This window comes from Natator depressus, chromosome 2 (genome assembly GCF_965152275.1).
Source record: "Natator depressus isolate rNatDep1 chromosome 2, rNatDep2.hap1, whole genome shotgun sequence".
NCBI classification, from domain to species: domain Eukaryota; kingdom Metazoa; phylum Chordata; order Testudines; family Cheloniidae; genus Natator; species Natator depressus.
Genome location: NC_134235.1, coordinates 97,219,192 through 97,291,280, shown reverse-complemented (window position 1 = coordinate 97,291,280; position 72,089 = coordinate 97,219,192). Strand labels below are relative to the sequence as shown.

Here is a 72,089-nt window from a genome sequence, read left to right as displayed (position 1 = left end):
ATGTATTGGGCTTGGAAGAGATTGAAAGCAACAGGAAGTAGGATTTCTTTACTGCTTTTATTATCATTAAATTTGGGCAATTCATGTTTGGAGACGCAGAAGGAAATCCTACCAAGTTTCTTGAGCTCCTAGATCAGGTAGAGGATTGAATGGTGCTTTATATTTATGACATTCCAGGCTGCAATCCAGATCAGTGAAGGGCTGTGTCATTCTTCCCCTGTAACCTGGAGTTCCTCACAACGCTTTATTGCTGTTACTCCCAACCTGGGTCCTCGCAGATAGCATGCAGGTCATGCCCTGAGTGTCTGTGTATAGCTGCAGCGCACCCTCCAGTCACACTCTGGTTTCTACCAGCCTTGGTTACCACTTGCAGGCTGACCCCAACGCCCTGAACAGTCCAGAATTTTCCCTTAAAATGTGTGTTCTGCTGTCCAGCCCTCTCCTGGGCACTTCAGATTTTAGGTCAGTTGCCCCTCTAAGGGGATCAATATCCAACAGTTTTCTACTTTAAATGGAGTTACCCACACAATTCAGTTTAAACACAATGCTGGGTTAATTTTGATTAAAGGATAAAACATATTGATTTAACTACAAAGAGAGATTTTTGAGTACAAATATAAGGCATTAAAGTCAGAAATGGTTACAAGAGAAAAAAAGATAAAAAGCTTCCTAGTACTCAAACTTAATAAACTAGACGTGGTTCAAGGTGAAATTCCTTACTACATGTCCCCAGTATCGTTGCTGACCAAATTCTCAGGCCAGGATCTGCTCCCAAAGTCCAAAGGCTTTCTTTTTTCATCTTGGGTGAAAGGAAGAGAGACGGATAGCTAGTCATACCCTGGTATTTTTGCCTCTCACTTTATAGTCCAGTCCCCCTGTGAAATGCATTTCCTGAGGTTTACCCCTAGGTAAAGTTAATTCCAGCACTGAGGACAGAGACGAGGAGTCTTGGGGTGAAAGCTGTTTCATGATGTTGTTTACTAAGATGCAGATCAGTTTCTTCCTGCCCCCTGTCCTTGCCAAAGTTTGCTCATCAACTTTGATGACACCTGTCTAGAGATATCAGCTTGTCCTTTTGTCTTTGAGAAACTGTTTTACCAAGACTTGTCTGGTAAACACATTTCAGACTTAACTTCAGCTTATGTTTATAACTTTACATATAAGGTTGCTACACACATTTCATTATGACATTATTGACCAGAGAGTTATTAGTTTTCAAATGATAGCTCACAAGGAATATTTGGAACAAAGATTATTGTGATAGCTTGTAGAATATGAATACTGGGGTGCATTTGGTCACATGTCTCATAAATAAGGCTATGTTTTAGTCACGGGTATTTTTAGTAAAAGTCATGGACAGGTCATGGGCAGTAAACAAAAATTCATGGCCCATGACCTGTCCATGACTTGTACTATATACCTCTGGGCCAGCCGCACCAGCCACTGCAGAATTCACAGAGGTCCCGGAAAGTCACAGAATCCATGACTTCTGAGACCTCCATGACAGACTTGCAGTCTTACTCAAAGAGTGAGTTCTTTGGTAGCATTAAACAAGTAGGTGAGGGAGAAATTCAGCAAGTTTTTCTCCTGATCTTTGGTTGTTGCAATTTGCTGTTCTGCTTATCTTCCTGTTGCTCTACTCAGTGCTCCATTAATCTCTCATCTGCTCTGCTTCTCCAGTGCTTGAGATATCAGATAAACCAAAAGGAAGAAACCGAGAAATCAGCAGATGAACTTTCTGGCAACAGAATGGAGGAGCAGATTGTGGAGACCCTGAGTGAAAGGCAGCCTGGAAACCATTAGCAAATCCATGAAACCTGTCAGGTCTGTCCACAAATGCTTAAACACATCTCAGAAATAATCCTGTGGTTAAGAGAGTGTTCTTGAGAAATACCAGAAAGTCACTGTGGCCCAGATTCTGCCAACCGTTTATTCCACATTCAATCTCACTGAAGAAAATGGATGCAGTTGCACAGTAAAGTACTATACATCATGAGTAAAGATAGTAGAATCTGGCCCTGTGTACTTTTGGGCACCCATGTGTGTTCCTGGATTTAAATGTTATGAGGAGACCAATGGTTGACTTCTTATCCCCATTCACAGACTCTCTAAATGTAAAACTTGCCCTTACGAAGGCAGTCTGCTGTATGCTTTAGATTGTTTGGCAGCTATTTTTATTTCTCTTTCTAAAGTAAGAAGCATGACAAACCCACTGTCTGAAACCTTTGTTGTGAAAGGTTATCACCTTGATTGAAACTCCTGCAGTGTGTCCAACACATACAGACACGATTATTTTCAAGGAGTTTTCCCACTCATTCAACTGTGACCATCTTGCCAAAAGAACGTGAGTAGAGACCGCTGCTATCTTGCTTCTGTTGGCTTTTTCACTGCATGCCAAATGAAGACTAAAAAAGCAAACAGGTAACACTAGGAGCTGTTTTTAATGTGGCACAAGAAAACTGGTAAATGTGACCATATTGGAAAGACCATCTGAAGCAAATGCTGCATGTTGTCCCTTAGGCAAACTTAGTTTGACCCTGCTCCTCTTTCAACACACAGCATTGACTGATGCTCTGAGGAAAAATAACCTTTATATTACAATGTTGCACCTAGTTTGGAGGGATAATGATAAGCTGATTTTTAGCTGCAGGCAGGTAAACATTTGGCAAAAAATTTCAAATCATGATCTATATGATCTATAATTCAAAGGCAATTTGACCAATTTTATAGACTTTGAAGAAACATTCTCCTTTGCCACCTGAGTAAATCTGTCAATTTTTTAAAGTCAAACCAATTTCAAAGCCAAAGTTGTAAGGGAGGAGCAAAATCGGGCCATGTAATAGAACGTAGTTGCAGCCTGAGCTGTGGAGTTACAACTGCCTTTCCACTGCAACCACACCGGCAATATCACATGATGTTGTAGTCAACTCACTATTAATAAGGTTCTGGCAAACTGGAGGGGAGTTCAGAGGAGGAAGAAAAATTCAAATAGTTAAATATGTATAACTTACATGGTGAGCAGTTGTAGATGTGGCCAGAAGATTCCTGGTGAGGGGGAAGGAGACGAGAGAAGCATTAGTTTCTTCCTGTTACAGAATATGGAAGCATAGCCTAGGAATAAAAAAAGTTTACTGTTTTATTGTTAACTATGTCAGTTTTAAAAGAAAATTGCTCTAAGTATAGGCATAAATGATTCAGACATTTTTTAAAAGTGTCTTCCTTTAAACATCTCTAGCCTGAGAAAATGTTAAGGTTCATCATAGCTTATTAGTCCCGAATTTTATATACAAGTTCACTTTATTTAACAACTGTTTATTTGACTATTTACTGATGCATCAATATCCTAGTGACAGGTGCCTTAGAAAAACCTAGGAAAGTTAAACTAGATATTCTTCCTTATTAGGAAAACTTTACGTTGGTCTTTGGAGCACCTATTAAAATGCACAGGCCAGAGCTCTTAATTTTCTCATTTGCAGACTTTGCTTGACAGGTGCAGGGGAAATCTGTTATTTCTGAAGAGAGAGAGAATGTACAGCCTGTAATTTCCACATATTTATTAATTGCTGAGAGCACATGAAATGGGTTTGATTGCTGCACCCACTCACACACTTTTGCTGTTTTCTCTGCAACTAGTTTAAGAATACTCCCTCCCATTCTCGGGGGGGGTGGGTGGGTGCGTATTTGGCCACAGCAGAGGGAGAATGTGGAAGGAAAATGAAGGATGGAGTGCTTGTGTCTGAAAAGTGCCATCCTATCTTAATAGGTTGGGAGAACGTTTCTGATCAGACCAAATAGAGATTGAAAGGGGAAGAAGAGGACCCCCACCTAGAAATGTCTGAACTGGGCCCCTCCCCTTTCTCCGGTTCATTGCATCCCATTGGCTGGCCAGGAGGGGGGAAACTGAAAGCTGATTTGCCCCCTTCCCTGTCCCTTCCCACTAATTTAAGCTTCTTCCGTGCTTAGGGTGACCATATTACCTAAAGGGAAAACAGGACAATGCATGGGGCTAGCAGCCCCCACACTGACCCTGTGTGGGGCTGGCTTGAGCCACTGACCCAGGCCCTGCCCCCATCCCAACGTAGGGCTGGCATCTCTGCTCACCTAAGCCCTGCCTGCCCCCACCACACAAGGCTGGCATCTGCGTTGCTGCTCGCCCGAGCCCTGCTTGCCCCACTACCTGAGCTCTGCCTCCACATCTGCACAGGGCTGGCATTGCCACTCGACCCCCCGCATTTTCCTTTGTACCTCCCTCTAATTTTGACAAAAGTGGGCATTTGTTCCATTTGCTCTTGCCAAGTGATCAAGTCGACAAGAGCAAATGGGACAAATGCCCACTTTTGCTTAAAAAAAAAGTTGGGATGGCCAGGACAGGGCTTAAAAAAGAGTCTGTCCTGGTCAAAACAGGACGTATGGTCACCTTACCAATGCTTCTGGAGTGTCTTGCCTCTTCAGCTATCTCTCCCTCACTTTCTCTCCCTTTCTGTAGTTTTAGACAGTGAGCTGTTTCCAAGATGCTCTGGGTCTGACCAATAACCTGTTTTTTGGGATCAGGAAGGAATTTTTCCTGTTGGGCCAAACTGGCTGCGGTCTGATGGTTTTTGTTTGTTTGTTCTTTTTGCCTTCCTTGCAGCATTGTGGAGGCACAAGTTGTGGTAAAAAGAATAGTATTTGGCAGTCTAATCTGAAGAGAGAAAATAGAAATGTATAGTTTGTCAGAACTTGCAGCCAGTGTCCAGTACAGGTAAAGGCTAAAAGGGCTGACTTCCAGAGATAAATGACATCTGGGATTTTAGCTGGTGGACTTTGTGTCTATAAGTAGAGGCCTGACGTCTTCACAGATCGAGGTTCCCCTTGGTGTACTCTATCACCATCACCATTCTAAAGGGAGGAGGTTGGAGGACTCCGAAATTAGCTGACTCCAGGGGCTAGCCTGAGGAGTCTATCCTGAGTTATTAATTATATGGTGGGAGCCACATAACCTGGCACTGTACCTAGTTAAATTCCTGGTATGTGAGATGGGTGGGCATATACTGCCTCTACCCAAGGTAAAAATAATAAAGTTGCAGCCTGCTGCTCTCAGTCCATTCAAATTATTCACTTGAGTGTCCTGAGTGTGGTGTATTGAAGACTGTGTTGGAATTGCAAGCCATAACTTTTACTCTGTGGTGGTGTGGGTGTCCTGTTTCTGTTTACAGGCTAGGGGGGTTTGTAAGGAAGTGGTTCTTTTGTGTTGGGATTTTGGGTTCTAAGAAATAAAGTAGCATTACACTGCAAGCTTCTAGCAAGAGTCTTTCATGTTTTTATAATTTCTCTGTGTGTATGCCTTGAACATAACAGAGAAAAGTGGTGATGAGGATGGGTAATAGAAAAAAGAGAGAAAGTAGAGATAAAATGCCTGCATATGGCCAATTTCCAATTTAATGAAAAAGAGGAAGAATTTGCAACATATATTCAGGACTTGGGCACTATTTTCATGCAAATGCTATAGAAAAAACTGATAAACAAAGGTCTGTTTTTTTAACATTGGTGGAAAAAGAACTTTTACCGTGCTTAAAAACTTATGTTTTCCCACAAGAACCTAGCAAATTGGAATATAAGGACGTAATAGAGATTCTAAAAAAACTAGTATGTGCCTACCACATTTTTTAACACGATATAAGTTTCATCTAAGAAACCACATAGAAGGAGAAGTGTCAAAATACAGAGATAAGTCTGAAAATGGTGTCTCCTACTTGTTGTTTTTAGTAATTTTCTGAATGAGTCTCTAAGAGACCAGTTTGTTTTTGGAGGAAAATACCCTGAACTAAGGGAGAGGGAGGGGCTGTTAAATGTTGTGTATAACAAGGAACAGCCATTACAAGGAGTTGTGGAGACTGCTCTCTTTGATTCCACAAAGAAAAATATGCCAAATTTGAAAATAAACTGGCTTTATCATGCCAAACTGGGAAAGAAGGGCCTCAGCAAGGGGTGAAGAGGATGATGACCCAGGCCGGCACTTCACAGAGAACCGAAACAAAATGGAGGAATCCACGTTTCTGCTGTTCAGGGACATCAGACTGGCAGGAACAGTGTTTCTTTAATAAGCTGCAGTACAAGAAGTATGGAGAGAGGGACACACTGCCTCAGCTTCATGCAGTGCTCCACAGGAGACGGAAGGATATGCCAAGAGGAAGCCATCGGTGCCTTCAAGTAGTAGTCTCCAAACAGGTTATGTGACTGTGGAGGAGTCTAGCGTGGAAGCAGGTTGTCCCCTGGATGAAACAATACATGAAAGGTGCCATTCCACAGAACTGTTTGTAGTGGAAAATGAAAAGACACATTATTTCCCTTATTATGTACATGTAAAGGTAAATGATATAATATTGAAAATGAAAATAGATACAGGAGTGACAATGTGCATGATTTCCAAGGGGGTTTAAAAAAATACTTCCTCGGCTAAGATTAAGAGAAACTAATGTGCTTTTACAGAATTATAATAAAGGGCAGATAGGAGTGTTAGGCAATCTCTCTCTGTCAATGTAATTTATATAGGTATCTGTTCATCATTAGAATTAATTGTAAGTGAAGGAAATGGCCCCTCTCTAATGGGCAGAAACTGGCTTTCCAAGCTTAAATAAAATTGGAGTGTGGTACACCACATGGCAGACAGTGGGGGAATTGAAAGAAAAAGACAAAGCTAGGTTTACCCCATACTTCACCACTCAGAAGACTCCAGTGGAATTGTGTTTAAGACATCAGTTGTGTACTAGATTTGATTGACTTTGACCAGATTTACCAAGAATACCTGATGGACAGCAAACACCCCCTACCCCCGCCCCGGCTTTTCTGCCTCAGGCAGACAGAGAGGGTTTGAAATTACAGGGGATGGATGAAGTGTGTTTGTGGGAGGGGGGGAATGGTGTATTAAAGTAGATATTTGACCAGTGGCATATCTGGTAGAGGTAAAAGGGGAGATTATGAAGAGGCACATTGATCAACAGATACCAGATAAAAGCTCATTATAGTTACAAGATGCGGCCCCTGAAATTAATAAAGATGGGTGTAGTTTTGTTGACCTGAGGAGCATGAGAAGATGGTGCCAGAACATGGTGGCTGAGAGGGAGAGTGCTCTTGCTGGTGCTGATCAAACCAGTATCAATATGGAGCAGGTGACATCAGTGGCACTGAAATTGTAGACCTTCCATAAAGTTAAACTTGTGATTTTATTTTTATTATTGTTTATTAATTTAAAGAATTTACAGGGGAGGACTGAGATGTATTGAGGACTGTGTTGGAATTGCAGGCTATCACTCTGTATGTATGTGTTGGGGGTGGGGGTTGGTCCTGCTTGTAGGCTAGGGGGCTCTGGGAAACTGTGTGATCAGAGCAATTCTGAAAAGAGCCAGCTTAAAACAAAGTGGGATGAGTTGCGCCTCGCTACCTCTAGGGAGCAGCCTATTTATTTTCTCTATTTTTTTGGATTCTTGTGTATCATCATTCTGAATGCTAAGTAACAGCGTTACATTACAACCTTCCAACAAGAGTATTTTATGTTTATATCTAATTTCGCTGTGTGTATGCTGTGAACATATACAAGGCTTGCTTTTTATTATGCTTCTTTGTCATTAGTGCTTTAGACTCTCATTTTCAGTCCTATGTCCTTAATAGGCTGTGCAAAGGACCACTAGGCTGATACAGAAAAGCTAATGGAGGGAAACTGCTTTTTGCAATTGCCTGATTAATGAATCATGTAAGTGCCGGGTGACGAGGTGTCCTAGTTTAGTTTGACTGTCTAAGCTGATTAAACTGAAACTTTGATTGTCATGTGTTGCATGCAGCGTTTAGGCTCCCACCTATAGCGCTCTCCAAAGATCCCCAACTCCAAAAGAGGCTTTTGGACTATTATAAAGTCTATACCATAGTTTGCTAGAATATCCATACATGGAACATATGCTTCCTTTTCTAAGAACTGTCTCATAAAGTGTGTGTTTTGGGAGACAAAGTAGGGTTGGGAAAGGGCATGTTGACTGACTTATTTAAATATATTTTTATACATGTGTGTTCCTGAAGACTAAAAGCAGATTTAATGTTGACATGTACCCATGAAAGTTCATGTGGTCTAGTCATATTAGAATAACACTACCTTCAGTACCATTTGTTGATAGAACAAAATCTATCCAGAATGAACTTATTCAGGTAACCATACCACATCTGATTTATATTTATGCAGTGCTTTATTCAAGACCACATTACCGTGTGATGGACAGATCCACTGAATTCAATGGGAGTCCTTCCATTGACGTTAATAGACTTTGGATCACTTCCTAAAGGAATAACTGTCTATATTGTAATAAGGGCAGTAATGAAGCAGAAAAAGAGAGGAGTAGGAGTCTGAAAAGCCTTCTGGAGGTTGTCATCCACATCATCCTACCATGGTGGCTTCTTGTGTCACTGGCAGTGATTTTACACCAGTGTGACGCCACCGGAGTTACCTGTGATTTGCAGTAGCAGAAGAGAAAACACAAACAGGCCTAGCCTTGCAAACTCTGAACCATTTTTTTTGATGGGCAAGTAAAATATAATTATTTTTAGAAATAATCTTAGCAAAGGATAGGTGAACAGAGTTTGACTACTTGGTAAATCTTCATGACAATATTGCAAGGCTGAGTAGGCTGGTTTCTCTCCACATAATAGCCACTGCCACAGGCAATAATGTACTTGATATGGAACTAAACCATTCCCCTGAGTGAAAAAAAAATTGTGTGGGGTTTTTTTGTGAGGGGGTTGGGGGGACCTTAGGAACCTCCAATGGAAAACAAGAAGAGCCTAGAAAGCTATATCAGTCCATAGTGTGGAAGACCCATTGTAGACTAACTTTATCTCACTTCTAAACTTGAATGATGGTAGAAATGACAATAATATTTTTGCAGAGGATCAAGCTGGTGAGAGGCAGGAGTTAATACTTAAAAATATGAAGCCATTGCCTTTTGCATCCTTTTGCTATGTAAAAAAAAACACACAGTATAGAAAATTCAGCAATAGAAGTAATAGACAACTCATTTGGTAATTTTCTCTTTCTGACAATGACAATACCTGGAACTGGCTGAGCACCTGTGATGAGAAAGCCAGCTCTGTGTGTGCTACCGGTGGCACAGAACACATTGGAAAGATTGTAACATTTGAGCCACATAAAAGAGTATCTACAAATTGATCTTCTTTTGTAAGAGGTTTCCAGAACTTTTCTGTTGCAATTTCTAGATGCTGGAGTGTGAGAAGTGGGCTGCTCGGTAATAATTTGTTAATGCTCTGTGTGATCTGTTTGTTGTGGTAGGTACTGTGTGACTGTATGGGGTTTAGTGTTGGCTGTTTACTGTATGATTACACTGGGTTAATCAACAGGGCTGCTGGGAAACAAACAGGAATGCAAAACAATGACTTGAGATAAGACACACATCCCAGTAGACACTTCAGAGTGGTTAAGAGATGACACCTGAAATATTAACTGAAAATCCTACCTTCCAGGCTTCACCCAGGTCACAGTTTGTTTTGCCAATGGTAGGAACTGACAGTCCAGAAGGACTATAAACAGTTAAAAAGACCCTCTGTGCAGATATACATACATCATGTTCATTGTTTTAAAACCAGGTTTCTCTTATATTATGCTTTTGTTCCTACTGTTAAGATTAAACAATAATTTGGTTTTAAAAAGGCTGTCTGGTCACTCTATTCACCACTGGTCACAGACTCCCAAAAGGAAGAACTGCAGATGCTGAACTAGTTGGACCTCCTGGGTAAGCAGTTGATACACAGAGGACGGTAGCCCTGTCTAAGAGCCTGTAGCCTGTTCTAAGAGTGGGAGAATCATGCGATTCCACTGCAGGACAGATACATGCATGAGGCCTGAGATCTGCAGGAATGCACTCAGACATCACAGAGAAGGATGAGATGCAATTAGCACTGTAACTGGTGACAGCTGACTCCCAGCATATATTTTGCAAGGGATACTAGCACTTCTGCAACATAAGTACCTGTGTGCATTAAAGATGTTTGATTACTTATTGCATTCATATCTGAATCTACTTTAAAACTCTGATTTTTGTACTTGGTGAATAGTAGTTTGACTCCAATTCATGTCACATCAAATTTGTTTATTATGCTAAATACTGGTAAATAAGCTTTTGTATTTTAAACACTTCGTAAAAACTTTGTGTTGATGGGAAAAATCACAGGGACTGACTAAGCTCCTGTGAGCCACACAAAAAGTGGGGTCAGACACCACTGTGGAAATATTCTCCTAATCCATTTCCACGGATCTGGGCCACCATGTAGGTGGGGTGTGGCTGGGAGGGATATGGCTATGCCTAGTTTCTAGCAGACAAGTAAATGCAATCACAGGCAGAATGTACCTTCTCTCCCCTGTGATGGGACCATGTGCATTAAAGGGGGAGTCTCAAGGGCTGCCTCTAGCTAAGGAAGCCCTGAAGGCACAAATCCAGAAGAAATGAACTGCCGAGAAGCACCAGGGGGACAAACCTGGTGTGGTGCCCTGGAGTCGCTGGCCTCCTATGGATCCCACAGGTTCAAAGGGGTTTGGAGCTGGACCTAAAGCCTGTTACATGTGAGGAGTAAACTGTCTCCCCTAAGGGAGAACAATTTGTGTGGAAGAAAGTGGGGAGGAACTCCACAAAAACTTCCTACCTTAGCCTCCACCTGGGGGTTTTCCATTCTGTGACTGAGGAAAGGCCAAGATAGGTCTGTAGGTGATATACAATGAAAACAGGAGGAAGAGGAAGATGGTCTTGGGGCTACAGACCATTAGTGTGGCACTCAGGATGCTTGAGTTCAATTCCTGGTGCTCAGCCAGACTTCCTATGTGACCTTGGATTGGTTACTCAATGTGTCTGATTCTCAGTTCATCTGTAAAATGGAGGTAATAATACTCTACCTCAAAAAGGTGGTGTGAGGGCAACTCCAGTAATCGTGAGAGATGCTCAGTGAGAAGCACCACTGACAAGCCTATGAATAAATATAAACTAGAGGATTGTGAGAAATAAAGCAGATAATGACAAAACAGATAACTAGGAAACATCCCGGAAGGTAGAAGGAAAAATCCAAAATGCTTTGCAAATGACCCATGAGTACATTGCACTCAAGACCTGTGCACTTTTTTGTTTTCCATGTAAAAGAAACAGTGAGTGTCTTCAAAGCTTTCACATTTGAACTAGAAATACATTTATTAAGCCAAACCTTAGGTGGTTTTAAATAAGGAGGCTTTTTACCGAACACTAAAAGTGCTAGACTCTATTTCATTTTGAAGCAAATGACAGTGTATATATATTACTTCCTTTTATCTTGAGCCATGTGGGTTACTTAACACACACCTGAAAGTCCAATTATGTGGCACATGAAATCCTTTTATTCATTTATTCTATTCACTCATTGTGTCACTCAGGTCAAGGTAGCCATGGTGATCCACCAAAACAAAGTAATTCATCTAACTCCTCTTCTCCCAATTTGTCCTGCTCTGTACAGCTATTTGTTTCTACTGTAGCAGTAGAAAAGAAAGTGCCTTTCACCATCAAGGTTTTCCTCCCACTCACAGTATTTACCTTCTCTTTTTCTTAAAATTCCTTCAGTTTGTATGTGACCATAGGAAACTACTACTTTACTGCTTCTCTCACCAGTGTCATTTCTCAGCCTCACCTTTGTGGGTGACGTTGATTTCATTTTCCAAACACAGCACTTTTCACTTCATCTGTTGGTGCCCTTTGCATAATGTGGTGACTAGCTTTATATTCATGTGGGGCCTTTTCCCATCTGGTTGTTTTAGGGATTATCATAGTCTACAAAACGCTAGATTCAAACAACAAACTGCCTGGAATCAGGGGCAACACGTAGCTGGACCACTCCAAGAGATGACTGAGTTGCAGTTTCTCTCCCACCCTGGTTTAAGGCAGTAAGTAGCAAATATTTTCCCCTCCTTTGCTGCCCGGTGAAGGTTCTACCTGTTCCCAACTGCCTGCTCTTGACATACCTGTGTAGGATGGAGAGTCAGAGCAGCCGTTGGAAACACTTCTCCCATGCTACTGTCCTGTGATGCAGGTAAACCTACAAAGTGCCCAGTGCCTCTTTGCTCCCCCTTTGGTTTTTTTAAGAGCAGGTTGCAATCTTGTGCAATAGCAGTAGATAGATTAGACTGTGTGTGGCATTTTTTAGTGATCACTCTTAGCAGGAGGGAGAACATATGGTCTGGAAATCTTTCTACCACAGAACTTGGTGTTCTATCAGTGCACAGTGTCAATGCTTGAAGGTTTAATATTGCAGTTATTTTAATAGATTTGACTATCAGTGCACAGTGTCAATGCTTGAAGGTTTAATATTGCAGTTATTTTAATAGATTTGACTATCAGCGCAAAGTGACAACGCTTGAAGGTTTAATACTGCAGTTATTTTAACAACAGCAAAAAAGCTTTGATGCTACGTACTAATAACTGTCAAATTTCATCTTCAGATCAAAGCTACTTTGGTATTAAATGAGCATAAAAGTGCTTTGGGCACCTACAAACAGTTTAGGGGTCTGTATTCTAGTCATTTAAAGAGTTTCCAATCTTAGGGAGTTTTTTTGTTTAAAATAATTTTGAAAAATAATTTCATCTGAACTGGAGAGTCAATTTTGACTAAGAACAAATTTCTGCAGCAGTTATAAACTTACAATAGAATTTATAATGGAACCTGTAACTCGCCCTTAATTATGGCTGCATAAATGAGCAACTGTAATAGTGAAGTATGCGTAATAGCAATAAGGGTGTTTAAAATGAGATTTAATGCAATTGAGACACTAGCTTTAACCTTGCGTTACCCACAGTTTTAAAATGGTCTAGGGTAATGATGCTTATAAAAGTGTCTGGACAATAATGGACACACTGGGCAAGTTCAGAACTATGGGAAAGTATTGTAATGCCATTCTTAGCATAGCTGCTGTATTTGCTAATGTGTAGTTTTTGCCAAAGGCTTTAAACCCAGATAACTGAAATCAAGTAGATTTGATTCTAGGGAATCCCTCGACACCTCATAAAAAGGATATTTAAAGATTATGGCAAGCAGACAGCAAGGTTAAAAAAGCAGGGATTCTGAAAGCAGACAGCTTCAGACAAGACAGGAAGTGAAATTGCATATGTGTTTTTTTTTTCTTGAACAACCAACTCTGAATAGCTCACTGCTGTGTGTTGCCAGGAGTCCTTTCTTTGGCCCTGGTCTTTACAACATAATACAGTTGATGGCTCCTAAGTGAGAAAAACAGTAGCAGCCAAATAAACAATATGTGCTCCTGCCTGTTCAGGAGTAGTGGTAATGTTTGGAAGCATTGATCCCCGGTGCCAGCTTAGAGCCATAATGAGGATAATACCAAATGAACCAAAAGCTGCTTCAACATGTCTCATCCATTACCTAAAGTAGTGTTCTAAAACTAGTAACATATTGACCTTGTTGTGACATGTTAATAATTACTGCCATCAGTGTTGCACAACATTTCCAAATGACTGCTCTTTTCTGTAAATAGAAAAATATTTCGTCTTGTCTGCTACTGTTTTTTTTTTTTTAAATCCATCGTTGATCCCAGTGCTGATTTAAATGGGACTCTGGTACAGTGAGGCAGTTGCCATCTTGAGAAAGGGTGGTAGGATTGTAGTGTTGTCCACTCTGATGATTTTATCATGAGTCTTGTAGTTTTGGGTCTTTTTCTTAAAGTTCTGGAGACATATGAATACACTAGGATCTCAGTTCTCATTTTTTTTAAAGTAAGTTTCTAGCCCTCTTGGTTGCAGAAGAAAGCTTGAAAATGTAAACCCTTAAAACAAAGAAAGCAAATAACCCTCCAACTTATTCTTTAAAAAAAAAGAAATAAAAATGCTCACGAGTTTTAATCCATTCTCATGATTTTTGGCAGCCTGACCATGTGGCAATATTGAAATGGGGTTCATTATGTTGTTAGCAATGTTAAGTTTTGAGTATGTGGAAGGGCACATCACAAGCTTATTTTGAGTTTGGAGAAGTATACTGTGTTTGGAGACTGATTCTGCGACAGCTGCTGCCACAAAAATAGGGATATTACTGTTCTCTGTTTTTGGGATGATCCAAAGCCCACTGACATCTGTGCGAGTGTTTCCATTGACTTCAGCGAGCTCTGGATCAAGTCCTGTACCCCCAAAACCCTCTCATTTCACTTCTTACTTTGGAGCATTCTTATCAAGTTAGGGGAATGCTCTCTCTGGCTTTCCTGATTGGTTAGTGTACACTTGCCTCACTGTGAAATCCACCGCCTTGGAACTGGGGCAGAGTGAATGCTTTCATTTACGACTGTCTTTTAGGACACTGGCCTGTGCTGATCTTTAAGGCACATTGTGTCCTGAACCTTTCATTCTGAAGTGGTATGAGGCCATTGCTGCACCCCTAATAGGATGCAGCAGGTGTGCTTGCCTCCTCAAATGCATTCATCTCTGCTAGCTGAGGTAGAGAGGAAGTGAAGCTGTCATCACCTCACTTCCTGCGACTTCTGCTGCATTGGGTAGCAGTGCTAGCCTTGCACAGTTCTTGGGTGGAATCCTGGTCCCACTGATCTCAGTGGAGACAGGATTTTGCTCCTTGTGTTCAGTTGAATGGGAGGACTGTGAGCACAACCACTCTTACCCAGGTGGGATAATGAGGCTCAAAGCCCCCCTATACAGAGGGATTTTTTATGTCTAAAGAACATTCTTTACGGTTGCAAAACTAGCACTCAAAATTAGGATATGCCAGTATTAAGGTTGCCTGTGAATTATGCTACAGTCTTTAATTATGTGATCACAGACTATTTTTCCTACCGGACCCCTGACTCATTCAGTGCACATAGTTGATAGTGCCCTCTTAACAAGCACCTTTTAAATATGTGTTTTAGCCTCATTGTTCAGTTTGTGGCCTGATGCTGTAATGACAGCACACTATTCAGTCCCTGCCCTGAAGACAGAATTATTAATGTCCTCATGGGTTTTTCTGTAGTGCTCATTACTATAGTGTCTGAGTGCCTCTGTTAGAGGAGAGGGCGATGATATCCTCATTTTACAGATGTGGAACTGAGGCACAGAGAAATTAAGGTAAAAATATCCACTAATTTTGGGTGCCCAATTTAAGATGCCTGGGATCTGATTTTTTTTAAGAGTACTAGCATTATATGGCACTACTTATGTTCAAAGCACAGTCCAAAGTGACTTCAGTTGCAGCTGTGAGTGCTTAGGTTTAGGTGAGTTGCTTAGCATCACATGGGAACTCTGTGGCAGAGGTAGGGATAAAATCTAATTCTCCAAAGCAGCATTTGACTCCCTCAACCATGAGAGCATCCCTTCTTTTCCTGAAATCTCTTGTCTCATTCACTACATGCCTTCCAGCTTATGCAACGAAGGAGACAGGGGTCCTATAGACAATAACATTCCTTTCTACAGAAGCCTGATTTATCCCCAGAGCACGGTGCATTCTATGTACTGCATGAGGGAGGAGTCCTGTGGAAAATACAGTATGTGCTTGTATAATTAAAATTTGGATCACAATGCATATACGCAAGGAGGGGTGAGTTAAGTTTGCACAGACGTCATTAATTCTAGCATTCCTTAACTATTGAATGCTTGTCTTTGCAAATGTACTGTTGTTAAAAGAACATTTTTGTGTGAAATTTTCCAAAACAATTCAGCATGACAAGACATCCAGAATGGAAATTTTCAGCCCAAATAGTTTCACAAAAAGCAACAGAAAACAGAGTCTTATAATGGAAAGTGTTGGGCAACCTTAATAATAGGCGATTCTACCAATACCAGCCCCTCCTATAATATGCAAACATCAACAGCAAGGGAGAGAGATTTAAGTCCTGATTCTGTTCTCACTTGGAGTCAATGGTGTTACAGTATTTGAATATTGTTGTAAGTGAGATCAGAATCTGTCCCTTTAAGAATTTCCATAAAGAATCTAATAGCAAGACTGGATAATATGATAACTTAAAATCGAGTTCTAGCTATTTAGGTGATGTGCAGGAAACACTAGCAAACCTTTACAAGCCGTGGCCTGTAGCCTAATCCAATGTTTTAATGGAATAAACATTAAAAAAAAAACATTGATGGAAGAGGTCAGAACTTACTTTCCACATGAAGAAAGAGAAATTCTGGTGGAAGCTATAACAAAGAAAAATACAGCGGCCAGAGCTGAAAAGTGCAGTGTTTTTTAGCCTCTACTGAATGACCCTCAGTGATCAGGCCTAGATTGTTTGGATTCTCTGCAGTTTCTTAGAATTACTGAATCTGCCACTGAAGGGTAATCTAATTTTCAACCAACTCCATTTTACTTGTGGAGAGTTTGTGCCATTCTAATCATGGGTGAATAACAAGCTTGAGACCATAATGAACAGTGACTGTTCAGCCATAAAACGAAAAAAGATTAAAAGGCACCCCATGAAACAGCTACATTCAAAAATTAAAAAACATCATCGGCTGAACGGCTGCTGTGCCAGAAGCACATCTAATGAGACTGGTAAAATGTAGTTTGATGTCTTAAAACAGTTGCAAGGAATGGAAGATATTTGATTAGCTGATAACATTTATATAGGGAAACAAATTTCAGATCAGTGCATGGAGTGTGAGCATTAACATTAATTGCAATTATGCATTAGTATAGAATGAGAACAGGGAGTCTTGAAGTAGAACAGTTTTTACAAGTCTTCTGAGAGCTTACTAGAAGGCTATTCCCAAGTGGGAGTGGACACAGACGTATTTGACTTTTCACCCCAAAGCAACTCACAAATTATATATATAGACAGCACCACTAATATGCAGCTGCCTCTGGTGTTTTCAGAAAGGTTAAGCAGTGGGGGAGGAGGAAGGTGAAGAATGGGTTGGGTCTTGTATGAGTTTATATGAGTATACTTGATTACAGAGTTTTAAACTTTTTTTTTTATTGTAGTGACTAAGTGTAATATCATTTATTTGCTGGTACCCATCATCCTGTTGCTAAATGTTCCACCAGTGTGCAGTATTTCTCATTAAAGATACTTGGATTTTACATTTCTATACAACAGATTGACAAAGCATGGCCCAATATCTAAACAAATACTTTGCCTCAGTTTTTAATGAGGCTAATGAGGAGCTTAGGGATAATGGTAGGACGACAAATGGGAATGAGGATATGGAGGTAGATATTACCACATCCGAGGTAGAAGCCAAACCTTAAACAGCTTAATAGGAGTAACTCGGGGGGCCCAGATAATCTTCATCCAAGAATATTAAAGGAACTGGCACATGAAATTACGAGCAAGAATTTTTAATCAATCTGTAAACTCAGTGGTTGTACCGTATGACTGGAGAATTGCTAACATAGTTCCTATTTTTAAGAAAGGTATAAAAAGCGACCCGGATAACTACAGGTCTTTTAGTTTGACATCTATAGTATGCAAGGTCTTGGAAAAAAATTTGAAGGAGAAAGTAAAGGACATTGAGGTCAATGGTAATTGGGACAAAATACAACGTGGCTTTACAAAAGGTAGATCGTGTCAAACCAAGCTGATTTCCTTCTTTGAGAAGGTAACATTTTTTTAGACAAAGTGGATCTAATTTACCTTGATTTCAGTAAGGCATTTGATACGGTTCCACATGGAGAATTATTAGCTAAATTGGAAAAGATGGGGATCAGTATGAAAATTGAAAGGTGGATAAGGAACTAGTTAAAGGGGAGACTACAGCGGGTCACACTGAAAGGTGAACTGTCAGGCTGGAAGGAGATTCCTCAAGGATCGGTTTTGGGACCAATCTTATTTAATCTTTTTATTACTGACCTTGGCACAAAAAGTAGGAATGTGCTAATAAAGTTTGCGGATGACAAAAAGCTGGGAGGTATTGCCAATACAGAGAAGGACCGGGATATCATACCGGAAGATGTGGATGACCTTGTAAACTGGAGTAATAGCAATAGGATGAAATTTAATAGTGAAAATTGCAAGGTCAATCATTTAGGGATTAAAAACAAGAATTTCTGTTATAAACTGGGAACGCATCATTTGGAAGTAACAGAGGAGGAGAAAGACCTTGGAGTATTGGTTGATCACAGGATGACTATGAGCCGCCAATGTGATATCGCCTGAAAAAAGCCAATGCGGTCTTGGGATGCATCAAGCGAGGTATTTCCAGTGGAGATAAGGAGGTTTTAGTACCGTTATACAAGCACTGGTGAGACCTCATCTGGAATATTGTGTGCAGTTCTGGTCTCCCATGTTTAGGAAGGATGAATTCAAACTGGAACACAGGTACAGAGAAGGGCTACTAGGATGATCCGAGGAATGGAAAACCTGTCTTATGAAAGGAGACTCAAAGAGCTTGGCTTGTTTAGCCTAACTAAAAGAAGGCTGAGAAGAGATATGATTGCAATCTATAAATATATCAGAGGGATAAATACCACAGAGGGAGAAGAATTATTTAAGCTCAGTACCAATGTGGACACAAGGACAAATGGATATAAACTGTCCATGAGGAAGTTTAGACTTGAAATTAGATGAAGGTTTCTAACCATCAGAGGAGTGAAGTTCTGGAACAGCCTTCCAAGGGAAGCAGTGGGGGCAAAAGACATATCTGGCTTCAAGATTAAGCTTGATAAGTTTATGGAGGAGATGATATGATGGGATAGCCTAATTTTGGCAATGAATTGATCTTTGACTATTAGTGGTAGGTATGCCCAGTGGCCTGTGATGGAATTTGATCTGCATTTGGAAGTGTCTGGCCTCTCCCATAAACTCTGTCTTCAGATTTCAGAGTAGCAACCATGCTAGTCTGTATTCGCAAAAAGAAAAGGAGTACTTGTGGCACCTTAGAGACTAACAAATTTATTTGAGCATAAGCTTTCGTGCATGCATCCGATGAAGTGAGCTGTAGCTCACGAAAGCTTATGCTCAAATAAATGGGAGAGGCCAGACACTTTTATGGGAGAGGCCAGACTTTTACAAACTTTTTATGGGAGAGGCCAGACTTTTACACTTTTACGTTTATGGGAGAGGCCAGACACTTCCAAATGCAGACTGACAACTTGCTCTGCCTTTTGTAGATGAAGTCCTGATCCAAACAGTAATATAAACAGAATATTGACCTCATAAACAGCTTCATAATCACAGCCTTACCTTTTTGATTTATGTCTTCTACCTCCCTGGTTCTAGCTTATCAATGTCAATACTCTGTCTGCAGGGTCTGGCATATAATCATTACTGGATGCTGGAATAAGGCTGCTTTTTACAGAGAGGAGGAGATACTAACTGGGGTCTGTCAAGGTTCCTTCCCCACTCTGAACTCTAGGGTACAGATGTGGGGACCATGCATGCATCCGATGAAGTGAGCTGTAGCTCACAAAAGCTTATGCTCAAATAAATTTGTTAGTCTCTAAGGTGCCACATGCATGGGCATGCAGGGGCGGTCGCATCTTTCAATGATCTTTCAATGGGAGTTTCAATGAAGTCACACAAATGAGGGTCATTCTTGTCAGTTGCTAGCTTGTGCAGATCAAGGAGTGACTGGTTTACATTCTTTTCCAGGCGCAAGGCACACTCGATTGCTGTCAACCCATTCTCCCAATTATCACGATCTGGTTTCTTGATGTCCTGCAAAAAGATGCGACCGCCCCTGCATGCCACATGCATGTATCCGATGAAGTGAGCTGTAGCTCACGAAAGCTTATACTCAAATAAATTTGTTAGTCTCTAAGGTGCCACAAGTACTCCTTTTCTGTCTTCAGAGTTGGCCAAAATCATAAGTCATTACTAAAATTAAAGTTCAGAAAATTGCCTCTCAAGTTGCATAACTATGAATAATTTTTTCTTGTCAATAGCATTAATAAAATGATACGGAGCCAAATAGTTACTCAGTTGAACCTTCAGAATTGAAACAATTGGTATGCGGAGCAGCGGAGGACATACCTAATTGTCTCTTTGCACTTGACTTGGCTGAGATAGTTCTGCTGCAGCATCTACCAAATGGAACATGTTAAAATCATTCCAGCTAACTGACTGTTTAATGACAATCTCAGCCCTATCAGTTTCTGACATATTTCCAGTGGGGAGATGTCAAGCTGGATGCATGTGCATGTGGCTGAGCTAGTGTAACTGGTTTTAGTTCAATGCAGTGTATATTTTCATTTGACTGTTGGGTCTGCAGTAAAACTGAAACAGTGATGCAGATTTCCTTAAATTCATAAAAAAGTTCTGTTTGAACAAGGGTGCAATCCTGACCCCACTGAAGTCTGTGGTAAATCTCTCTCTTTCACTGCAGCAGGGCCAGTTTTGTCAGGCTTCTGGTTGGATTTTATCTTTTCCATACTGGGTCCTCCCTGAAATCCCCTCCTATCTAACTAGGACCCCCATCACGTATAAAGAAAATGGGAAAGGCAGACTGATTACCACCCCTGGCACCTGGTCTCAACCTCCAGGTTGAGAACCCTTTACTTACACAGCACTGGGTAGCTAAAGGTGAAAATAGAAAGTTTTTACAGTAACTTCTAAAACCAAAGCTGTTGTTTATTTTCAGCAAAAATGGGGCCTGTTAGTGATTCATTAATGTCTCTTTCTCTTCCCTTATTTTTAAAAAAGATACCAGACTATGAATCTTACAAAATTCTACCAATGTATGCAACTTTGTCCATAATACTGTAAGCTTGTCTTCCCCTTCCTCCCATTGCATTCTACAACTGTTTGTTGCATTGGCCTGGTCTACACTACAAAGTTAGGTTGACATAAGGCAGCTTGCGTCAACCTAGTTGTGCATGTGTCTGCATTTAAATTTGCCTTCCATTGATGTAAGTGCCCCATTACATCGACATAGTAACACCACCTCCCTGAGTAGCACAGAGCCACAGCTGATGTACTTAGGTCAATGCAGTGCAAGTGTAGACACTGTGTTACTTATATCAACCCTAGCTGTCCCACAATGCCACATGCTGACCATTCCAGTCGCCCTGAGGCCATGGACAGTGGGAGCTACCCTTCTCCTTTAAAGCCCCGCACATTTTTTAAATCCCTTTTCCTGCTTGCCTGGTATGGTGAGCACACCTAGCAGCTCTCCATCGTTCAGTGCCACTGCCCAGCTGACCACACAGGCTACGCACTCCCTCCTGGAGTAGACAGGGGACACTGAATCTCCTGAGCTTGTGGGGCGAGGAGGCTGTGGAGGCACAGCTCCGAACCAGCCATGGAAATGTCAACATCTATGATCAGATCGTTGAGGAGGTGCAGGAGAAGGGGTACTGCAGGGATCAACAGCAGTGCTGCGCGAAAGTCAAGGAGCTGTGGCAGGTGTATGAAAAGGCCGGGGAGGCCACAATCAATCTGGTGCTGAGCCAAAGAGCTGCACGCCATACTTGGCGGAGACCCCCCCCACTGCACCGTGGATACCTCCAAGTCACAGGCCCTGGCCGTGAACAGTGAGGAGGAAGAGGAGGAGGAGGAGGAATATGGAGGACAGGTGACCAGGGGATCTAGCTGCATGGTGAGCCAGGAACTGTTTTTGACTCCACTGCTGTCCACCCAGTCCCACTAGTCAAGCCCAGGTGAGCCCGATGCAGGGGACGGAACCTTGGGTAAGTGTGTAGATAATTTTCCGTTGTAGGGATGGCGCCTCCAAAGTAACAGGACATATCTTTTGACTTTTCATTAATGCACTCATGCTAGAGGAGGTAGTAGTACAACCAAGAGAGATAGAGTTGCTATCTGCTTTCCATTCCCCTCTAGAATTAGGCAGGGCATCCTATGAGGAGCAGTTTGCTTATTTGCAGTGGCACGACCCTTGCATCCTTCTGAGAGATCTCGGTTAAACTTTCATGGAGATACTCTGCAATCCCCTGCTGAAGGTTTCTAGGGAAGGCTGCCTTAGTTCTTCCTCGGTGGTATTTCTTCCCATGCCACACAGTGATAACTCCATTAGGCACCATTGCAGTACACGGGCTAGCATTATATGGACCTGGGTGGCTTTGGGGTGCCAGCAGCAGCAGCTGTGCTCTCTGTGCTCTCTCTGTTACCCTCAGGAGTGAGACATCAGCTAAAATCAGCACCGCCTGTTGGAAATAATGCCAGTATTCAGTGCCACTTCCCTAATGTATTAGAATCACGCAGCTGAGCAATTCCCTCCTCGTTTCCCCAACCGCAGAAGGCCATACTCACTATTGTTGGTATTGTAACTGGTGCATACACAAGCAATAGTGAGAAGGGAAAACTTTAAGGGAGTAAGGGATGTGAGTTCAGCATCTTAAGTGTCGCTTTCTGTAGCTAACAATGATACATCTGTGTGTTTTACCTGCAGCTGCCGCCATTGAGGCCTTCAGAGTCTCCGCCACCACTCCGACTGAATGCTTGAGTCAGATAAGGAGGAGAAATAAGAGGACACGGCATGATATATTCAATGAGGTCCTACAAGCCAGTGCTGCAGTGGACTGTGAGCACAGGACCGGGAGGATGAACATTATGGACAACCCGGAGAAGGAAAAAGTGGAGAGGAGAGAGGCCCAGCAGGAAAAGTAGAGGAAGAGGTACCAGGACATAATGGGGCTTCTCAGGCAACAAAAGCAGATGCTGCGGACTCTGATGGACCTCCGGGTTCAACAGTACTGAGCTCATCTCCCTCTGTAGCCTATTAAACTCAGGGACCTCCGTATGCCTCGGCACTCCACATGGCATCAGGGGCTCAGTGCACTACCCCTACCACTCCACCCCAGGGGACATAAAGACAATCACAGCTTCAAGTACACTGACCTGTGAAAGCCACAGTTGTTTTATGTGTAGGAGAAATGGACATGAATGCTTTTTCCCTTTCGTAAGTTCTGTTCTCTGAATGTATTACGTTTTTAATGTATTTGTTTTAAAATAGCAAATTTTTTAAAATTTTGCACTGATTTTGTTACAGAATAAAATTCTATTATTTGGAACATAATTCATCTTTATTAGTTAACAACACATGCTGCTGAATGCTCAGCAGTTCTGAAAGCAACTAATTATCTGTTACTGCACAGCGCCACACAACTCATAGGATCATTCACAAACAAAATCAATAGGTGCATTGACAATGTTTTGTACCTACATGTACAGCAATCAGCACACCATTTCCACCAGGCCACAAAAGAGCAAGGCCAGGTAGAGCACACTACAACACCACCATACTACTTTGGCTCACTCTGCATCAATACAAGCACTCCTGATGAGTATGCTTACCGGTGACACAGGGAGCCAAGTACACATGCACATAAGTGATGTACTAACTGCGGTAGCTGTATGCCGATGTCACTTCAATCGCCATAACTTTGTAGTGTAGACATGGCCTAAGATTCAAAGGGATATATGAGTTACCTTTCTTAGGCTGGTCTACACTGAAAAGTTATATTAGCATAACTACGTCGGTCAGGGTTGTGAAAAATCTATACCCTGACAATTGGTACTGAAACTAGGGGTGGTGCATGGGCTGCTGCACCCCCTGGCTTGAAGTAGTAGTAACCCAAATGCATGGTTTTCACCTTCAGCACCTCCACTCTAAAAATTGTTCCAGCACCATTGACCCTGACCAGCGTTGCTATGCTAACAAAACCCCACGTGTAGACAGAGATATGCCAATAGAAGGGGACTTCCATGGACATAGTTAACTTTGTTTGGAGAAGGGGTATTCCTACACCTGCAGAAAACAGGTAGTCTGTGTCTAGGCTACAGGCCTATAGCTATGCTGACATAGTTATACCAGTATAGTGCCTGTAATGTACACATACCCTTAGGTGTCTTTAAAAATCCCAGCCTAAGGGGATTAGGTACCAAAATTGCCTTGAATCTCATCTTAAGGCCCTACATATAAACAGCCTGACTTTCAGACTTCTAATGTCCTAATTTCAGTTTTCAATTACATTTCAATGTGATTTGGGTAGTTTGAATCTCTCAGTTCTACATAAGGACACTCACGTTGGGCACTCGGGTCTGAAAATGTTGGCCTTTATATTTAGGCTTAAAGAACTAGATATTCAGAAGCTCAGAGGAGTGCTTTGTTTTACTTTCCATGAAGAGCTTAACACCCATGGTTATTAAAGAGCCCATTGCAAACCTGGCAAGAAACTCTTGCTTTTCTGCTTGAAGCTTCTGTGGAATTTTGTTTTACCCCGGAGAGAGTTGTTACAGTGGTGGATGAAGTGATGTTGCTGTAAAATCTCAAATCAGCTGAAGGTAGTAAGTAACTGGCATCTTTCAGGGTGAAAGGTGCTATATCAATGCAGAAAAGCTGATGGATGTGGTTCTTCAATCAAACCTCCAAAAACTGAGTTTCACATGTTGTTCATTATAAGCCTGTCTAAAGACATTCAATTACGCAAATCCATCTCTCGCTTCGGGTACATAATTATGAACAACATATGCTTTTTTTGACATTTAGTAAGTCTCATATTTCTGTATGTAACTACAAGAAAGTGGGTACTCTGCTTTTTGGCATGGTTTTATTACAGACAGCATCCTTTCAATCTAAAATGAAGCAGAAGGGGAAAAAAGTCTTGACAAGTGTTCATAGGAACTCACAAAGCCTTCCAAGTCTTACAGTATTACTAGAGCTGGGGAAAATATTCCTGTTGAACTTTGATCTCAATCAGATTGAACCCTGTACTCACTCACTCACTCAGGCTCAATTTATCTTGTGAATGAGGGAGATGAAATTAGCATGGGGGTGGGGGGATTTGGGAACACTACTGGAATATCCCTACCCCTTTACCTCCCCTGCCCCCCGCAAAAAAACCCAAAAGCCCACTGCCTGGCCTTCAATTTTCCTCCCATCAGCTGTTACTATCCCAAAAACAAAGCCAACAGACCCCTTCTGTGACGATTTCCACTTGGGTTTTATGTGTTCTTCTACTCATTCTTGCTGGGGGTTCAGTGGGTAACTACTGACCAGTTTTGTACCTGTGATTAGTAGTGATGAGGTACCCCTGGCAGGGCCCCATCTTTCATCCTCCAAAGTAAAGGGGGTTGTAGATTCCTTTCCTGAGTAGTCAGTGAATATTAGAGATTATCAAAATAGTATGGACCAAAAAGGGTTTTATTTTATACAAAAATGGCCTCTTTTCTAGTGTAATTTTTTGTGAGAAACTGAGAACTTAGTTTTTGAATGTTTTTATTTCTATTGGTAACAGAAAACATTTCAAGACAAAATGAAAAATGTCTCCTTTTCAAACCCTGTGAAATGGAAAGATCTTCACCATTTCAAACTTTGATTTTTCACTTTTTGACCATCTCTCAAAATGAAGATCTGTGTTCTCGTCAGGTTGGGGAGCAGTGGCTCCTCTTGGCAGTGCCCTGAATATTGAAGATAGGAAGTAGGAAGAGTGAGGGTAGTCCATCACTCCCTGCTTCCTAGAAGAGACTCAGAGCTTTTGAGGGAGCTGGAACTTCAGGTTAGGTGGGAGGAATGGTGCAGGACACAGCATATCAAGTGTGATGGGGGCAAAGAGGGAAACGGGGCAGCACATCAGGGTGGGGCACATATGGGGGATATGTATGATAAATCTCCAACTCTTCCTAGACAAGAGCTGTCTAGCTTAATCTTACACCCGTGCACCCATATGTGCATTTTTATGTTTCTATGTCTCTGTGAGCACACAAGAGAGTGGGGGGCAGAGGATGTCTCAGGGTGATCGGGAATACTACTTCACTACTCCCTATCTGGGTCTCTCTGGCCAGCCCTGAGATCTCCAGTGGAGAGGGAACAGTAGGAAATGCAACATCTTCACCCCTCATGGCCTAATAGGGAAAGGGTGTTGAAGAATAGGCAGAGAGAGGTGGGTTGCTGTAGAGCTAACAGTGAGCATCTTCTCCTCAGCTGGCTTTGAAATCAAAGGTTTGAGCGCTTAAACAACTGGGAAGTGTTGAGGGGTCAGGCTGTCCTTCAGTTTTGAGTGGCTGCCTTTAGCCATCAGGTAGGGGAATAGGAAAAGGCAGCCAATTGGAACAAAATTTCCTACAGACTAGAGGTTTACCCCAAAGACCAATAGAGGACTTAGAAAATCTATAGGCTATATGGGGAAGTTGGCAGGGCTGAACACACAATGTAAAACAATAAGCTAAAAATATTCTTAAGGACTGCTGTTGTTTATACCCTTGTATAATTTCCTTCCAGTAGAATAACACTGCATTAAATCTCTTTTCATTTTAAGGTTCTAAGATTCAGTAAGTACTTCTTAGCAATATTTATTGCATTTTACTGTGTATACTGCATGCACTTTAATAGTATGTGAAAGCGTAGTGTGCGCTCTCTCTCTCTCTATCTCTGTGTGCGTATATACATATATTGCAAACATTGAATTAAAACTTAATTCTAGTACTATTTCTTGAAATGAATTCCTGGCAGTTTAGAACCAAAACTGGGCATGACATGGTGAACAGAGTGGGAAGGAAAAATATTTTACAGTAAATTACTAGACAGTGAAATACTTCGGCTGTATAGGTGTCAATTGAGAAAGTATTGTCTAATAGTGGGTGGGCCACAAGTTATATGAATCCTGGTATATGAGTTCCCAGTGGCATGTATTCTGCTTCAGGAGCCAGTTCATTGCTGCCTCCAGCTACTGAAGATCCTGATCCTCCTATACCCTGAGGAACAGGTTCCGCTTGGGCATGCCAACAAGCAGGTCCTCCAGGGTCCTCCTCCATCTGCCTCTCTTGTCTCAGAGGTCCTCCTGGCAGAACCAAAGGTTCTACCAATTCAAAGACGAGAGTAGCATTTATTTTTTCTTCCTTTGAAAGAAGCTAAGAAACCTACCACCACATAGCATAATTTTGCTGCAGAAGGCCACAATATTGATTTAAAAAAATTTTTTGTTGTTGTTTTTTTTAGCATTTCAGGCATGTGACTGTTACGCAATCCTGGCTGCTCAAACAAGTTTTGCAGCCCCGGAGGAAGGAGCAGAGGCAATGGTAAGAGAAAAGTAATTTTTTTAAAAGTATAATGTTTACAGTGTATCAAGGGAGCTGTAGGGGGTGGAGCTGGGAGTGGGGAAGGGGGGGAGGGGCTGAATTTCCTTCCAGGGGCTGTGTTACCCATTTTCAATGTCTTCTTTAAAGGCTGACTGTCATTTGGAGAACATAGTAGTTTTCCAGGTACTAGAATGGAAAAGAGAGAGGTCTTTCCAGTCCTGTGGAGGAGATCTGGAAATCCATGACAAAGTATTTCAGCTAATGGTCACCCCTCTGAATATTGCTGAATGGAGAGGTTTATTGGTCAGCTATGAGGGTAGACCAAGCACATTTGTTCTGCTGTTGAACCTGCAATTTCTGCTACACCAAATGTCGTATATTCTAAGCTAGAATTCTAAGCAGGAGTTCCCAATGATGGGAAGAAACAATCCACTAAGAAAGCCCACCCACCCTAAATCCCCTCTGCATTGCCAGAATATCCGACACAATTTCCAGGAAAATTATGAAAAAAATTGATTTTGTTGTGAAATATATTTTTTCCCACCAGCTCTACTGTTCATCATTGTGGATTGGAAGACCTAACACATTGTGGGAGAATGCTTTTAGCCCCTGGCAGTGATTGGCTTATGTAAGATACTTAGGAGTTGATTGTGAGGAATGAACTGGACCTCTGTTATCTAAAAGTGCGAGCCCCTCCCACTTGAGCTAGAAGGCAGTAGCAGACTGATAACCATTTTTCTTGAGCCTGCTATGAGTTGGTGACAAACACACTACTGTTGCTTTACACTCAGACAAAAGGCAGTGGTTCTATTGAGTTCAGGGTTTGATTGTTATGTGTATGAAACTCTGATAGTATACTAAAAGTTTAACACTATAATAAGCAAAGCAAAAAAAATATCTTTTTGATGATTTTACTAGGAGGTTATCTTTATTGTTGGTGATGTAAAAAAATCTCACAACCGCCCCCAAAAACAAAAGGAAAACCTCTTCTAGCTATTCTGAATCCCAGGATCGGACTCCAGTGCATCATTCTTCTGTGCAATTCAGAGTCCAGTCAAAGAAAATATTCATAACAATAAGAAAAGGAGCACTTGTGGCACCTTAGAGACTAACCAATTTATTTGAGCGTAAGCTTTCGTGAGCTACAGCTCACATCATCGGATGTTTTTTTTTAAAATCTTCTGTCAATTCAGCTTCAAGAGAATTTGCAGCTGCAGCAGGAAGAAGGTATATTTAAGGTATATCTAATGATTGTGGTAAGAAGTACACAAGACTAAATTGCTTTTAGGTGATTAAATACTAAAATGAATTTCAAGTTTGACTGTAGAAGCCATTTCAGCATAGGAGCCATTTGTTACCTCTTATATTCCACTATGAAGGTTACTCTAAAATAGGAATAATTCTAAATGTTCAACCAAGTACTATCTTTAACGAAATATGTAAGTACTTATTTCTCTGCGGGGGCTTAAAATTTGTGCTGTTTCACCAAATTCTCCATTGGTGTCCATTTCAGAAGCATGCTTGGGTGAAAAATGAGTAGAGAACAAGACCAAAAAAGTGAACAACTATTTGGAAACTACTTGGTGTGAAACTAGAATGATGTGAATGGCATGGCATAATGCAAGATTTTGGGTATTGCAAGAGAACAGCATTTGACTTTTCTGTGCTGATTGGTTGAAAGTCTCTTATTGAATAATGTTCTATACATAGAATTAATTCTTCATAACCATATTGAGAAACATGCCTCTAGTTACGTGTTTGATCTCTCAATAGTTATATCCAATAATTTATGCATGTAGATTGTGTGGGAGGAATAGGAGTAGTGGCCCATTTATGTAACATATGTGATAAAGTTCCTCTTCTACCTTGGTGGGTCCTGCCCTTATTGGTGGATTTTGCTCACCTCCGAGATTCACAGTAGCCTTCAGTTTGGCCACTTTCATGGCTCAAATCTGCCTTTCACTCAGATAACCTCATCACTGGCCAGCATGGGAAAAAAAAGAGTAAGAACAATCCCCACAGTTTCTGCTGATCCACCATGTGGGTCGGGGAACAGCTCAGAGACCTTCCCCTCTGGTGGAACCTCCTGTGTTGGGTCCAGAGTTGGGAGGTTTGGGGGGAACCCAGGCCCGCCCTCTACCCCGGGTTCCAGCCCAGGGCCCTGTGGAATGCAGCTGTCTAGAGTTCCTCCTGGAACAGCTGTGCAACAGCTACAACTCCCTGGGCTACTCCCCCATGGCCTCCTCCCAACACCTTCTTTGTCCTCACCACAGGACCTTCCTTTTGGTATGTGTTAATGCTTGTACTCCTCAGTCCTCCAGCAGAAAGTCCTCTCACTCCCAGCTCCTTACGCCCGCACCTCACTAACTGGAGTGACAGCCTTTTTAAACCAGGTGTCCTGATTAGCCTTAATTAATTCTAGCAGCTTCCCAATTGGCTACAGGTATCCTAATTAGCCTGCCTGCCTTAATTAGTTTTAGAAAGTTCCTGAGTGTTCTGGGATAGTCCTTGTTATCTTACCCAGGGGAAAGGGACCTGCTTAACGTGGAACTAATGTATCTACCTTCGCCCACGCTCTTGTACCGTGTCACACATAGTACATAAACACCCATTTTTTCATGGTTTGTGTGTATAAAAACATCTTCTGTATTTTCCACAGTATGCATCCAATGAAGTGATCTGTAGCTCACGAAAGCTTATGCTCAAATAAATTGGTTAGTCTCTAAGGTGCCACAAGTACTCCTTTTCTTTTTGCGAATACAGACTAACACGGCTGTTACTCTGAAACCTGTCATAGTACATACTGTATCTAGTCATTGTTTTCACAAATATCAAAGAAAAGAGAACTGTAGAAGTTTGGTAGTAAATTGATAATTAACAGAACTGTAATAGATGCACGTGTGAACAACAGCTTGATCAAAGTGGCAAACAGAGATCTATCAGAATAATTCATAGGGCTCAAAGTTATTTGACTTTGAAATATGAGTTATTTGACTCACATCTGGAAACTATCTGTGAGGGGCCTTTTGGAAGAGACTGTGTTCAATCATGCACAGTGAGGGAAAATAGAGTAAAAGGGTGTGGGGGAGAGATGACCAACACATAGAGACATAGAAACATAAAAATGCACATATGGTGTAAGATTATGCTTGACAGCTTTTGTCTAGGATGAGTTGGAGACTTATCATACATATTTTACATGTCTTATGGAATTCCTACTTACACACACAACAAAAGGAATTGATGTCACTGAGGGACATGTATAACCAAAGCAGTTATCTGTTAGATATGGGGGCTGAAGCAGAGACAGCTAGTTCCTCTATATCAGAAGCAAGAAAAATAACAGGATTTGGGCCTTCAGTAGTGGGGGTTCTAGGCCAGATAATTTGTTTCTGTTTCTGAGGTAGGAAGAATGTGCCACAGCCTCTCATTTGGCTGTTGTTCATTGAGTCTTTCAATATTGATTTATGTAAATCTGGATCAAAAAGCAAGGTATTAGCTTACAGAGAAAGGTGATCTTAAGGAATGGGACGTTGCTGTCACTGAGTAAGCAAGTGCAGTGGAAATGTCATGGGTGCTATTCCAAATATTTGGGCACCTCTGAACAAATGAAACTTGCCAGTCTCTGGACCCTCTTCATTCTGTTATATCTCTTTTGAGATAAGGAACCAGAACCAAATACATTACTCTAAATGAAGGCCTTCCAACAATTCATATAATGCCATAAAATGTCAGTATTACTTTTGATCGCTTGTTGTGGTTCCTGTGATATTTCCTGGCTGTCTTCCTTCGGGAAGTAATTTCATATGAGAACCTTTTCTTGTGAGATCTCCAGCCCTGTTTTGCAGAATCAAAGGGTCAGATTCAGACAGCTTCAGAGTCCAATTGTGTTGACATAAGTGAAAGTTGCTCCTACTTACACTAGGTATGAATTTGAACCAACAGATTCAAATTTAGTTTGGATAAATGTTCAGACTTTTAAGTGTATATTTGGACCTAATTTCTTAACATTTTTTGTTGAATAACAGTCACAACTTATACACTCAAACTGCTTTTATTTTTATTTTTTTACCTGGTCCTGTACGCCTTCTAACTGCATACCAATATGCTGGCAATTAAATGTTGAGTAATATAATTAAGGAACAATGCTCCCTGAAGTTACAATTAACTACGACCTTTCTTGGTTGAAAGTCATAGAGTGTAGATGTTGCAAAATGAAAGGAGAAGTGACTATAGATGAAATCAACAACCCAACATTTTTAATATTTCAACACAGGCTTTTTCAACTCATTAGATTCTTGGGAGATGTTTTAACTACTTTGTTTGCCATCCATAATGTCTTTTTTATTAAATAATTTTTTAAAAGCCTCATTTTGGAATGGAGTCAACCTGAACCTCATCCATATGGACAGCATACAGCATTCTTTACGGGCACATTAATCCTTAGCCTGGTTTGCTGTACTTTAATGGAGCTGTGCAGATAATTTGGATGAAATCCAAATAAGAGCAAATTTCACAAAGAATTGTTGAATCTCTTTTTGAGTGTCTAACATCACTATGTTGGTAAAGTAGCTGGGAAAACGGTACTTGGTCACAGATCAGGTTTATTCTGAGCAATTAGCAGAATTAACAAATGGAGAAAATCAACTTGACTGGATGTCATGGTACAAAACTGGGAGTTGTGCCAATCTGCTAAAAGAGCAGGTTTCCTGAGTTAGGCATGCCATACCTCATTCACCTCTGCAAGCCAATTACAAGACCTTTAACTTGCTGATGAAACCCCCATTCCAGCAAAGCACTTAGACACTTGAATAGTCCTAATAGGTAGGCATCTTTTAACTCAAAGCCAATGAAACTATTTGCATGTTTAAAGTTGCTTGCCTGTTCAAATGCTTTCTGTGTAATGGTCTAACTATACCTTTTTAATCTCTGTCTGTGGAAAATTGTTAGCATCATGCCACCTTACCACTATAGTAGATTCCTGGTTTTTTTCCCCTCTGTATTTTTACTTGCTTTCTCAAAGCAAAATTATTTAAACATAATTTTAGAAACTGTGGGCCATTGCCTCATATTAGAAAAACAGGATACAAAATCATTGCATTTAGTTTTTTAGGATGTTGCGTGAACCATTGCATTATATGGAGTCTGTTCTTACTTGGATGCCCAGGATAATGTGTAATGATCAAATGAAAATATTCTGCTGTGAAATACTGTTGAACATTTACATCTTCCATAATATTAAGCATCGTGAATCAAGCTCTCTTACATCTTGTTTAGTTTTGTATTGTGTTATTTTGTATTGTGCATAGTTTCTGCCCCTATTTTCATTGCTAGCAGGGAGCTGTTGGGTAACCAAAAGTTGCTGATGATTCTTCTAACTTAGCCTCAATCACTGTTAACTGCAGAAGCTTGATAATCTTTGCAATTTGTTTTTCTCCTCTGTGGCTGATTGCTAGATAACCGTGCTTTTTCTAGCTAGTACCAGCACGATTCCCATAAAACAGGTAAATAGACTGACACTTTTAAAGCACAATGACTTAAAAGTACATAGCTGGGTGCATTCTATTTTTACTTTTGATTTAAAGTACACAATTTTCCACATTTCTCTTTTCATGATTTTTTTCTCTCCTTGCAAACATTTATCTCTGTAAATCTCATTCATATAGCTTTTAAGATATTTTTTCTTTTCAAATGAGAAACCAAACCAAAACGGATTCATTGTAATTTCTTTGAGTGCATATTGTCTGTGGAAAAAATGAAGTTAGAATTATTTAGGAAAAGATGGAAAGTAGATAAATCATAGGACAGCACTGAAAGATATCAGAAAGTAGGTGCTCAGTTTTGTTTGCACTGAAGTAATGGGGAGTTTTGCTGTTGGTTTTGATTTTTCTCCCTCAACAATCCCCCCCCCCCCACAAAGTGTCCAAGCACCTCTTAATGCAAGGGCATGGGGACCACTGGGAATCTGCTTACTGTTCCCTGTGCTGACCCAGCTCTGATCAGAGCTACAGCAAACTAGAGGTTGCTGTAACTTAAGCTACTGGTATGTGGTCCTTTATGCCATTGGAGAATCAACATAGCTGAGTGGAGATCTGCCATGCCTGGACCCTTGTCTCCCCAAGTATTCCTTCAACGCTGGGGTGTGTGGAGACAGCTAATAATGGGGGTTGTTCTTCCTGCTTTATGCCAGCTAGGAGTTCCCCTTCTTCAAAGGAATTTTCCACTGCTGAGGTCTGGTCAGAATCTGACCCCTTGGCACTGTCTGAATGGGTGCAAGGGGGCCAGAATGTGATGCAGACTCTAGCCCAATGTCTTACCTGGGAACAGTCCCTTAATGGGATAGGCAAAGGGAAACAGAGCCATTTTCTTTCAAGTCATTGGTCTGAATATGACTCAGATTTGTTGGCAGTGACCTATGTGGAATTACATGATGATCTCAGTCATATAGTGAGTGAATGGGTGCCCAAACCTTTAATAATGATCTCAGTGGCCAAAGATGGAATGAGTGCAGAGATCTGAACTACCTTTTCATTCTGAGATGAGGCCTCTTCTAGGGTAGGGTTGTAGCACACTGATGGAGCAATGCAGTGAAGCTTCTGCTAGCAGTTGTTATTATTACTGTATTAAAGTTGCACCTGGAGGCCACGGCTTCTTTGTGTTAGGTACTGTACAGACGTATCAGAGACAGCCCCTGCCCTGGAGAGCTTATATTGTCCAACTTATCTCTTTTAATTTTTCTGTAGTTCTTTTTTAAAAAAATGCCTGTCTTTATTAACCAGGAAGTTTTGACATGAGGCTCCCTTGCAGAATCTGAGAAGCAGGGTTGACAGTTTTTACAGATGTGTCAAGCTGTTTGCAGATACGCCAAAATTGCCTATTTATCTGTGGATACCAGAGCCACCAAACTGGTAACTAATCATCTGTTTAATGATCTGAAAATCTGGTGCCCATCACAGTTGGAGAGACAGCCAGGAATTGAATGAGAAAGTATTTTTTTTAGTCAATTGTCACTGTATTTTCCTGTGTTCCACCCTCCACTGTAGTATTGAATTTTATTTTGTTTGCAGGCAGCCTAGATAATATGTCTGTCTTATCGCTGGCATTTATAAATAAGTTTTTTATGAAGTTCTAATCTTCCCTACTGAAAACAATTAGTTGGCAGTTTACATAATGTCACATGCATAAATACACTCTGTGTGAATAGCTTTTTCACAGGAAGAATGCTAAATGAATCTGAGAAGAAACAAAAAAACACAGTTTAGTCATTAAAAAGCTTGTAAAGTAACTGCCTAAAAAAGGATTTTTTTATTGTAGAAATTCTAGCTTTATGTTTATTTAGGTATTTCTTTTGGATAAGTCTCAAAATAACGTAAATATCTTCATCCATTTCAGGAAGTAAATCTTTCCCTGATAAATTATCTGATGCGATAGAAAACTGGTAGTATGTTTGGAGTCTACATCTCTGAGCAAATCTGATTTTTTTTAACATAACTAGAGATGGAACAAAATCACCTCTGAAATCCTGAGTCTTGCCAAGCCTATGGAAGTGGGTTTAGTATGAGAAAGGATGCCAACCTGATGTGGGTGTGTAGAGGTCCCACCCCTAAATAAAAAGTAAACATTACAAAGACCCTCCCCCAAGGAATTTAGTGCTTGATTTTTCTCAGTGTACCTGTACATAACAAGAGAATATACCTTCCTTGAAGATCTTACATTCTCATTAAGTCAACACATAGCAAGTGGGTGTAACAGCTTGCAAAAATCAGAGAGAGATTCCTAATCCCTGGCATGTATGGGAAATTAAGGCATGAGGCTTGGGGAAAAATCCCTTTTTAACCCCAAATTTAGTGACCAGTTTAACCCTGATAATGGATTCTACCTTGTGAAGTGTAAAGCACTTTGGCCTCAATCCAGCAAAGCATTTTTACATATGATTAACTTCAAGCATATGCCTAGTTCCATTGACTTGAATGGGACTACTCACAATTTTAAAGCTATGCATGTGCTTCAGTGCTGTGCTGGATCAGGGCCTATATTTTAAATCTGGGATTATTATTTGTCCTGACGCTGTACAAAACATTGGGCAAGACGCTCAGTACAGACAGTCCATGCCCTGAAGAACTTAAATGCAAGGCAGACACAGTAGACAGGACACACTGAAAATCCCACATGAGAGAATTGCTAGGATTTTTTTTCTGCTAAAATTCTAGAATCATACAACTGGAATGGACCTCGAGAGATCATCTAATCCAGTCATTAAATTAATGATTCACAGTTAAACTCACAATTAAACTAAGACTGAATTATTTACACTGCTTTACACTCCACTCTAAACCCAACTACCTTGTGCTTTCTGGTTTTGGGTACCCATCCACCCATTTGCCAACTATAGAGCTAGGGTTGTATTGGAGAGGGTTAATAGTTTCAGTTCCATTTCCTGAGGTTAAAGTCACTGCAGGTGTGTGGGCTAAATGAGATGTTGGTACACGTGAATAGGGAATGCGTAGTGGAAATATATTCCAGTACGCATTCTCTTGAGTAGGAGTGCACTGGCTGTCTTCCTTTATAAATCTAAGGACCGCTTATGTAAGCAGAGTCAGGATGAGCTCCACCCTGACATCTGGTGGTGAGGTGTGGCAAGTTGTGGAAAAGAACTTCAGGGGCCGATCTCATTTGCATAGGCTCACCTACACCGCCTAGAATGAGGCCATAGCTGCCCAAATGGTCACTTTGGCTGCTGTGGGATCCCCAGTGTCTCTGCTATTGGGGCAGGAAGAATAAATTGTTATTACCCTGATTATGGGAATCAAGGACAGTAGAACTGCACTTGGCCTTTTGTTATGATGGAGGGACTCTCCATCAACTAAGTAGCACTCGCAAGGCAAGGGACATGGGTTCCAAAACTCTGTGAATTGAGAGAGGCTGGGGACAGGTATTAATACTTGGTGGCATGGGCTCCCACTTCCTCCTCTCTCCACTGTAGAATATCAGAGCTAATTTTGATTCCATTAGGAGTCTAGTTACAGGCATGCTGAGCTGAATTCACTTTGGGCTAATGGTGCACCAGCACTGAGGCTCCCCTACTACAAGCTGAAATCACAAAAGAGCTAAACTTGCTAAGAGCTGAAATCACTGAGTGTTGTGTTAAGTAGTGGGGGAGCCTGAAGATATATGGTGGAGCAGTTTGCGGGACGGCGAGCAGAGCGGCTTGTGGAGCAGAGCAGAGCAGTTTGTCGGATGCCTAGAGCAGCTCATGGGGCGGCTGGCAGAGCGGAGCCCCATGCAGAGGTGGGGCCATCAGCTTTGGACCATGTAAGGTGCCCCTTAACACTCCCCCCATCTCCACCCAGGTTGGGAGGTAAAACTCTGCAGATAAACTTTCGAACTCTGGGGCTGCCCTGACCAGGGACAGAGACTTTTGGGTCGTTGGACTTTTGGGACTTTGGGTGATTTTGGGTTGCTGGACTCAAGAATCAAAGGGAAAGGACATGCCCCAATTTGCTTGGGGTGGGTTTTTGCTCATGGGTTGTGTTATGAATCCTGTTGGTGGTGTTTCCCCAACATAACGCCACATTGTTTCTCTCTGTTATTAAAAGGCTTTTTGCTACACTCAGACTATGTGCTTGCGAGAGGGGAAGTATTGCCTCTTGGAGGTGCCCAGCGGGGGTGGTATATATTTGTCCCAGGTCACTGTGTGGGGGCTCGAGACGGTTTTGCATTGTGTTACTGGAATGGAACCCCTAGATACTGAACCCGGCCCTTGTTGCTGCCAACTCTGACAGGCAGAAGGGTTACACTTATATTAAACACTTAAAAAAACATACTTCAATACCTTTTCAACTCACTGGACTGCAGAGAACATTTGGTTCTCCTGCCACAATGGGAGTAAAGTCAGAGTTATTGACTGCTATAGAAATATTGAAATTGAAACTGGAACAGTGTGCCTCAAATTATTTGCTCCTTTGGGATTTAAATTACACATCAAAAATACTTACCTTCTCAGGGTTTGCTTAACAGTGATGGGATTTCCCTTTTAAAAAGGTGCCACAGAATGGAGTTGGAGAGCTGCTGAGTGGAAGTAGAGCTCATGTACATACATGAGCTTATACAAACACCACTTTTCAAAGGACAGAATTGATCTGGCACAATTTGATGGGAGAGATGAATTTACTTGAATCATTAAAATATGCAGAAGTAAAGATGAGTGGGGTCGTGAGAGGCGATAGAGATACAGATCTAAATTATTGTAATTCTTAGTAAATTATTTCGGCATCAGATTCCCTCCCACTCAAATTTCATTATTTATGTTAAGAAAATACTAAATCAAGCCTTCTTGAAAACATTTTTTAGTATAAACAAAGTAAACACATTTCAAGGTGTCCATTTGTCCGATTAGGATAAAACTAAGCAAGGCGTGCTTTTAAAAAATATTTTTAATAAAATAGGAAAAATTGAAACAGGCATTTGAGCAAAAAAGCTTTACCCTTCTAGTGCATTTAAATTTCATTACATTGTGTAAAACCATTTAAAAAGCTGGCAACAAATGTGCTGAATCATTTCTTGGCCCGATTTTGAATGTGTGCAATTTTTTTTATACCAACAAAGAGCAGCATGGTAGAACTGTTTTTGATGCAATAATTTGACTTAATCAAACTGGTATGAAACCTAGTGAAGGGCAGACATTTAACTTTTGCTTAAATATTTAATTCTTTGAAAACCTAAAGGTCCTGATTTCACCTGCAGATACACACCAGCAATCTCTGAAATTGAAAATAATCAATAAACTTACAGGTTTACAGGCTCTTCTCTATTTATATTTATCATCATCTTTCCAAAAGGTATATCTTCATTTCTTCTTCTCTGCCACCCGACAGGCCTAGAACTCACCATATTTCCTGGCCACACTCCCAACATTCAAATCCTTATTTTAACCACATTTATTCAATGTTAAAAATCCACCAGGACAAGATATAGTGGTACAGAAGGGGCATTGTTATACTAAAAACAAAAAAATTCTCCACTGACTGAAGTAAACCCATCTTCTGGTCAGCCATTGCATTGGGGGTTTGTTTGGAGATGGGTGGTGGCATCCTGCACCTTCACAAGCTGAACATTTGGGGTGTTTCATGTAGAATCATAGAAATGGAAGGCTGGAAGGGACTTGGAGAAGTCAGCTAGTTTAGCCCCCTGCATTGAGACAGGACTAAATAAAACTAGACCATGTCTGACGAGTGTTTGTCTAATCTGTTCTTAAAAACCTCCAGTGATGGGGATTCCACAATCTCTCTTGGAAGACTATTCCAGACCTTAACTACCCTTTTAGTTAGAAACTTTTTTCCTAAAAAACCCCTAAATCTATGTAACCTAAATTTCCTTTGCTGCAGATTAAGCCCATTACTTCTTGTTCTGCCTCCAATTGCTATAAAGAACAATTGATCACAGTCCTCTTTAAAACAGCCCCTACCATATTTGAAGGGTGTTACCTCCACCCGCACCCCATCTTTTTCCTCAAAGCTAAACATGCCCATAGGTCAGGTTTTCTAAACCTTTTCTCAATTTTGTTGCTTTCCTCTGGACTTTCTCTAATTTGTCCACATGTTTCTGAAAGTGTGACACCCAGAACTAGACAGTACTCCATCTGAGGCCTCAACCCTGGTGAGTACAGTAGGATAATTACTTCTCAAGTTTTACATACAGCACTCCTTTTACTACATCCCAGAGTGATATTAGCCTTTCTTGCAACTGCATCATGTTGTTGACGCATATTCAATTTGTGATTCACTATAACCCCCTGATCCTTGTCAGCAGTACCACTGCATAACCCATTATTCCCCATTTTGTATTTGTACATTTGGTTTTTCCTTCCTAAGTGTAATACTTTACACTTGTCTTTATTCATTTAATCTTGTTGATGTTGGATAAATTCTCTTATTTGTTTTGAATTCTAATCATGTCCTCTGAAGTGCTCGCACCTCCTCCCAGATTGGTGTCATCCACAAACGTTTTAAGCACACCCTTTACTGCATTATCCAAGTCATTAATGAAAATTTCAACAGTATTGAACCCCAGTAGATATGCCCTCCCAGCTTGACCGCAAACCATTGATAGCTACTCTTTGAGTATGGTCTTTCAATCAGTTGTGCACCCACCCACCTTACAGTAATTTCATCTAGACCACATTTCCCTAGTTTGAAATGAGAATGTCATGTGGGACTGCATCAAAACCCTTATTAAAATCAAGATATAACATGTCTACAGCTTCCCCCCATGCACTATATGAGCAACTCTGTCAAAGAAGGAAATTAGGTTGGTTTGGCATGATTTGTTCTTGACAAATCCAAGTAGTCTGTTCTGTATACCCCTATTATCCTCTAGGTGCTTACAAATTGTTTACTTAATAATTTGTTCCAGAATCTTTCTAAGTGTCTAAGTTAGGCTGAATGCTCTATGGTTCCTCAGGTCCTTTTTGTTTCCCCTTTATTAAAGATAGGTGCTATGTTTGCCCTTCTCTAGTTCTCAGGGACCTCATCTGTCCTCCATGAGTTCTCAAAGACAATTGCTAGTAGTTCTGTGATTGCAACCCGAGGATGAATTCCATCAGGCCTTGCTGACTTGAATACATCTAACTTACCTAAATATTCTTTAATCTCTTCTTTCCCTGTTTTTCTTCCCCCTTGTTAATATTAATTGTTTTCAGTATCTGGTTGCTATTCACCTTTTAAGTGAAGACTGAAGCAAAATAGGGATTGAACACCTCTTTTTGATGTCATCCTTCCCAGCTAAATGGAGGACCTATGGTTTCCTTCATCTTTCTCTTGGTCCTAATGCACTTATAGAACCTCTTCTTATTACCTTTTATATCCCTTGCTAAATGTATCTCATTTTATGCCTTAGCCTTTTTTATTTTATTTCTACATGCTTACGCTATTCTTTTGTACTCATAATTAGCAATTTGTCCATGTTTTCACTTTTTGTAGGATTCATTTTTTATTTTAAGGTCATAAAATAGCTACTGGTGGAGCCATACTGGCTTCTTATTATTCTGCCTGTCTTTCTTTTGCATCAGGATTGGTTGCTGTTGTGCCTTTAATTTTGTCTCTTTGAAAAAACCTTAGGTCTTCTGAATTCCTTTTCCCTTAGATTTTCTTCCCATGAGACCTTACTACCAGTTCTCTGAGTTTGCTAACGTCTGCTTTTCTGAAAGCTATTGTCCTTATTCTGCTGTGCTCACTCCTTCCTTTCTTTAGAATCATGGAATCTAATTAACTCTCACCTAGATTACTTTCAACCTCCAGATTCACAACCAATTCCTGTTAGTCAGTATCAAATCTAAAATGGCTGCCCCCATGGTTACTTTCTCCACCTTTTAAAACAATAATTTTACCCATTACTTGCCAAGAATTATTTGGATATTTTGCGTTTGGCTGTTTTTCCTTTTCCAGCAGATGTCTGGGTGAAGTCCCCCTTATTATGAGGTCTTGTGTTTTGGATAGTTCAGTTATTTGTTCTAAAAATACCTCATACGCCTCCTCCTCCTGATTTGGTGGTCTATAGTAGAACCACTACCAAGACATTACCAGAAAGATGCCTTTGTCCTCCTCAGAAGGGTGCCCTCAGTCATGATCACAACCCTTCATCTCTTCCTCTTGGATTTCATGGCCATGAGTCTTCCAGCATTGGGAGCAGGTGATACTTCCTCCTCAGCCATTGGGGTCTGCTCCTCTCCTTCTGTTGCCAGTATAACATTCAGGTTCTTCACCTTAATGAGGGCTGGGGGTGGTGCGGGGAGAGCACTGCCTACAGCCCAAGGTGGCCAGTAGTCAGTCTCTTCCCTGCTGAGCATCTGGTTCGCCTTCCTCCTCTGGTATCCAACTGAGACCAACTGCCAGGTTTTGAATATGCCCAAGTGAAAATCCACTTGGAACAAATTTTGAATTTCCAAGTTTCAAAGCTTTCTGGCCACACTCCACTTCTGCCTGTGCCGTCCCTCCCTGCTGAAGCATCTACAGGCCAGTCTTCCCCATTCCTGTCCCTGGCCTATTACTCTGGATTTGGAAAGCTGGTCTCTGAGACCAAAAAGTCCCTCTCTCTTCATACTTCTTTGGGGTGGAGAGGGCTCATGGTCTTATGGGAAGAAGTGGGGGGTGCGTTTGGTCGGGCAGCAAGCAGACCCACCTGCTCTTGCAGCTGTGAAGTTTCAGAGAGTAGATTTCCTGAATCCTCCACAAGTCCTCTAGTCATGCGCCTGAAGTTTTGTGACATTTCTACACCTCTAAACCTATCTTCTGCACCCTTATGTACCAATCAGGTAACCAATCCTTCACTATATAGACATTTTCTCTTCTTTTATAAAGGTTAGCACACAGTGGCAGTTGTGCCTACAACTTATTAAGAAATCCACATTTTCCATGTTGTCAACTCTTCTGATTTTTATCATTAGTCTTATGATATTTGGTATTTTTATTAAAGCCCCAGCTTCTGGAGTCAAGTAATTACATGAGATTCGCAGCTTTAATCTTAAAAAACCAACAAAGATGAAAGCCCTCGTTGCTGCATAGAGAAGCCTGAAAATGTGAGGCAAGTGCACTTTCAATGCACAAAATCTAGAAGGCAAATAAACCCCTATTTAAAAAAAATCTCAGATTTTGTGTGTGTGTGTGTGTGTGAGGAGCGTGGGTTGACTTGTGGCAATATTGGCAATATTGAGTATCGGACAGAGGATGGTTAACACTAATAATAGGTGGTTTGGGCAAAAAGAAGCTGCCTGCACAATTTTTAGAATAATATGTAGCAGTAGTCATGATTAGTCTCTTGATTTCCATTGTTCATTAGATTAGAAATGCATCTACTTGACACTACGATCTTCCTCTCTGGTCATTAAAATATTCCCCTCTGTTAGAAGGGGGCATATACTGGGATATGGAATATCACTGCATCACATAATTTACCTCAAGAATTGACACTAATTTTAGTGGGAATTCTCATCAGCGGTGTCACATGGTCCCAGAGACTATGAAGCCAAGAGGAAGCTAACAGATGTTGGGTTTAAATTTAACAAAGAAAATCATCATCCCAGGCTGTTGCCTCCTTGCTGACCACCAGTGGGCAATCTCCATCTTTGGGAGTAGGGTATTGTGTATATTTCAGCTTGCTTAATGCTTTAAAAACCAAACATTCTCCCAAATAAAAGAACCTAGTCTCTTTCTCTGTGTTGGAAAGAAACTCAGGATTGTTTACAAATGATTTGCTAACCAAAAAGAGAGGCTAAATTGGTAATGAATATTACTATAGTTTGACCACTTCCAGGGTGTATCCCCTTAGGAGTCCGAGTACCACTGAGCACCTAGGTGGATTTACTAATAATCCTTTTATTTAGTGCCTTGCTTCCAAGGATCTAAACAAATTTTTGCAAATGTTAACTAACTATACTTCACAAAAACCCACGGAGATGGTAGCAAACCTATATTTTGTTTATAGAGATAGTCAATTACAGAATATTGGATTGAGTGATTTGTCCAAAGTCACACAATGGATCAGTGTCAGGGCTGTGAACTGTGAACCTAGGGATTTGGACTCACTGTCCACTCTATTGTAACTACTACTCTCCTCTCAAAACAAACAAAAACATGTTCTTCCTATGTTACTGTCCAAAATGGGCACATCTAAGAACCAATGTATTATACGTAAAATGTTATTGACTTTAATGTGGACAGATTTCAAAGGAGCTAAGCTCCGTTTTAGGCATCTCAAAGAAATAACCAGAAGTTCAGAACTCCCATGGGAGCTGGTGCATGCTGAGAATTTTGAAAATCTGTCCCTTACGTACCAGGTATGAAGACAATTGAGAGCTGTGTAGCTAAACGATGTTTTACAAATCTTTCAGCTAAATCAGAGATTGAAACACAAAACTGTTTCTCAAGGAAAGCACATTGATTTGTCACACACAAAGGACTTTCAAGTCTATGTATCAGTGAATGGCTTATTCTGTTCTAAATATCTAGTTATTTCAACTGCAAATATTTTCTATTTTAAAGTTCTCAGTTTAATTCCAGAATAATATAATGCAAATTACTATATTAACCATAGATTTAAAATATCCTCCTTTTTATTATAGGTTTCAGAATGCTATTGATAAGTACACATGGATGAAAATTGATGATGTCAATAAGAGTTAGGGTAAACAAGTGCATGTATTGAATTTTGGTCATAAAGTATTGATTTCAGGGTTTTCTGTAGTGTTTGTTACCATGATATCTAAGTATACACATAGAATGAACTCTCTGGACTATGGAATTTCAAATGGGCTTCATTCCTGACATATTAATTACAGCTACAGTACCATAATAATCAAGAAATTGATTGGACCATTAGCAAGAAGCACATGATAAATATGAAAACACTTGACTGGAGACCCACAAGTAGGGGAATGGTGTGAGGGTCTATGAGTGGGGTTATAGTATGTAGTTGGACGCAGGTGCAAGGTTTGCTTTCAGAGGTCTGGGGCAGACAGTATGGAGAATATTGTTCTGATCTTTTATTTCTGCTCCTATAGTACAAATCGTAGTCTCTGCCTAACATCTGACCACTCTACTGGAGGATTTTGCTGAGTAAAATAACTTTTTAACTTGGAAAATCCACTCCTTTGTACTGAGATTATTTTAAACTCTAAAATGTTTCCAATAGACTTATGGGTACAATGTTCAAAACTGCTTGAATCAATGGGACTTAAGTTTCTAAGAGCTCAAGTGACTTTTGAAAATTGGGCTAGGTCCAGAATCATTGTAGTGTTTTTGAAAACAATTTCCCTGCACCAAAAGGGGTGAAAGAACTAAATCGAGATCTTGAATACTTCTGTGTACAGCTCAAATTAAAAATATATGGGGAGTGACAGCAATCCTCATTATATAACTAGTGACAATCCAAACTCATCAAGTCTCCTGGTAACTGACCACTGAGAAATCTAACAAGGCTAGAAATAAACCAACTGATGTACCTGGTGTCCAAAATGAAAGCCAGTTTTATTGCTTTAGACAAAAGTTGCAGTAAACTGGGAATGATGCTTTTCCACTTTTATAAAACATTTTTATATCTATAGATGACAAACACTATACTAGCGATACTCTTGACGGCATTCTGCGCCAAAAAATTAAAAATTCTGTGCCAAAAAATAAAAATTCTGCACACAATATTGTAAAATTCTGCAAATTTTATTTGTCAAATAAATGTGGAGGCTCTAGAATGGCATTGGGGAGTACAGGCCACCTGCTGCACAGAGGTGAGAGATCACTGTGCAGCTCCCCACAGGACACAGACTCAGCAGTGAGGCTGCACCCAACCCTGACATACCGCAAGGACTGGGCCTGCCTCAGAAACACCCCAGGGCCCTTGCCCCTCTGTGCCAGGTGTACAAGGTATGGGCAGGCAGGCTCAACAAGGCAGGATCCAAATGTGGAGGGGCTTAGTTTGGGGGGATCCAGGTATAGGCTGAGAGGGTTCTGTGTGGGGCAATCTGGGTGAGGGCAGCTCAGTGGAGGATCTGGGTGTGTGTGGGGATCTGGATGCACAGGGGCTTGTTGGATGGCTCTGGGTTCAATGGTAATGGGACTCTGCAGGGGATCCAGGTCAAGGTGGTTGGGACTCAGCGGGGGGCGAGGGGTGAGGTTCTGCAGGAGGATCTGGGTATGAGGGTGTCTTGGTGCATGGAGATTGGGTGGATGGGGGAGCAGCTATCTGTACGGAGATCCCTCCCCCTGCAGCTGAGGAGTGATGGGTGCAAGAAGCGGGGGTGGGGGGAATTTTCAGAGCTTCCTTCAGCTGGGGGAGAAATCTGGGGATGGGTCTCACCTGGCTCCGGATCCTGTGCAAGGGAAGAGGAAGTCCGGTCCTCCCCAGCCCACCCGGGACTAGCAGCTGAGCCTGGTGCAGGGTAGAAGCCACCAGCCAAGTCTTCCCCAGTCCCTCCCGCTTCCCCACAGTGATTTACTTCTCTTCCGGCTGCCCTGGGCCCTCAAAACATACTGCTGGGGAGGGTCGTGTGACCACTCTCGTGGCTTCCCTTTGCTTCCCTGTCAGAAAGTCATTTTTCTGCAGGGAAGCAAAGAAATCTGCAGGGGACATAAATTATGCATGTGTGCAGTGGAGCAGAACTCCCCCAGGAGCAAAGTGGTAAATGTTGTTGTTGTTATAATAATAACAACAATTACTTGAACTTTTAATGGTAAGATTTAACAAACATACATCTACTTTCACCCACAAAAATGGCTTCTGCTACTTTTTTTGTGACATGGAAATCATGTGAAATTTTTGTTGTTTGACAGTCCATTGAAGTCCATCTGTTGAAATCCTTCCAACCATCCTGATTTGGCCCACTGTTCACACAGTCAACCCAATGTGCAAAAGGTAGAATTGATGCAATATGGCACTTCTGTCAATTGTAAAATAGTTCTAGATTTGGGAGCTATACAGTCAACGGTGAGTGTGTTTATGGATGATAAAGAATATGAAACTGTGGCAGGAAATTGGGGAATGAAATTAGAAAATAGGATAATGGGGGGGAATATCCCAGAATATGTGCTTGTTGGTTAATTCCCATGTGTGTATGTACACAAATATATACATTATTATTTGAGTGTGCATGCATAGAATATATAAAGTAGGAAAGTCCGTATCTATGGAAAGAAATCCCACAACTCACTTTTGAGTATCATGGATAAATTGTAAAACCAATTTTATTCCAATCTTGAAATCCCAATGTATTTTATCATATAGGGTGAGAGATAGCTAATCTGTATTCCTTACAATTAAATTTCTTTTACCTCTGTTATTTAGAAACACATTCTTTCTTAGTGACATTTATGCCAAGCTAATAAATTCAGAGCCTTTACATAATAAATAAAACTGTAGCTTTCATAGAGGAATTATTGGAAATTACTGATGATGACAGTGATGGCACTTAACTAGGGTGACCAGACAGTAAGTGTGAAAAATCAAGTCAGGGTTTGGGGGGTAATAGGAGCATATATAAGAAAAAGACCCAAAAATTGGGACTGTCCCTATAAAATCGGGACATCTGGTCACCCTACACTTAACGTACTGAAGAACCTGCATGCATATGATGAAGCAAGCAAAAGTTAAATACTCAGGCCTGTGTGAAGGAAAATGACTCCTTTGGAAAATGGCTAACAAAAGAGAACTGCTGAAATGATAGTCAATAACAAATGAGCAATGTGATTATTGCTGTGCTCTAACATCACTGCTAAGCCACCTGAGCTTTGGTTGTTGACCTTACATTCTATCTGCATGTTTGTTCAAATGAGCCTGCATGTTATTTATGATCCCTGAATGTGAATTGCTGTGGACAAGAGAGAACTATACAGGTTATAGATGGTATTGTGAATAAAACGAGAAATGCAACCAAAGATCAACATGCAGCGGCAGTCAAAAAAGCAAACAGAATGTTGGGAATCATTAAGAAAGGGATAGATAATAAGACAGAAAAGATCATATTGCCTCTATATAAATCCATGGTGCACACAGATCTTGAATACTGAGTGCAGATGTGGTTGCTCCATCCAATATATGTATATATATATATTGGAATTGGAAAAGGTTCAAAAAAGGGCAACAAAAATTATTAGTGTGACAGGTTGGATCACAGAAACCCCCTTTGGGACTGCCACCTGATGTGCCGGGACTATCTCCGAGCCCATTTTCCCTGGCAGCTTGGGACTTCAGTACCCTGCCTGGTTTGAGCCAGACACGCTAGCCTGCTACAAACACAGCAAAAATAGAGGATTTCTGATAACATGGTTTGCATCTATGCAGGGATACTTCTCTTTTTCTAGGTTTTGGACCATCATTTCTATCCATATTGCCTCCATTGAGGATACCTGCTGAGCTCCTTCACATGCAATTCCAGAAATTAATATTAATGATGGTGAAGGAGCTGGTGGTGGAGAGGTAGAGAGGATGGCACTTGAGGTATAGATAAGTATTACATTCCGAAGAAAGAAAATGTTTCTGGCCACGCTAGGAATGGGTAAACTATTTCAGATAAAACAAAACCAGCCACAGTCCTGAATCCTTCCCAAAAATTGAACATAAGCCAAACCTTTTTTGACAGTAAATTTTTTTTGGAGAACTTATTTTTTTCTAATGTTCCTTTACATCGGTACTTCCTGATTCCAACTGGAATTGGGAATTAAAATGAAGGGAGAAGCTGTATTTGCAAGTTTTATAGCCCAAATGAGAACAAAAAAGATCATATTATAAATCAAGGGGGAAATTCCATTTTTGGAGATTTCCAGTTCAATTTTGTAGCTTCCATAGGTTTGGATAATTACTAGGTTACAGTCTGAGTACATTTGAGGTTTGCCCATAACATCTAATCTTCATTCTATATTAGTATTATGGAATGTAGATATAAATACTTTGTATTTCCACAGTACCCTCCATCCAAGGATATCTGTTTTTCCCAAGCATGAATGAATGAAATCTCCCAGCCTCTCAGAGCTTGTTAGAGCATATGTTGGCAAAAGGAGCTATGCCACCTCCCTGGACAACATTAGCTATGCTGACAAAAACACTTGTCTGTTGGCATACTTGCATCTACACAGGGGGTTTTGCCACCATAGCTTTGTCAGCTGCGGGGAGGGGGTGATTTTTTATATAGACCAAGGCTCAGTATTATCCCCATGTAGCATATAGGGAACCTCAGGCACAAGAAGGTTAACTGATCTGTCCAAGGCTAATGGACTGTGGGCTGCAGGGCTGGAAGCAGAATTTTAGATTTCCTGGTTTCTGATCATGTTGTTTTAAAATGATTTTTTTGTGGCATGACTTAAGAATTCTTATGAATATCATTCACAGTACGTGTTTGTATTTTGTAGTTGCATGTGCTGGAAATGGAGACTTTTTCAGTTAATATGCGTGAAAGCAAATGACTGTTTGCTTGACAAATTCAAAAATAAAAGTTCATATCACTGATCTAGACTGCATTTTTCCAGAGTGTGAATAATGTCCTAAAAATATCTTCATACCAATGGGGCTGGATCCCTTCACAAAATGTCACCATAATACAGAAACGTTGGTGTAGCCTTCACTTCCCAAATCATATTCTCAGCCCACTTCCCATGGTTACCATGGTGATTACATTCATAATATGTGACTCACAATAGGATGAACTCCCAGAAGAGAAAATAGTGACTCATGGAGTCAGACGGGTTTAGGTTGTAAAAAAAACTAGGATTAATTTAAAATGCTTAATGTGCTTGGAAATACTTAAACTTTGCCTTTTAATTAAACTGAATTGCTTGATGAACAATGGGGTAGTGACAACAAGAACTTATTTGCTTCCAAACTAAGACAAGAGTGGATTTAGGAAACATGTCAGTTCAAAAATACTTCGGTGGCTGTTGACTAATAAGAGTTGTGTGGGAGGACTAGGATTCAGGAAAACCCAATTCTACAGTTGGCTTTGCCAGTTACTGACTGCGTGCCACTACTGTGAAGCTGGAGCTAAATTACTAATGTCAGTGAAATTACATCAGATTTACACCACTATAAGTGAGATGCAAAAATATGCCCTCCCCCAACCCCCAAGACATAAATGGGGCTTTCCTAACCTATTATTTTTTCCAGAGAAATAATCAAATACTCAACTCAATTGCTTCATGGCAACAAAGCTTATAAGGATGGATGGTAAGAGTTTAGTGAGCATGCTCAGTGAATTACCAGGCATTCCATCATGGGGGTGGGTTCTTCTCTGGCTGATGAAAGTCTTCAACTTCTACCTGTACAATTACCAGAGGACAACATTTTTCGTTTTGGGCAGTTGGGTTTCTGCAATGAAGGCCATGATAATAGGTGCTATACAACACCTTGTTTAGATGGATAGCAATGTGGGCACTGATTCTGGCCCTCATTCTGTCTAAAATATGTTGCTCCTTGAGGTGGGGAAGGCAGGAACAGAGTGTTATAGCAAATGTTCTCACCGCTGGATGGAAATGTGGGGAACAAAGAGTTTTATTTGACAGGGAGTGAGTGCAACACTTATTTCAGACTGTTTGGGTTGTTGTTGAGCACCACATTGATCAGCCTGCTCTTTCAATCACATTGGAGGTAGATCTTGTTGCTGGAGCATTTGTCAAAACCTGGCAAATTGTTCTCTCTGCTGATATTGTGGAGAAGACCCAGTCCACATTGCTAGAGCTGTATGGTCAGAAATAGACAGAGACAGTTTCTGTTTTAACTTTTCATCCAGAGTATGACTCTTCTATGACAAGAATTTCCCCTATAACTGCACTAGAATCAGCCTATCTGGTGTAGGACACACTTTTACTCTTGCTTGTGGCCCAGGCGGACCTTTGAGCTTGTGCAGACTGAGTTCAGTGGCATGTTGTACTTTTCAGTAATGCATGGAGCGCTTGCATTTAGTGATTAAACTCTGTAACTAAACAATTAAAGCGATTAAACAATGTAATATTTACATAACTCTAATATTGAGCCTGATGTAGGCTTCAGCAGTCCTGAGCTTTACAGTTCAAGATGGACTTTGATCTTTGTTTTTTCTAGCCACATTGCACATCTTCACATAACAAAAAGAAAAGGAGGACTTGTGGCACCTTAGAGACTAACCAATTTATTTGAGCATGAGCTTTCGTGAGCTACAGCTCACTTCATCGGATGCATACTGTGGAAATTGCAGAAGACATTATATACACAGACACCATGAAACAATACCTCCTCCCACCCCACTCTCCTGCTGGTAATAGCTTATCTAAAGTGATCATCAAGTTGGGCCATTTCCAGCACAAATCCAGGTTTTCTCACCCTCCGCCCCCCCACAGACAAACTCACTCTCTTGCTGGTAATAGCCCATCAAAGGTGACCACTGTCTTCACAATGTGTATGATAATCAAGGTGGGCCATTTCCTGCAGAAATCCAGGTTCTCTCACCCCCTCACCCCCCTCCAAAAACCACACACACAAACTCACTCTCCTGCTGGTAATAGCCTATCCAAAGTGACCACTCTCCTTACAACCTGCATGAAAATCAAAGTGGGCCATTTCCAGCACAAATCCAGGTTTTCTCACTCCCCCACCCCCATACACACACAAACTCACTCTCCTGCTGGTAATAGCTCATCCGAAGTGACCACTCCCCCTACAATGTGCATGATAATCAAGGTGGGCCATTTCCAGCACAAATCTAGGTTTTCTCACCCCCCCCCCACACACAAACTCACTCTCCTGCTGGCAATAGCTCATCCAAACTGACCACTCTCCCCACACTGTGCATGACAATCAAGGTGGGCCACTTCCAGCATAAATCCAAGTTTAACCAGAACGTCTGGGGGGGGGGGGGGGAAGGAAAAAACAAGGGGAAATAGGCTACCTTGCATAATGACTTAGCCACTCCCAGTCTCTATTTAAGCCTAAATTAATAGTATCCAATTTGCAAATGAATTCCAGTTCAGCAGTTTCTCGCTGGACTCTGGATTTGAAGTTTTTTTGTTGTAAGATAGCGACCTTCATGTCTCTGATTGCGTGACCAGAGAGATTGAAGTGTTCTCCGACTGGTTTATGAATGTTATAATTCTTGACATCTGATTTGTGTCCATTTATTCTTTTACGTAGAGACTGTCCAGTTTGACCAATGTACATGGCAGAGGGGCATTGCTGGCACATGATGGCATATATCACATTGGTGGATGTGCAGGTGAACGAGCCTCTGATAGTGTGGCTGATGTTATTAGGCCCTGTGATGGTGTCCCCTGAATAGATATGTGGGCACAGTTGGCAAGGGGCTTTGTTGCAAGGATAGGTTCCTGGGTTAGTGGTTCTGTTGTGTGGTATGTGGTTGTTGGTGAGTATTCGCTTCAGGTTGGGGGGTTGTCTGTAGGCAAGGACTGGCCTGTCTCCCAAGATTTGTGAGAGTGTTGGGTCATCCTTCAGGAGAGGTTGTAGATCCTGAATAATGCGTTGGAGGGGTTTTAGTTGGGGGCTGAAGGTGACGGCTAGTGGCGTTCTGTTATTTTCTTTGTTAGGCCTGTCCTGTAGTAGGTGACTTCTGGGAACTCTTCTGGCTCTATCAATCTGTTTCTTCACTTCCGCAGGTGGGTATTGTAGTTGTAAGAATGCTTGATAGAGATCTTGTAGGTGTTTGTCTCTGTCTGAGGGATTGGAGCAAATGCGGTTGTATCGCAGAGCTTGGCTGTAGACGATGGATCGTGTGGTGTGGTCAGGGTGAAAGCTGGAGGCATGTAGGTAGGAATAGCGGTCAGTAGGTTTCCGGTATAGGGTGGTGTTTATGTGACCATGGTGTCTGTGTATATAATGTCTTCTGCAATTTCCACAGTATGCATCCGATGAAGTGAGCTGTAGCTCACGAAAGCTCATGCTCAAATAAATTGGTTAGTCTCTAAGGTGCCACAAGTCCTCCTTTTCTTTTTGCGAATACAGACTAACACGGCTGTTACTCTGAAACTTCACATAACAAGAGCAGCTGTTCGACACAAGTTAGGAGGCTGCACAGACAAACATTTCCTCCTGAAGTCAGTGGTGTTTCATGCTGGAGTAAGGGCATATGTATGTAGATCTGATTGCAATATTGAGGCCTCAGAGTACTATCTCCAGCACCAATTTGTCTTTCATGAAATGAATGTATGATAAATAAACACCGAGGAAACTAGAACAATTTGTACTCTTGCTGAAATATCTCCAGTGACAGACATATTTCAGTATGCAGATGAGGTAGTGTCCTTTATATGGATATTGGTATTATTTTGCATATATAAAAAGATTTGTTTCCTAAACACATACCCACTCAGATCAATCAATGTACACTTAATTTAAGTGTATACTGATTGATATGTGTGGGGGTGGGTGCTTGGGAAATAAATTAACAGTGAACATCATTAATGTTTTTACAGTTAAATACAAGAAAAAACAGGTATTAGCTTGCATAACTTTCATCTTACCTATTTATATTTTAAAAGAAACATTTGTATTCTGGGTAAACGCTAATTTATGCATTTGGGCTAGAACTTTCAAAAGCACCCAAGTCCCATTTTTGAAAGAGACTTAAAGCTCTTAGGGCCAGATTTCCAAAGGTATTTAGGAACCTAAAGATGCAGACAGGTGCCAGGTGGGATTTTCAGAAGTGCCTAAACAGGATAAATGCCTAACTCCTGGGAAATAAATGGGAGCTAGGCAGCTAAATATGAGAGAAACATTATTTGGTCAGAATTTGCCAACTCAGCAAAATTGAAAAGTTTCATGGAGCCAGTCTAACATTCTGATGGGCTTCCAGGGACTGCGGCTTTGGAGCAACCAGAAGTGTCAAGTGCCACGCAGCCAGGGAACATGGGACTTCCATGGCTATGATGCAGACAGCCATGTGGCCTGCCCAAGAACCAGGACTCCATTCCCTTTTGTTGAGAATTCCTAAATTTTTAGTTTTCATTCCTAATTGGAATGAAACCAAATTTTGAAAAATCAAAATCCAGTGTAAAGCAGAATTACCTTTCTCTAGTCTACTAAATACCTTTGCAAATCTGGCCCATAAGAGCCTAAATACCAATGACTTTCAATGAGATATAGGTAGTTAAGTGCCCAAATCTCATTTAAAAATGGAACTTAGGCTCTGAAGTCACTTAGCCACTTTTGAAAATTTTATGCTTGGGGCCTTCATTCAGAAAGACTTCAAAGAAAGAGAGAAGAGTAACATAGATTTCCGCTTAACTTTTTTTACTAGTTGGCTAGAGAGAGAGAAGCAGATTCCATCTTAATAAATTTACTGTACGTGCACTGTTAATGCAAGGAGAAGATTCAATATATTCAGTTATAAATGATGAATTGACACCTAAAATAATTATTTTCAATAAAGATTAATTGCTTAGGATGTGGAAATTATGCAATCTATATGCATGTGTTTTAGTTCAAGACTATGAATATGAAAATAGGCATTAAAGAAAAATATATCAAATTATGGAATGCGCTAACCTACTATAGAAATATATTAAGAATTCAGATTTATGTTGCGTTTTGTAGTGACTAGTGCTTATTGCAGTGGAATTAATGTGCATACATACATTAGCACAAAATGTAAAGCCTTGAATATTTAGCTGGAAAAGCATACAAATTTATAAAGCATGCAACATAAAAAAGAAAAGGAAGCAAAAGATCTTTCACACTTGCACATACTTTGCTATAATCAAGAGTTGCTAATGCCATTATGTATCATTTTGTAGATATTGGTTCTAATTATGTAGAGATTATCTTTAAACTTTAGTTCATACTCTATACCAGGGTGGGCAAACTCTTTGGCCTGAGGGCCACATCAGGGTACGGAAATTGTATGGCAGGCCATGAATGCTCACGAAATTGGGGGTAGAGGTGCGGGAGGGGGTGAGGGCTCCAACTGGGGCCAGAAATGAGGAGTTCAGGGTGTGGGAGGGGGCTCTGGGTTGCAGTGCAGGGGGGATGAGTGTTCTGGGGTGGGGCTGGGGATGAGAGGTTTGCAGTGTAGGAAGGTGCTCTGGGCTGGGACTGAGGGGTTTGGAGGGTGGGAGGGGGATCAGGGATGGGGCAGAGGATTGGGGCGTGGGGGGAGAGGACTCAGGGGTGCAGGCTCCGGGTGGCGCTGACCACAAGCAGCTTCCAGAAGCATGTCCCGCCTCTGGCTCCGAGACATGACCAGGCGGCTCTGCGCACCACCCCATCTGCAGGCACCACCCCTGCAGCTCCCATTGGCCGGGAACCACGGCCAATGGGAGCTTCAGGGGTGGTGCCTGCGGAAGGGGCAGCATGCAGAGCCACCTGGCCATACCTCCGCATACTACATAGAAGCTGGAGGGGGGTCATGTCGGCTCTTTCCTGGGAGCCGCACGGAGCAGGGCAAACCCCGAACCTCATTCTCTGGTGGGAGTTGAGGGCCAGATTAAATGGTCTGATGGGCCGGCTGTGGCCCGCGTGCCGTAGTTTGCCCACCCCTGCTCTATACAATAAGAGAAGCGATAAAAAAGTATGGTGTGAATGATTGAATTGCCACAATGAATGATTGGGCCAGGGAAAGAGAATTAGGCTGGTCTACACTAGCAACTTATGTCTGTGAGGACACAGTTATACTGACCTAACTCCCAGCATAGACAGCACAATATTCAACGGAGGGCTTCTGTTGACATAGCTACCACCACTCGGGGAGGTGGGGTACCTATGCCAATGGGAGAAGCCCTACTGTTGGCATGGGTAGCACCTGAAGCACTACAGCGGTGCAGATGCATTGGTACAGCTGCTCTGCTACAGCATTTTACGGATAGACAAGCCCTGAGACTCTGTCTCTGGCCTGGTAGTTAGAGCAGTCCCCTCAGAAGCAAGAAAGCCAAGTTTAAGTCCCTGCTCCAAGAACTATTTAATTATTTATATAAAGTGGAACAGCATCTACAGGAGAGACTGAGACCTGCCCCAGAATGTGGCATAGCCCAGTGGCTAGGCCACTCTCCTGCAATGTGGAGGGACCAAGTTCAAATTCCTGCTGCTCATAAGGCAGAAGGGGAAATTGAACCCAGCTCTCCCACATTTTAGCCACCATGTGGAGAAATCCATTTGGTGTTGAAAAAATGGCCTTTTATTCAATCCAAAATAGTCTTTTTTAAATTTCCTGAATTTTTTGTAATTTTTTGATTGATTGACCTGAACAAAATCCTTCCCCCAAACTATAAGTGAACTAAAAAATCAGTTATTTGCCCAGCTCTGCTTTTGAATCCAGGCAACATTAGCTCTGCGTCTTTAAGGATGCCACAATGAATGTAGAATATCAAAGTACATTATCTATCCATACAACTATTACCATTGTATCTATGTCCAATATAACAGGACTCCAATTTGTACAATTCAGTGGTTCCCTCATAATCTCTTCTTCTTTATTATCCCATTATCTTGACTGCATTTCCTGGTTTCTCAAGTTTCTGGCTTGTTTTGGGGTGTAGTGATGATGTTCTGTTGAAAGATATGCTGGGATCTTAACTGAACATTTCTGGTCTTGTTTTGTTTTGGTTTTTAATTTGGGGAGTTTGAAGGGAATGTTGAGCAGAAGGCCCAGTTGTATGGCACCAACTTTGACCCCACTTTAATAAAGTTAACTTTTGTGTGGGAATTTGATGCAGAATGAACTGCATTCATGAACAGAGTGAAAAATATCTCTTCCAGGAGCCAGCCTATCTACAAAGCACATATGTGATGCATTGCATGCCAAAGTATGTTTTTTTGATGCTTAGGTGCTGATTATATCAGAAAAGGAGGGAGGAGTTTGTTCTTAAAAAACAGCCAGAAAAGAGAAAGATACTGATAGTGAATCTCTTCGAATGACACACACATGTACTTAGTTGAAGGTTCACTGCTAGCTGCCTGTAAGTCTGTACTACAGGCTGGATCCTGCTCTTGTTGTCTTCATTGATCCAGGATTAGGCCCTGTATACCCCTCAACTATACCTAACTAGGAATGTCACTCATTTAAACCTAAATTTATATCCATTCCATTAAAACCCCTTATCTCACTGTTTGGTATTGTGCTATTGACTTCATGAAGGATAAATCTTGTAAAATAGGATATGGTACTTTATCACAATTAATTCCAAATCCCTTTCAAGTTTCATCTTCTGCTGTTTTGGTGCGCTTCTTATTCTTGTTTTTTTCATATATTTAGGCCTGGAAGTTTGATACTAGAGCTAAGACTAGAAGAACAGGTGAAAATATAATTGTTAAGAGGTGTGATGATGGCTTTTTTAATCCCTTGTAAATTCCAGTGCTCACTTTCATCTTTCAGAGTAACAGCCGTGTTAGTCTGTATTCGCAAAAAGAAAAGGAGTACTTGTGGCACCTTAGAGACTAACCAATTTATTTGAGAATGAGCTTTCGTGAGCTACAGCTCACTTGCATCCGATGAAGTGAGCTGTAGCTCACGAAAACTCATGCTCAAATAAATTGGTTAGTCTCTAAGGTGCCACAAGTACTCACTTTCATCTTTGTTATCTTCAGGTGGTGGAGCAGACGAGCATTCGCATTTTAAAACATAATGTCAGAGCAAAAGTTATCAAAGGCCTGAGCTATACAGTGAAATGGTGATGGCGCGAAGCTGTCCTCATCCCAGAAAAAATGGTAAGATGGTAGATCGATAGCTTATTTTTAACTGATACATTCTCTTCTCTATTTGCTGTGACGCTTTTGTCCCATGTTCACTTGCAGAGACCCATGTGTTTAAAAACAGCATCTGAAGCATGATTTTAAGCACTTTTTGTCCAATAAAAGATTTTGGAGGTGGCCTTCTTTTTACCCTATAGAATGTTTAATAAAAACATTTATGAAGTTATAAAAAGGGGGCGTAGTTGTGGCTGCATTAAGGAAATCCAGGGAGCGAGGCACACCATGGCACGGAGATTGCTGTGGCTCCACCACCCCATCATGGCTTCACTATCTGGGGCATGGGTGGCTGGCCTAATGGCTAGAGCCTGAGACAGGAGTCAGGAATCAGAGCCATTTGTTCATCCAGGGTCAAGAACCAGAAGTCAGAAGCAGAGGACAAGGCTGAATCAGAAACTGGGTATTTTGTTATTTTGCTTAACAGGTGGCAGCCAAACTGAAGTCTAGGAAGTGAACTGGATTGGAGTTAGAGACGTTTTAAAGAGGATGAAGACAGACTTACAACTTTCAGGCAACTGCTTATTTGTGTGGCAAAGATCTAACAGCTTTGTTTGGAACCCTGCAATTTATTTTTTTCCTATCTATAAATGAGTTGATAGATATTTAATACCACTGTGGCATTAATTTAATTCAGTTCCATTTGCTACAAAGACCATTCTTTTAGGTCTGTTTGCCAATACATTATTGCAAAGATCTGTTCTTACTGGATGTTTATTTTTCTGTCCAAATATACTGTGGCACAGATGTGAGATTCTCCAGAGAGGAGATTTCTACTGAAGTTATGTAAAGGAATTGCTAATTCTCTTTACTACACCACTCTGACAGAGGTTCAGCTGCTGTCAAGGTGGTTATTACTTGTGCAGTCAGCAGCTAGTGCAATTGCTGGTGTCTGTTGCTGAGAGACTAGACAGAATCAACAACATATGGTGAAATCAGTGTGCTTTTGCAACACAGCCAATTGAAAGTGCAATATTGAATAAAAGCCCACGTTTTTTCAAATATGCTTTAATTATGCACTTTTGATTAAAACAAAACGAAACAAAAACAAAAGGAGATTTGAAAAGAAAGAAAATGTCCCTGACTTCCTGTAAATAAACCAAGGTTATTTGGATTACCTCTCAGGAAGGTAATCGTAGTTAGATGTGAGTCTAGCAGTTAATTCTGCCTTCTTTGATTTACAGATCTATAAATGTAGCACTTTAATATAATATATCATAGAAACAGGTGATAATGACTGGTATTGTTGCAAAGAGAACCTTAGATGGTTTTGATCCAAAGCTCAATGAAATTGCTGAAAGGACTCTTATTGACTATAATGGGCTCTAGTTCGAGCCCCACATTGTAACCTATAGTGAAAACTCAAGAATAAAGCTGGCTAAAACAGGGACAGTTTGTTTCAAAAATTGTCCCTTCTTCCAACTAAAAAAAATCATTTCATTTCTTTCTATCTTTCTTTTTTCCCTTTGACAAGATCTACTCAAGAGACAAGTGGGATGGGAGAAGGCACAGCACTTAGTCTGAATCTGCTTAGAGTTCTGGAAACATCTAATTCATAGGAGGCAATGGACACTACCATGGTAAGTAACCCATAGTAACTTTTGGTGAAATCCTCTGCTCATTGGAACCAACTGGAATTTTGTCATCAATTTCGGTGGGGGACAAAATTTCACCTTTGGTGCATATCCTTGAAACATTCAGATGGTTTAGGGCCTGATCCATTTACAAACTCTAAGAAAAGGAAACATTTTCAATACATTTTAAAAAAAATCAAACAGATTTTTAAATTTCAAATTTTCCCTGCAGTGTTGGAAACTCAAACCTTGCAACATCATGGTAGGTGAGCAAAATGCAAAAGTAAAAGTGATCTACAGTAAATTAGGATTTTGTAACCTTTCAATATAAAGGATCTAGGGCCCTGATCATTCAAGTTGGCTTCTGTAGGGCTTCACACAGATGCAGAGGTCAGCTTGCATTGCACAATTTTTAAATATTTGATATTTCCTCTTAGTGTCAGTTACCCTGACAGAGGGATACAGAAAGCTTTTTGAACCACTTGATAACTTTGCCATTGTACTGTTGTGACAGGCAGGCAGCAGCTGGCACTGGTCTTCCAATTTTTTCTTTCTCAGTGTGGGAGCAAGTGTTCTGTCTTGGAGAGGCATGCTTTGTTAGTTTTTGCAAGGTTGTACATAGAGACAGGGGCCCTTGGAGAAGGAGCTGTGTGAGTGGTAGGAAAGAGTTGGCTCTCTGCCTTTGTCTCTAGTTAGAATCAATTCTTAAGGTAGAGTTGCTCCCTGAGAATTGTATATTGGTGTTGGGCAGAGATTCCTGAAAGAAGAGGTTGCCTGCATGCTGCTTGGCTACCTCTGTTCCAGGATGGATGTGTATATATAAGTAAAACAAGTTACACTTAGAATATGCCCAGATTCTGTGTCACTGATTTTTTTTCCCCCCTCCAAAGATACTTCCGTTTGCAAGGCTCAGGACATCTGCTACTGCTGGGGAAAGGAATAACATTGGTATCAGCATGGGTCTAAGAAAAAGGGGCAATAGGTCTAATAATGAATTCTGAACTTGGAGAAATGGAGAAGTTAAAACACATGTTAAAGTAATCCACACAATAACAGGCATCCACTATCCCTTATTCTTCTATTATTGATTTTTTTACACTGATGGAATCCCTTGTGGAAGAGAGGGATTTCTCATATATTTAGCATATCTTTGGTCATACAGCAAGACTGGATAACAAAAGGAAAAATGTAGAAGCACTATAATGAACTGTTTGTTTCCCTATTGGTCTGCATCCTGTTATACATCTTGCTTAACATCAACGAGTTGCATCATCAGAGAGAATGCAACAGGTTTCAAAGAGATAGGAAACAGCTGCAATATTCAGATCTGAGCAAGATTTCAGCTTCCTTTTCTATACAGGTCAGGGGATTTAAAACTCAGGAGGTACATCCTATTATAAATATATTCAAAAGTAATACAGTTTGGATCCAGATTCAGCTTCAGGTTCTCTGCACTCCATAGATCCATGGGAATTTCTAGTTTTGGGTCAGGTCCATCTCTAGCCAGTAGAATTACTGAATTGTCTGTGTTTATTTTGCAGTGTCCAGAAACTCTTTTTCTGTGTTTGGCTCAACCCACCCATTGGGTGCCAAGGTTTGCTATCATTTTAAAAACAATATTGACAGTATTTCAGCTGAACACTGAAAACTTATGAACAAGCTGCAACAGATTCAGAGGTGGACATCTGCTAGGCAACAAAATTCACATGCTCCGTTGGTGTGGTATCACATTGGAAATCTCATGAGATTTCAGAATACCCCTGGGTTTCAGATAGGCTGCTCTTGTGGCACTTTGCCTTCCTTTGATTAGATTCCAGGATGAGCTCTGTGACACCAGCTGGCTACGTTTTGCTACCTCTCCATTCAGGAAATTTGTATTGTTCCTTTGACCTGTTGTTGGCATATCAAGTCTGTTTGTTTTTGTATATTTTTTATTTGATCCAAAACATTCTCAAAAAACTTAAGATAAAAGAGAGAGAGAGAGAGAGAGAGAGAGAGTCAGCACTATAGATATGGGATTTTTTTAACGATTAAATAAAGATTTGCTATTTAAATATTCAAGTTAAATATACAGGGCTAACTGGGTTCCATCTCCCCATTTCATAGCTCCCATGTATGTGAGCCCAACAAGGAGCAGGACAAAAAAATGTATCATTACATGTTTCCCGTATGTTGTTTTATAGAAAGCAAGGGGAAAACTCAACTCAGTGATGATAAGGTTGGGGGTGGGGGAGAGCAGAATGGTATTGGTTGACTAGAGTGGCCCCCACTACCCCAGCACCTACTGCCAACCATGACATGCACAGGGAGGTTAGGTCCTGATAATACCACCAAGCCAACTAATTATGACCCCATGGGACACTGGAGCATCAGCACAGGTATGGAACTGGAGTTCTGAAGAACACGAGGCGCATATACAATCTTATCTTGCATAGGTGCACTAGGGTCAGAGCCTATCCTAGCATTCTTGAATGGGCCCGCAAAACAGATTTTCATGTCCCTCCACACAAACACAGATCTGGTACAACTGTTTACCATTCACTGTGATTGTGCATCACTATACACAAGGCCAGCCTGGTGTTTCTGAAGAGAGTTAGTGACATTTTTTGGAGTGGGAGGGACAGACTTAACTGATTTATTTGACATATAAAGTGTGTATGTGTGAGATCTCTAGGTTATGACCTTCCATCTTCCACTCTTGCAAAGTAGATCCCAGCTACTTATACTGGGGTCTCTATGCAAGTACTGGAAGGCCCAATTTTGTAGCTAAAATGGAGATCTGTGGATTGCGAGGCCCCCTGCTACTAGAGGGTTTTGTGTGCATTCTGGTGAATTTTTAGCATTATGTAGCACTTCATAAACATCAACTTAAACTAACACTAACCTACTTACTTGCCATATACATAGCTTATAAGATCTGTGAGTATTATTCTTGTTATACATATATATATATATATATATATATATATATATATTTTCTCAAGATAGAGAGCTGGGCACGCCCTTTCACCTAGACCTTGGAGGGCCTTGGTGCTTGGGGAAGTATATTATTAAACATATTTCCTAATGTGTTCTTGAGACCAGGAGGGATACTACCCTGCCTCCTGGGGTAAGAATCTGCCTGCACACTGTGCATCAGAGGGCAGGAAGTAGCCCTGAGTTATTAAGTAATATCTTATTTCAGCAAAACACTAGCTTTGGGGGGAGGGATAGCTCAGTGGTTTGAGCATTGGCTTGCTAAACACAGGGTTGTGAGTTCCATACTTGAGGGGGCCATTTAGGGATCTGGGGCAAAAATTGGGGCTTGGGTCCTGCTTTGAGCTGGGGGTTGGACTAGATGACCTCCTGAGGTCCCTTCTAACCCTGATATTCTATGATTCTTCTGAGTGTTACATTAACAGCAATGCCTAATCAGCAAATTAATCTAGGCTTCCCACAGCCAATCCACATTCCCTTCACTAATTCCATCTTCACTGTCCTTACACCAGAGTTCACATTTTAACGTGAACTTTACATTCTCTTACTTTTTATCAGTACTGATTCGATTACATTTACCAAACTAATCTGAAGAAATTTCCAGCATATCAAAACAGGCTAAATAAGGTAGTGGAATACTGTCTCTTTCATTAAATTATTAGTAATTATTCCTGTATTAATTAATTCAGGGCATAAGAAAGGTAATGGGGAGAGGAGAAAGAACTATTTCTTACATTTTGAGGCTATCAATAGCTTTTAATGGAAGAAATCACCTTTCAGTATCCCAATGCTCACTCCAAAAGGAGTCACTAAGTAACTTACCCTCTCAGGCTGATTTGCTTTTTCATTATTTTGGCCCTGAGAAATATGCTTTTTTAAAAAAAAAATTGAAAAAGAACATATGTGGTTTCATTTTAAAGTTGGCAAGTTTAGGATTTTCCAGATTATTTTTATCTTTGTATATAGTGTACTCACTGTTGAATGGACTTGTGAAAGAAAGAAATTTCTTATTCTGAATTTTACCAAGTCCTTTTTTTGTTTATAGTTTGAGTTAGATAAATAAATTGAATAAAAAATTTAAATGGCTTTTTTTTCATTTCCATTTTTTATATAGGACACACAGAATGATTCAGCCCCCGCCAAATTTAAAGAAAGTGTTGGATTTTCCTAACACATGCAATACAATCTATTTTCTTTGCAGAATTGTCATCTTATTGCAACCAAGTAACACACAAGTACAGCAAGGGAGGAGAAGACCCCCTACATAAAACTGTTGGGGTCTTGTTTTAAGAGGAGGGAGTAAGGGGAGCTGATTTTATACAACATGGGAATATCTTGGACTCTGCTCAGAAAGTATATACAGAAATGTTAATATCCTTTTTTCAAAATAGATTGCATCCTGTATGCAATGCCTAAAATTCAAATGCATTAGTAGTTTACGTATTTTTGAATGTTGTAATAGAAATAATTCAACCATTATCAATGGCTAACAATTTTTAAAAGTGCCTGAGTGACTTAGGATGCATGTTTATACTGGTAAAACTGCATCTACACAAGGGAGCTTTTGCTGCTTTCGCTATGCCAGCACAGTTAAAGCAGCAAAACTTCTAAGCCTTTGTCTACACTAGGAGTTGAAGTTGAATTTAGCAGCATTAAATCAGTTTAACCCTGCACCCGTCCACATGACGAAGCCCTTTTTTTCGACTTAAAGGGCTCTTAAAATCGATTTCCTTACTCCACCCCCGACAAGGGGATTAGCGCTGAAATCAGCCTTGCCGGGTCGAATTTGGGGTACTGTGGACACAATTAGATGGTATTGGCCTCCGGGAGCTATCCCAGAGTGCTCCATTGTGACCGCTCTGGACAGCACTTGCAACTCAGATGCACTGGCCAGGTAGACAGGAAAAGGCCCGCGAACTTTTTAATTTCAATTTCCTGTTTGGCCAGCGTGGCAAGCTGCAGGTGACCATGCAGAGCTCATCAGCAGAGGTGACCATGATGGAGTCCCAGAATCGCAAAAGAGCTCCAGCATGGACCGAACGGGAGGTACGGGATCTGATCACTGTATGGGGAGAGGAATCCGTGCTATCAGAACTACATTCCAGTTTTCGAAATGCCAAAACCTTTGTTAAAATCTCCCAGGGCATGAAGGACAGAGGCCATAACAGGGACCCGAAGCAGTGCCGTGTGAAACTTAAGGAGCTGAGGCAAGCCTACCAGAAAACCAGAGAGGCGAACAGCCACTCCGGGTCAGAGCCCAAAACATGCCACTTCTATGATGAGCTGCATGGTATTTTAGGGGGTTCAGCCACCACTACCCCAGCTGTGTTGTCTGACTCCTTCAATGGAGATGGAGGCAACACGGAAGCAGGTTTTGGGGACAAGGAAGATGATGAGGTTGTAGATAGCTCACAGCAAGCAAGTGGAGAAACTGATTTTCCCGACAGCCAGGAACTGTTTCTCACCCTGGACCTGGAGCCAGTACCCCCCGAACCCACCCAAGGCTGCATCCCAGACCCGCCAGGTGGAGAAGGGACCTCGGGTGAGTGTACCTTTTGAAATATTATACATGGTTTAAAAGCAAGCATGTTTAATGATTAATTTGCCCTGACATTTGCGGCTCTCCTGGATGTACTCCCAAAGCCTTTGCAAAAGGTTTCTGGGGAGGGCAGCCTTATTCCGTCCACCATGGTAGGACACTTTACCACTCCAGGCCAGTAGCACGTACTCGGGAATCATTGTAGAACAAAGCATTGCAGTGTATGCTTGCTGGCGTTCAAACAACATCCATTCTTTATCTCTCTGTGTTATCTTCAGGAGAGTGATATCATTCATGGTCACCTGGTTGAAATAGGGTGCTTTTCTTAAGGGGACATTCAGAGGTGCTGCAGGGAGGCAAAATGCGACCTTGGAATGAAAGCACATGTGCTATATATGTAATGTTAACAGCAAGGTTTCCCGTGAAAGAGTGTACCCATTGTTCTATAAAATGTGTCTTTTAAAATACCACTGTTCCTTTTTTTTCTCCACCAGCTGCATGTGTTTCAAGGATCACAGGATCTTCTCCTTCCCAGAGGCTAGAGAAGATTAGAAGGTGAAAAAAACGCTCAAGCTGTCCTCTCACACTGACAGAGCACAGACGAATGCATGGAGGCAGACAATGTCAGAGTGCAGGAAAGCACAAAATGACCGGGAGGAGAGATGGTGGGCTGAAGAGAGTAAGTGGCGGGCTGAAGAGAGGGCTGAAGCTGAAAGGTGGTGGCAGCATGATGAGAGGAGGCAGGATTCAATGCTGAGGCTGCTGGAGGATCAAACTAATATGCTCCAGCGTATGATTGAGCTGCAGGAATGGCAGCAGGAGCACAGACCGCCACTACAGCCCCTGTGTAACCAACCACCCTCCTCCCCAAGTTCCATAGCCTCCACACCCAGACGCCCAATAATGCAGTGGGGGGGCCTCCGGCCACCCAGCCACTCCACCCCAGAGGATTGCCCAAGCAACAGAAGGCTGGCATTCAATAAGTTTTAAAGTTTTAAACTTTTAAAGTGCTGTGTGGCCTTGTCCTTCCCTCCTCCACCACCCCTCCTGGGCTACCTTGGTAGTTATCCCCCTATTTGTGTGAAGAATTAATAAAGAATGCATGAATGTGAAGCAACAATGACTTTATTGCCTCTGCAAGTGGTGATCGAAGGGAGGAGGGGAGGGTGGTTAGCTTACAGGGAAGTAGAGTGAACCAAGGGGTGTGGGGATTCATCAAGAAGAAACAAACAGAACTTTTACACCGTAGCCTGGCCAGTCATGAAACTGGTTTTCAAAGCTTCTCTGATGCACACCGCGCCCTCCTGTGCTCTTCTAATCGCCCTGGTGTCTGGCTGTGCGTAACCAGCAGCTAGGCGATTTGCCTCAACCTCTCACCCTGCCATAAATGTCTCCCCCTTACTCTCACAGATATTGTGGAGCGCACAGCAAGCGGTAATAACAGTGGGAATATTGGTTTCGCTGAGGTCTAACCGAGTCAGTAAACTGCACCAGCGCGCTTTTCAACATCCAAATGCACATTCTACCACCATTCTGCACTTGCTCAGTCTGTAGTTGAACAGCTCCTGACTATTGTCCAGGCTGCCTGTGTATGGCTTCATGAGCCATGGCATTAAGGGGTAGGCTGGATCCCCAAGGATAACTATAGGCATTTCAACATCCCCAGTGGTTATTTTCTGGTCTGGGAATAAAGTCCCTTCCTGCAGTTCTTGAAACAGACCAGAGTTCCTGAAGATGCAAGCGTCATGTACCTTTTGTGGCCATCCCACGTTGATGTCGGTGAAATGTCCCTTGTGATCCACCAGTGCTTGCAGCACTATTGAAAATTACCCCTTGTGGTTTATGTACTCGCCGGCTTGATGCTCCAGTGCCAAGATAGGGATATGGATTCCGTCAATGGCCCCACCACAGTTAGGGAATCCCATTGCAGCAAAGCCATCCACTATGCCTGCACATTTCCCAGGGTCACTACCCTTGATTCAGCAGATCTTTGATTGCGTTGGCTACTTGCATCACAGCATCCCCCACAGTAGATTTGCCCACTCCAAATTGATTCCTGACTGACCAGTAGCTGTCCGGCATTGCAAGCTTCCAGAGGGCTATTGCCACATGCTTCTCAACTGTGAGGGCTGCTCTCATCTTGGTATTCTTGCGCCTCAGTGCAGGGGAAAGCAAGTCAAAAAGTTCCATGAAAGTGCCCTTATGCATGCGAAAGTTTCGCAGCCACTGGGAATCGTCCCAGACCTGCAACACTGTGCGGTCCCACCAGTCTGTGCTTGTTTCCCAAGCCCAGAATCGGCATTCCACCGCATGAACCTGCCCCATTAGCATCATGATGCCCACATTGCCAGGGCCTGTGCTTTGAGAGAAGTGCTTTTAGTCACCCTGACGGAGGGAGGGGCGACTGACGACATGGCTTACAGGGTTGGCTTACAGGGAATTAAAATCAACAAAGGTCATGGCTTTGCGAGAAACAGAATGGCCCCCTCAAGGATAGAACTTAAAATCTCAAGGATAAAACTCAAAACTGGGTTTAGCAGGCTGTTGATTTCATGGAGGGAGGGAGGAGAAAATGAATACAAAACAAATTTGGTCTATTTCTTGTTTTGATCCACTTCATCTATCTTTATACATCTTGCTGGCAGCAGACTGTGCAGTACGATTGGGTGCTCGGCAGAAGACGGTGCAGAGTGACTGCTGGCCATCGTCTTCTGCTGGCTGCTGATTAAAAGACAGTGCACTGCCGGTAGGACTGAATCACCATGAGACAAAACTTAAAAGGGAAATGACCTGGCTGAGTCACTCCCATGTTTGCCCAGGCACCCCTGACCTCATCGAGGTCGGTTAAAAGAGCACCCTGGACTACATCGATGACGGCTACCAGTCATACTGCACTGTCTGCTGCCAAAAGGCAATAAACTGCTGCTGTGTAGCAATGCAGTACCGTGTCTGCCAGCACCCAGGAGACATACGGTGACGGTTAGCTGAGCGGGCTCCATACTTGCCGTGGTATGGCGTCTGCACAGGTAACTCAAGAAAAAAGGCGCAAAACGATTGTCTGCCCTTGCTTTCACGGAAGGAGGGAGGGAAGGGGGGCCTGACAATATGTACCCAGAACCACCCGCGACAATGTTTTAGCCCCATCAGGCACTGGAATTTCTACCCAGATTTGAAATGGACGGCGGAGACTGCAGGAACTGTGAAATAGCTACCTACAGTGCAATGCTCCGGAAGTCGACGGTTGCCTAGGTGCTGTGGACACACTCCACTGACTACATGCACTTAGAGCATTTGTGTGGGGACACACACAATCGACTGTATAAAAACGCTTTCTACAAAACCAACTTCTATAAATTCAATCTAATTTCGTAGTGTAGATATACCCTAAGTGTAGAGAAGCTCTTAGGTTCCTTAGTCACTTTGAAAATGGGACTTAAGCTCTGAAATAATTTAGTGACTTTAAAATTTTACCCCAAATCTTTGAACTAATTAAGACAATTGCACAGCATTGAGAGAGATTTGCAAAGATGTTTCCAAATCCAAAAATTATACAATTTTCCCATGAACTTCCAGTGCAAGGGTCATCTCTGCGGCTGCCCTCAGATGCGTATTATTTCAGGGATGTCACATCCTAGTAATGTACCACAGCTAAAATTCATGAACATGCCTTTTGCTTCAAAGTGAATTTCCACAGAATGCTGACATGCTATTTGCTTAGTTTTGTAACCTAAACTCTAAATCTTCTGGGTGAGCACTCACTCTAATGTTAAGCTGTGTGTAAGTATATTTTGTCTCAAGAAAATATAACATCATCTGTTTTATGTTGTGTTTGAGAAGCAGACATACAGATGAGGTCTTCAGGGCTAGAGGGGAAGATTCTAGGGAGACAAGGGGGGAAACAGACCAAGTTTCATGTTTTGCTGCTTTAGGCAACAGCCTGTATGATAGAGTTCACCCTGGTCTCTTATAAACAAGTGGATTTCTGCATTCCACATCAAAATCCCCAAAGCTCTTGTTTTTGTACAGAATGCATTCAAGAGTTTTTTTCTCTTCATATATTAGATACATTACTAACTTATTGTCCCAGCTCACATCATGGCAGTAATCTTGCATGGTTTTAATTATTACTTTATTATTAAAAAGAAAAGAAGTAGTTGTGGCACCTTAGAGACAAACCAATTTATTTGAGCATAAGCTTTCATGAGCTACAGCTCGCTTCATCGGATGCATCGGATGACTTTTATGCATCCGATGAAGTGAGCTGTAGCTCACGAAAGCTTATGCTTAAATAAATTGGTTAGTCTCTAAGGTGCCACAAGTACTCCTTTTCTTTTTGCGAATACAGACTAACACGGCTGCTACTCTGAAACCTACTTTATTATTTTTATCTATACAGGACTCTTGCATTGCAAGGCAATTTGCTGAATAAGGACTAAGTACTGTAGTTGTGAATTATAACCTTTTTGAAGCCTCTATGGACTAGGCACTAAGGGGAAAGGTAACACACACCGAACTGTGGGTAACGTGTCTGATTGGTGACATCCATAATATGCAATATGGAAGGGTGTGACTTCAAAAAAAGAGACCACAGATGGCCGGGGGCAATGTATTTCATAGGCCACACGCTGAGGCAACCAGGCCCATGAGATAATCAGAACATGAATCAGCAAGAATGTCTCTTCTAACCCTTGTACCTGGAGAGAGAAGAAACCAACCACATTACTCTAGGAGATTTAGGCGTTGGCTGGGTAGAGGATAAACACAAAGTGATCAATCACTGCCCAGGACGCTCTTGGAGGCTCATGTAACACTTTCCTGTAAGCCCTTGCTTTTCTAGTCTCGTGCTGGACAAGAATAGTCTTGGGGGGATGATAGACATGAAGGGGCAGGGGAGATGAATCAGACAGTGCACTTTAATGTGTGTGGAGAAGGTGTGTGTTGTGGGGGATTGAGGTTGAGAGTGAAAGGACATTTGAACCTGGGATAACAACCAGTAGCTACAGAACATCAGAATGAGAAAGTGCACCTTCGAGGAGTTGTGTGAGCAGCTTGCACCAACTATAGCACCAAACCACTTGATTTTGGAAACCCATCCTTGTGCAGAAGCAGGTGGCTATTGTGCTTTGGAAGCTGGTAACACCTGACAGCTACTGGTCAGTTGCCAACCAATCAGGGGTTGGGAAATCAACAGTTGTGGCAGTAGTTGTGCAGGTTTGCAAGACTATCAATACTGTCATCTACCCACAGGTGGTTGCCATAACTGAAGTCCCTGAAATTATACTGGATTTCAGAACTGTGTGTGGACCATTGAGGGAACACGCATCTCTATATGTTGCCTGCCAAAAGGGTTCACTGAATATGTGAACCACAAAGGTTACTATTCACTGATTCTGCAAGGCTTAGCGGACCACATGAGCACAAATACTGGACATGTGGGAAAGGTTCATGATGCTTAGGAAGCTGAATTGTACCACGGGGGGAAGAAGGGACTTCATTTCCCCAAAACAACATGGCTATCTGTTGTGTTTCTATGCTGACATTTATTTTGGGGGACCCTGCATACTGTGGGTCATGAAACCTTACTTCAACATCACTGCCTCAAGAAAGAGGGAGTTAAACTACAGATTGAGTAGCTACAGAATGCTGGTGGAGTGCACCTTTGGGTGTCAGAAAGCTCATTGGTGATGCCTCCGGACCCACATGGATGTCAATGTGACCAATACAGTTTGGATTACTATGGTGTGCTGTGCTTTGCGTAATGTATGTGAGACTAACGGAGAATTTCTTCCATAGCGAGTAGGAAAAGATCTGTTTTTCAAAGCCTATACAGGAGCCAGATCCCTCCCATGAGCCCACAGCTCCTGGTTCACCAGGGAAATTTGTTATACTGTGTACTTATACATCATGGAATGGCAGGGAGCCAGAAGGTGACTTGGGACTAGGATGACCAGATGTCCTGATTTTTTAGGGACAGTTCTGATATTCAGGCCTTTTTCTTATATAGGCGCCTATTACTTGCACCCTCTCTTCTGATTTTTCACACTTGCTATCTGGTCACCCTACTTGGGACTGTGCTGAGGGATGCGATACTGTGGTGCTGCTGGAAAAGCTCAATTAAGCATTGCCACATAGTAGTATTGAGAAACACCTTGGTGGGTTTTGATCCCCCCTGAGTTAATGTACTAATGGAAAGCAGACAACCTGGGGGAGGACCCTCAAGGTTAACATCTCTGGCCATGGTTTTGTGCTGTGGAGACTGTTAACATGTTTTAATGCCATCCTTGAGCAATGTTGTTGCATATTAACTGCTCTGTTTCACATTGGTTTATGGGGATCACTTAAGCATTGTTAAAGTAATTAAAAAATTGTTCCCTAAGGTTTTAGGAGGCACTTAACACATTCCTTCCTCACAATATTTTCTGACCTCATAGCTCACAGTTGTTATCAGATGTTGTACACAGTTGCTCCAATAGCGTGAGTACTCTCATGGTTGTCAGTGGTAACTGTTAAGAGGAGGTAGGGGAGTCTTCAAAGTATCACTCAGTGTCAGATGTTTAGTTTTGTTTCTTTTGTCTGTATCCTCACTTAATTATTAAAAAAGAGATAAACACTTTCCAGTAAAGTTCTCCTCTGTTTTTTCATTGTGGTGCTTTGGACAGCAACAGTTATTGCACAGCATACTTCACTGCCATGAACCCAGGAAGCTTTCTTTGTTTGTTTGTTTTGTTTTAAATAACGAATTCATGGCTGGGGGGGTGGGGCTAGGGGTTGTGGGAGGGATGGAATTGTCATAATTTCTATGGCACCAGACTTCTACAGAACTCACACCAGTCATGTACTGTGAATCCTGCTACCCCATCCAAGCCTCTGGGAAGTATTGTGTTGATCATACTCCAAAAAACAGGGTATACACACAAGTGAAGTGAACAGTAACTTTTATTTACCTACAAATTTTTCTAGCTTTATGTTCGATGTACGTAACAGAAACAAATGAACAAGACCAACAAAAAGCAAAGTTCCCTCAGAAACGGGCAAAACATTACTCTCTATAGTGGCACCTTGCCCTTCCACTCCCCTCACTCTGACAAGGGGGAATGGCCACTGAATATTGTGCGGCAGGACAAACATGGACATGTCCTGCATGAGGTTTGGGGACCAAACACAGGCTGGATTACAGGGACTGGATCCCGCTCACAGTTCCCACCTCTGAATGCTCCGGGGGCGGGTTCCCCTGAGAGGGGTTGCAGGTGACTGAAGAGGAAGTGGTGCTGGGCATCCAGCATGTGGAGCGGGGATTCACAACTGCAACAGCAGCCTGGGCAGCTGCTGGAGGAGGAGGTGGGAGGTGGTGGTGCCTGGTCTCATCGAGGAGAAGTGTTCTGCAACAAGTTGGACTAAAGACTACAAGAATGTATGATCCCGTTCCTTTGTGCGTGCTCTCATTTCCTGTGCTGTCTCTCCATTTGCAGGAATACCTCATCCTGCCTAAGACCCAGATCTTTCATTCCCCTAAGTAAGTCCAACTGCTTCTTACTCCTTCTGTCTACACCAACAAGCAGGTCCTCCAGAGTCCTTTGGTCTCTTCCTTCTCTGTGGTGCCACTCCTGCCTTTCCACCGGAATGCTTTCTCTGTTGGCATCAAAATGTCCTGCCAAGTCAAAAACAAGGGTAGTATTATAGTTCATTTTTCCTTGGAAGGTAAATTCCTCCATGTAATGGAACAGTGCTGCCAAAGGCCATAATATGGAGACTTTTTAGAATCCAAGGAACACAGCTGTTACAGCCTCTTTCCTTCATACTACTTCTGCAGAGTACAAGGAAGGAGCTGAGGTAAAAAATGGTAATGGTTAAAAATGGCATTGAGTATATTAAAATGTGATGTTTACAATGCATAGATGGACTACTTGGTGTGAGATTCAGTTCTTCAAGGGTAATGTTACCAGGTCACCTTTGTGTTCTTTAACGGCTGGTCATCACTTGGAGAACATAGAAGTTCTGAAGATACTGGAGTGGAAAAGAAAAGTGGCTTTCCAGTCATGGGAGGACACCTGCCCACTTATAGCAGAAAGAGGTTTCTGATAATGGTGACTCATCTACATATTGCTGAGTGGAAGGGTTTGGTGAGCTGAGAAGGTTGGACCAAGCACATTTGCCCTGTTTTAAATCTGAAGAACCAGCTTGAATTTCTGCTACATCAAACATTTGCTGAATTATGCTTAGAGGATTGGGTGGCAATTCAAGAGGAAATTGACTTTATTCTAAGATAGCAGATGGAGTACCCATGGAAGAGGACTAGAGAACTATAAAGAATGCCCGCCCACCCTCTTATCATCCCTGTATTGCCAGAAAGTCTGACCCATGTGTCCAGGGAAACACAGCAGCATCCCAAGTGTATTTTCTTCCCTGAACTTTTGGATTAATACCACAAGCCAGTCGCCTCTCTACTGATAAGGGACATGCCATTGTGTTTCTGCTACAGATGAAGTGCATGCTTCACCTATCACCGCTTCTCTCAGCTTCTGTAGAATTGCTTGGTGCGTGGAGAGGCCAGACACCAGGGACTGAGAACTCTACAAAATGTATGAAATGGTCACAGGGAGAATGGGTTAGTCTGAATTTCCTCTGAGAACCAAATGATTCCCTTTTCCTTCCCAGACATCCACCCAAGCCACAAAACACTCCCTGCTTCCACTTGGCTCCCATTCACAAGGGGGAGGAAAGGCTTGTGTGGAAGAAGGGTGGCTTTGGGTCTTTGAGCAAGCATACATGTCATAAAATTGTTGTTCTCCCACCTGGTTCCTTTCAGAACCTTCACTCTTCCTCTCCCGCCAATCATTTCCACTGTAGTCGGCATGGT

General features: G+C 41.6%; 1 long non-coding RNA gene across 1 annotated transcript; it reads left to right on the top strand.

Moving 5' to 3' along the window:
• The first annotated feature begins 26,872 nt into the window (after positions 1–26,872).
• Positions 26,873–63,957, top strand: LOC141981476 (uncharacterized). The gene is made up of 5 exons (XR_012637793.1): positions 26,873–26,947; positions 55,985–56,104; positions 57,618–57,723; positions 63,141–63,235; positions 63,727–63,957. It is a non-coding gene; the product is annotated as an uncharacterized LOC141981476 (long non-coding RNA).
• The last annotated feature ends 8,132 nt before the right edge of the window (positions 63,958–72,089 follow it).